Raw genomic sequence first — 70,765 nt, forward strand, 5'->3', positions numbered from 1 at the left:
AACTTAATACTAAACCTGACAAAGATGGTATAGGCAAAGCAAATTTCACACCAAGCTTCTCATGAACCACGCACACACAACACATAAACAGAGCATTGAAAACAACCCAGCCATGCCCATGGTGATTGATTGAGTTCACAGCACCACATCTCTCCTGTGCTCAGTTTTATTCCACCAGGGTGTATTCCGGTCCATTCTGGTTGTGCCTGTCATTTGTATGTGCTAGTTTATCACCACCATTAGCAGCACATCTTGGAATCTTTTTTCTTGGCAGTACTGAGGTTTAAACTTAGGGACTCACGATTGCAAGGCAGGTGCTCTACCACTTGAGCCATGCTCCTAGCCCTTTTTGCTTTGGTTATTTTTGAAATAAGGCCTCTCACTGAGCCCTAAGCTGGCCTGGAGCTCCATCCTCTTGTTTATGCTTTGGACACCTTCTCTTTTTCCTCTGCATCAGATCCAAAGGAGGGGGAGCAGTGGGGTGGCAGCAAGTTCCTATTTGTTCTGTAAAATTTAAAAGCCTGCAGGAAAATGCTGCAAAGAAAGGAGAGAATGTCTGGCTCTCTGGGGACAAGGTATGTAGGCCTTGTTCTCCTTGATAGTAAAGGAGAAATGTCCTCCAGGCAGGGGCAGCCTGGCTGGACTATCTTTATACACCATAGATAAAGCTCAGAGTTAATAAGTGTTTGATATTTTCCCTGTTTTTTGCCCCCTTTGGGAAACCCACACTGCTTGAACTTCAAGTAAAGATACCTTTTCTTAGATTTTGTCCAGCATGGTGGCTCATGCCTGTAATCCTAGCTACTCAGAAGGCAGAGATCAGGAGGATCATGGTACAAAGCCAGTTCAGTACCCCAGTACTGCCTAAAAAAAGAAGTCCACTATGGGTTCAGGTCCTTTGGGGCTAAGTTCCATGTGACAAGTGGCCAGGTTCACACACAGCTGGCAGGGCTTTTAGGGGTAAGGGGTGGGCAGGACTTGGGATGAGTCCTGGCTTGCTTCCCCTCAATGTTTTGGGAGTTGTAAAACAGTCTTTTTTTTTTTTTTCTTTTCTGAGAGACAGTTGAGTGTTAGTTTTGGGTGAAAAGATCTGATTTTGGACTTTCCTATGCAAAGTGCCTGGAACATACTGAATGCTCTAAAAAGAGGAAATTCCTTTTTTTCCTGTTTTTTGGGGGAACTATGGTTTGAACTTAGGGCTTCATGCTTGCTAGGCAGATGCTCTACCACTTGAGCCACTCCCACTAGCCCTATTTTGTATTGGGTTTTTTCAAGATAGGGTCTCTTGAACTATTTTTCCTGGGCTGACTTCGTTCGAACCATGATCCTCCTGATCTCTGCATCCTGGATAGTTAGGATTACAGACGTGAGCTTCTTGCCTGGATTGTTTCCTGGTTTTTTGCTTATTGCACACATTTCATCACAGCAGGAGGAAAAGGGAGACATTTGCAGAGCTCCCTGCCAACCCCACACACGCTGTCCTCCTCATGTTTCCAGAAATCATTTTGCTAAGTGGTAACCACAGTGTTTCCTTATGTTGCCACACAACCTTCCTCACTATTTCGGTGACCATATCATTCTCTGTGCTTCAGCTCGTCAGGAGCAAAGAAGGGCTCTTCAGGAGATGAAGGCATTTATCCTACACCACATACTTCTATTTTCAGGGATTTTCCTGGCATAGCAAAGGTCAGATGGGGATATTCAGAGCTCTGAAGCCAGAGCTGTTTCCAGGAGAAGAGATGAGAAACAAGTACTTTCTAGATGTGGTCTCTCCTCCCTGCCCTGTGTGTAAGTCACTCACCATGTGTGTAGGAGAGATCCTGACAGTAACCTCAGGAGGCTGGTGCTGTGGACTTGGGTGTAGGCCATCTAGCACACTCCCTGTCCTTCTCCAGTAGGACACGCAAGAGCAAGTCAGAAATGTGAACCCACAGGAAGGGTTCCAACTCCACAGGCCTGTAACCTAAAGAACATGGGACCTGGAAGGGAGTATTTCTACATACATACTCCTGGTGGAGCGAGGTATTCCAGGTTTGCAGAAATTTCTCTGTCACGTCTTTAAAATGGCCATGCGAGCATGTAAAAGTGAGTCATTACCCGTAGTCATTGTGCAGTTGGGGCTGGGTGGGTCTGTGGTTCAGTGCTGGAGACGAGGGTGGTACTTAATCACGAGTTTCTGACCATCAGGGGCTGAAGGGGTGGAAGGTAGAGAAGCTCCAGGAAAGAACTGATCAGGAGCCAGGGAGGACTGGGCAGGAAGGAGTCCCTGGTTATAGAAGAATAGTTATTAAAAGGGGAAAATTGGCAGTAAGTTTCAGGGTGAGAAACACATGTCCAAAACAATACCTATGTTAGATTCTGGTTAAAAAAATGAAAAGCAAATGCAAATACTGGCAGTATCGACTGTCATTAACAGGGAAATGACTGTGAGCTGTGTCAGAACCAAGGACATTGATATCCTATGGGTTCTTCCAGTGACGAGAGGAGGGAGGACCCACTCAAAGGTCTCCACATCATCAAGGAGGACCACAACACCCCTCGCTCAAGGTGGGGGCTGAGGCTTGGACTTCCACTCCTGCTGCTCTTAGGGGCATCCTTTCCAACGTTTTCATTGCATTCGTTCTGAATTTCGTCCACAACACATGGGTGCATTCTGTTTGTAAAGTAGTCTCTACGCTTATGCATGTGTACTACAAATGTTCAGTGCAGGAAGTGAAGACTTTCTAGTTCCTGACATCCTCCCGGTCCTGTCAGCTCCTTGTGGAGGGCACCACAGGAAGGTGATGGGATTTGGGACTTTTTCTGATGAAGTCCACGTTTTGTGAGGTGATGGGCGCATAGAAAAACAGACACTACCCATGAAGCTCTGGGTTTGGAGGTGACAGCTGGACAGCATTGGCCACCCAAAGCTTCTACTTCATGACTCCTTCTGGTCAGCTAGTGAGCATTTGGGGCTGAGGAAGCCTGCACGGCTGACTTGCCTTCCCCACCTATAACATGGGCACAAGCTGTCCCGCTTCCACTTCCCCCAACATCACACCCACAACACACATAGGTACACACCACACCTACCCCACATCCCCATACCACACTCCCGTACATAAACGCACACACGCCCACGCGTACGCGCTCAGGCACAGCTTCTCAAGAAAAAGCACATTTCACACTCCAGCCTCCCTATGCATGAATATCCACACACCACAAAAGGGGGGGATCCCCTAAAGTCGAGGTATTTAGAGATCCCTGATACTTCAGGACCCTTTAAACAGTCCGCTAGGAATGGTGGGTAGGCAGTTGTGTCAAGAAAAATAAGTAGATTTCCCTGCTAGGAAAGCTCCCTCCCTCAGCCCAGAGCCCCAGGGACTCCGGCTGCTCCCCCAGACCACCAGCTCCCAGGCTCTCCACCAGCCTAGCGCCTGCCATGTTGCCATGGAGACCAGTCTGCTGCATCCCAGGCTGAGCCCCGCCCCTCCTCGCCCGCTCTCCACGTGCTGCTTTGTCAGGGCTCAGTGTGCGTCTGCAGCTGTGGCCAGCAGAAGACAAGGGGGCTGCTGGGGAAGCAGGACCACCCCGAAGGACCCCAACCAACTTCAGTCCTGGGCTGACTGGTGCTTGGAAGCACAGTTTAGCCCTTGGCATCCCTGAAGAGACCCCAGGCATCCTGTACCCTTGTGCCCCACTGGGGACTCTTCCAGAAGCTGTCCCCAGACTGGAGCTCATGCCAGCCTCCAAGTTTGCCCACTCTGGGCTGAGGGGAGCCATGGGATCTGCTAGTTTGTTTTTAAACTGATTTTCGTCCCCAAGCGTCGCCAGGAAGTCGGTGAGTACGCTGGATTCCCGGGGCTTTGGGATCCTGTGGGAGTCACTCTCCCCACCCTCTGTTGATTGTCCTGGGTGGAGGGCAAGGTAGGGGAGCTGGCAGGACCCTTTCAAAAAGAGGAGGATGGCTGCCCTGTGTGTAATTTGAAGAGAGGTTTTAATCAGCCTACTGCCCCCTCCTAAGCCTGCCCGAGTGAAGCCAGTCTGGTCCGAGACCACTGTGGCTGTCCTTGCTGTGGTCTGGGGTCCTTGGCTTCAGAACAGTATGAATTTATTGAACAATAGGTACTAGGTTAGATGCTGTGGTGAGACCTGATTTCATTCTAGATTTCTCCATTCCCACCTCTCTTCCCATTTTTCTTTAAATGTACAGAAAGGGGAAATAGTGTCTTTAAAAATATATATCAGTGCCTGTGAAGTTCTTATGTCAGTAGAATCCCATGTCAGATGCTGGGATTGTCACTTTTTCTTTAGTGTTAGTGTTGTGCGCAATATCTCTCCTGTGTCACCTCTTGTTTTTTTGTTTTTTTTTTTTTTCACCTCTTGTAAGAGAGAAAATAAACCAGGGTGAAAAGAAGCATTTCAGAAGTATTTTGACGTTGTTGTAGAGGAAGTTTGAGGTTCATTAAAGAAATTGACTCTGGATGAAGGTGGTGGGTGAGAACTTTCTAGAAAGTCTATGAAGTTTTTGGCCCCCTTCGCGGTTTGTGCCTTGGGTTCCTGGGCACTCCAAGTTGTCCCTGGCTCTCTGGAGGTATATTTCTTAATTAGGACACTAGAAGGTTGTCATTTTCCAGAATGTCTGAGAATACAGGCATCGTTGCCTAGAGTCAGTTGGAAGTGAAAAGAATGATGTGTGTGTTTCTCTGTGTACATGTGCACATGTGTGGACAGGACTCGTTTTGTACAGTAAGAGAGCAAACCACAGCCCCAGTGAGATTGTCACAGAAAAGTTAAATGTTTCTCGGCAGCAGTGAACTCTGGCTGCTCTCTGGTCATGGCCGGTGGCTCTTCCTTCCCTGGCCGTGTGCTGGGGCAGGTGGTGGTCCACTGCAGAGCAGCTGGCTTTGGGGCCTGAAGGCCAGGGTCCTTGCCATGGCAGGTGGCTGCCTCCCAGTTTGTCTGCTCCACGGTCAGACTGTGTCTCAAGGGTACTTCCTCATCCTCAGGCTTTGGGACTCAGACACCATAGGGCAGAGCTTGGGCTGTGGTCAGATGCCTCAGTTTCCTTATTTGCAAAATGTAGGCTCATCCCTTGGGACCTTGGTGAGGCTCCTGGATGACTCCAGTCTTCTTCAAGCCCACTGTGGGTCTGGGTCTGTTCTGGGTGTTTTGGAGACTGGGTCACACATGGTCTAGGGACCAGAGTAGAACATGATCAGTATGGGGACTACAAACCAGTGCCTGAGTTTCTCCAACTGTATATGGGGTCAAGTGTCACCACTGGCAGGCAGCTTTCTGTGGGGTGGAGGAGCTAAGGGTGGATTTGTGCCATGTATGACCAGCAGCAGGAATCTCTTGTCCACAGCTATGTCTGATGAGCCCCTCCAGCCCCGGGGGCAGATCAGGCACATCTGTGTCCCCTTCCTAAGCTCAGTGCCATCTCAGTCTTGCAGTTTCAGGTCAGTGCTGGACACTTCCATGTTCTCTGGAGCATCCCAAGGAGGGGGCAGCCTGGGATCTGTGTGAGAATCCTCAGATTGGAATAGGTTTGGGCTGGGGGCTCAGCTCAGCAATCCCACATTTGCCTGGGCCACCATGAGTGCATCTGAGGCCTGGCATGCAACTCTTTGGCCAAAGGTACTACAAGAGGTGCCAGTCTCATGCACAGAGATGTGCCCAGGAAGACAGGAGAGACTGATATGACCCTATCCTTACCAGACCCATCCCTGGGGTGCCTTGTTACTGTCCTACGTGTGCTACTAAAGAGTATGGTCACCTGCCCTACCATAGCCTGCCAAGGACCTTTTACTGCCCCTGCTCCAGAGGAGTCATGTGCCCACCACAGGGGCTCAGCTAACCAACTAGCCAATAACCAACCAGCTAACCAACTAACTAATCAACTTCCTTCTTTCCTCCCTCTCTCTCTCAGGACATGCTGTGGCCATCCTGAGGTGCCCCAGTTCTGTCCTTTCTAGTTATCCTCTCCCCTCAAGTCTCCCAGCTCAGCATTGGGTCCTGTACACGCACACATACTGTTGAATTCTAAGTAATTTTAGGTCTGGCAGTTGTGGCCAGGGACTGAATATCCAAGGGTGGATCCAAGTGATGGCAAAAATACTACCTGGCAGGGTTCGATGTCTCAACTGGTCATCACAAGCATAGACAGGACCAATCCATCTCTCTGGACTTCGGAGTGTTCCTGGCGACGCTGTGCAGCTGCTGGGTAACAATACTGGAATTATCCTCTATTCAGGGCCTGATGGAGGGGGGGGCGTGGCCACCCCTTTAATGCCTTAGTTTTTATGTATCACTCTGCATTTACACATCGATAATTTTTTTCTTACAGCATAAAGAAAAAAAATTAAACAGCACAAGGCACAGCCCTCGCAAAAGGTTAGATACATCAGAGCTTTTTGTTGAAAATAAGAGGAAACAATTACCTCCACTTCTGGCTCAAATGTCATCCTAGCCAACTGGCAGAGCCACCCTGTAATTCCGCCCCCTGTCTGGGAAGCTCTCAAAATGTCATTTCATCTGAATGTTGAAGCTGGGATTGCCTCTCCAAGTTTAGCGCCAAAGGCTCCTTATGTTAAGATGACTAAATCATCAAATATTTTTTAAACAAATTTTTTAATGAAGAAGTAAAACAAGGGATAGTTAACACAAGGGCTGATTAATCAGCTACTCCCTGTTCCCCAAATTTCATAGGCATTTCCCCAGAGAGTCTCCCAATGACCTGATGTCCTGTGTTGGAGTGAAGTGGCTCACCCAAGGTCACTCAGTTTGGCTGAAGTCACACACAAGAAGTCCTCACAGGTTTCAGATCTGGGCTTTTGCACCTTCCAGCTGCCTGACCAGAAGAGAAGGCCAGCAAATGTAAAAGTAGTGTCAAAGTTTAGAAAACACCGACTATCTGAATCAAATGTAATTTCAGGTTAATGCAACCTCAAAAACTTTTCGCAAAAACTGTTTCCAAAAAGCAAAAATGACACTCAGTGTCCCTTCTTTCTTGGTTTCTTGACCACATTTTTCCTTAGAGAGATTTAGGCCAGCTAAGTAGAAATTAAAATTTCCATACGTAAACAGACATGGAGACAGCTGGCTTTCATTGTGCAGGAGCTCGGGATTGAGAATCTTGGATGTGTAATGAGAAGCTTGTATTCTCTTATTTTAAACAGATTGGCATTTCTCCCGATTACGAATACTGTAAGTGCTGTTGGTATAAATTTGTATGTTATTAAGAAACATCGAGAAGAAAATGAAAATTCCAGGAAGTTCACACCACCCAAAGGCAGCCAGTCCATGCAGCCTCTGGGGAGCTGTTGTTTTCCTAGGTCTAGTCTATCATTAGGTGGAATTTCGGTAGGATTTGGCTTGGGGCCTGAAGGATGACAAAGGTGCCCCCTGTCCAAGCCTGTTGGAAATAACTCCTGTGGTCTCCACCCCATGCCTGTCCTGCTGGGCTGATATTTCTCTTGTCTTGACAAAAAGAAGAGACTAACTTGAACATGTGGGCCAGTCTTTGGAATCTGAAGGGTTCCAGGAAGGATGTGGTACCTGTGGCCCTAAGTCCCCCAAAATAGGTGGGAGAATGCAGAAGCAGCTGGACTCTGACCACCATGCCTCTGTGGCTGGAGTGACTAGCTGTGACCCTAACGAAGGCCATCTTGCTCAGGAAGAGTGGCCTTTTTCTATGGGAACTGCCTTCGGAGCCTGCTGTCTGTTCCTCTGTATCTAATAGCTGCTCAGCACAGGGTTGGTGACTGACTAAGGGAAGGGATTTGACTTCCCTTAACCTCAGTTGCAGATTCTTCCCTAGGGAGTGGACTCAGCTCCCAGGGTCTCTCTCATGGAAAGTGGGTAGTTTTCCTTTGTTAATGGGTGTTTTCCCACCTGTTCCCTCCAGCCTGGCCTCTGTGGTTCCACGCAGGTGAAACTGCCTTTATAGCTCCTTGACTGTCCCAGATGAGCCTGGGCTAGGAGCCTGGCAGCTGTCATATCATTGCTGGCTTTCCAGCAATGATGGTGGGGCTGGACAAAGCAGAAGCCTCACTAGAGCTGCCCCATCCTCCCTTCAGTGAGCTACTTGAAGGAGGATGAACACACCCCTGAGGGCCATTCATGGAGTCATGCAGGGTCCCTGAAATTAGACAGCACAGTGGGAGGGGCTACACAAGAGCACAGCTAGCAGGGTATGGCAATCACTGGGCCACCGCTGGGGTCCTTTTTAGATGATGTCACCTTCAGATGGAGGCACTACTTCCTCCCACTCACCCCCATTCAGGGACAAACGGACCCTTGGCATCAATTCTATTTTCAAGCCACACACATTCCTTCCTCTCTCTTTTTGTCCCTCACCTGCTATGAATCCTGGCTTTTTGGATCCTCACACCTGGCCTGCCACTGCATTGTCAGTGCTCATCTTGACTTTCTCAGGCCAGTTCTGGACCCTTTGGCTGCCTGAGCCTGGCACCCAGTCCTGGTGGTATCCACCAGCCTCGGGGCTCAGGGATGTCAGCAGAGGGGACAGCTATAGTGTATAGTGGTGGCAGGTGCTGTCCTTAGCCTGGGTTGGAAACATCTGAATAGTCCAGGGCTGTCTCCTCAGGGGACCTGGCCTCTCAGGGAGCAGAAGCTAAGATGTCAGGGCCGGGCACTTGTAGCACAGTGACGGCAATTCCGACAATGGTTGGGATCCTTTGAGTACCTGTCATAGGCCAGACCCTCATTCCTCACAACCCTGACACATGTGTCCCGTGTTCTCTCCATTTTATGGAGAAAGAATTGAGACTCCGAGATGCTCTGCTATGTACTTGAAGTCACCAACTGTGAGCAGGGTTTGAGCCCTTTGAGATCCTGGCTACCTCATCCCTGACACTGCAAGGTGCAGTAGCTCTGCGTCCTCAGATGGGTGAGGGTGGAACCTGGGAATGAGAGCTTTAGCTTCCTAGAGGGGGACAAACCAGTGTGTCATGAGCTGGATCCCTAAGTGGGCACACAATGGCCCACACTGTATATTTGTCAACACATGCTCCATCATTGTGTCATTCTGCCAGTGTTCCCGGGCTAAAAGGCACAATACCTGGGAGGTGAAAACGGTGTCTTCTTGCAGCCTTGCATCCGCTCACCCCTCCCCACACACAAAAAAACCTGGTAAATCTGGTTGTTGAGTGTGAGAGCAAGGCCCCATTTCCAGCTGGAGTGCAGTCATTTGGGACCACTCAGAGCAATCCTCTGCTTTACATTCCTTCAGGGAAGTCACCAACCATCCCATTAACAGGTCTCTTGGTTGCCTTCTGAGCTGTAGCTTGAGTTTATTTGTCACACACTTCATGACATTTGCCCAGTGCCAGGCCCTGCCACAGGTGCTTCAAGGATGGTTGCTCACCAGACTCCCTTATGCCTCTGCATCTTGCTCCCTTCTGACAACAAGGACACCAAAACCCTGAGTAATTGCTTGAGAATAAGAATTTAGAATGGGTTACGAAGGCATTACCAAAATGGAGTCAGATGTGGCAATCTAAGCTTCTTAGGACCCCTCTAGGTTGGAATTTATTCCCTAAAACTAAGATGTAGCTTTCCCCGTGGATCTGGTTGGGGGAGGGAGGTCCTGCACCCTGATGGAGGACTCCTCATAGGCCAGATCACCTGGGGTCTCTGTTGAGGTCCCCTGGGGACACCTTGAAATAATCCGTTTGTGATGGGTCCTTTATTTTTTTAATCTATCTGTGGCCATTTCACTGTTTCCACCCGTGAAGTTCTGAGGAAGACCGATAGGGCTTCAGGCCTACCGACCCTGCCGACTCCTTCTCCCTGAAGTCCTCTCCTGTCCCAGGTCTATTCAGAGGACGTCATCGAGGCAGAGATGGAATGGTGGTTGTGATAAGTCCTCACCCAGAGTGCTCAGGGGCCTCACCCAGCAGCCTGTTAAGGTTTAACCCAGCCAGGGCTTCTGTGGCTGAGGCTCAGGATTGCATTTTTGAGGTTACCTCCGCCACCCTGCAAAGGAGGCCCCTCAGAAGCAGCAGGCCAAGCTCCTCTCACCCTGTGTAATGATCCGGAAATGCAAATACGCCATGATTATGTGACCCATATTGCGACAATTAGAAGAAGGAAGTTGTTTTGCTGCTGCACGAAGCTCAGCCCAGGAGGAGACACACACTTGCTTGGGGGCAACGGCCGGTGAGTGGGGCCTGGCTCCTGGGAGCCTCACTGAGCTCCAAGATTCTATCTGGTATTGTGAGAGTGACTCTGGGGTGGTGGTGGCACTTGGAACGAAGCAGGAGCCCTTTGAAGGAGACGGGTGTTTTCAAGGCAGGAAATGCTCCGTGAGGTGAGCAGGGTCTTGTTTTGCCCTGTTGTCTTGCTGTGGGGCTCCTCTGGCTTAACTGGTAAAAAGTCAGACATTATGGGCATTGAATAGCAAGTGGGAGGAAACCTTGGTAAACTTCAGAGTGCGGCCAGTGCTTGCTGGGGTGTGTGTGTGTGTAGGGGTGCTGCTCAGACTCACACGATGGATGGATAGGATAGACAGTGGGTGACTCCTGTGACCCCAGGGAAGCCCAGGAGGGGCATGGGTCCAAGGCTGACCCCATGCAGGGGTGACCCCACAAAAGGCACCTCAGGCAATGGGGTACAGCCCAGTGTAGGGCAGGGATGAAGCCACCTTAGAAGGCTGGTAGCCTGAGGGCAGGCAGAGTCACAGCAGCAGTGGTGGTACAACCTGATGTCACTTTAATTGTGTACATTGTGCAAGAGGGATGGCGATGAGGCCTGAGAGGCCAGGCATGCTCCAGGAGTTGGGCTCTGTGACCTGTGTGATTTGTTATGTGGACAACCAGCCCATTTCCATTTGTCCTGGGTTTGATCAGTGCAGTGGGGAATGAGTAGCTATAAGGAGAAAGAAAGGAGGGCCTGGGCTTCCTGAGACCCTGCTGTAGGAAAGAAGCCAGGTGTGGCAGGAGGCAGGGGGAGATGTAGAGCCCAGCGCTGTGACTCTGAGTACCTCCTCAGACTGTCTTCATTTCCCTGTCTACAAAGCGGGATCGGAGTTGTACCAGAGTCACTGAGGTTCAACACCAGCACAGCTCATCAGCTATTCAGATTTGTCCTCCCCAATGCCCAGAATATTCTTTGCCAGCCATTCTTTACAAGAAAGGAAACTGAGGCACAGAGCATTCTGCCAGCTTGCCCTGAGCTTCCCAGCCTGTGAGTCAACTGGCTGGGTCCGCATACAAATTTCTGAGCGGACAACTTGCACAGTGGCTGGGGGTGGGGTGGGGCCAGCTCTGGTGAACAGGGAGGAAGTGGTTTGTCTCAGCTGGGCTTTTGCAGGCGGTTAGAGGCTCGAGTTCCGCTCCTGGGGTGGGAGGCTGACCCCTGGGTACCAGGGACCTGGGAACCACACTGGAGTATGAGCTCTATACACCAAGGCCCCGATTGTGTTCTGTGAGGTTAAAGCTGAGATGACCTTGTCCTGGGAGGTCTCCCTGATGTGCGATGCCTAAGGTTATGCCTGGCTCTGCTGCTCTGGGCTCCTGAGGGTAGCCCATGGGCTACAAGAGTGACTTAGATCTTGGATACATGTGCTGGGAGTTCCCACTGCACCCTCCCTACCTGCCCCAGGTGGGTCCATCGTGATTCCCCATTTACGGATGGGAAAACTGAGGCTCCGTGGTTAAAAGGCATGGGTAAAGGGTCAACTGAAATATTGGATAGATGTAAAACTCAGATGACTGGATTTGTGGAATGTTTCGGAGGTTCAGAGACAAGCGTGTGCTGAAAACAATGAACAAAGGCAGAAGAAAGCACAAACCGGTCACTGCAGATGGCCTGTCCCTGCCTGTCCCTGGACAGGGTGACTGGCAGCAGGCAGGAACCAAGCCAGCCCAGGAAGGAAACAAGAGACGAGGGGGCCTTCATTCACCACCGACATTGAGCGCTAGATCCTCGAGGCTGCAGATATTTATGGGTCCTGGTAGAGGACAAGGGGCCAGTGTCTGGTAGAGGAGACAGGGTCAGTGCCTGCAATGGGGGGAGGGGGGCCTGTGTAAGCAGTGAGGAGTGGGGAGGGGGTAACAACATGATGGTCTAGGGACAAGCTGACTGTCACCTAGGGCATGCTCTGTGCCCATGCCACCTCCAGCCCTGCAGGTGAGGTAGATGCTTGGCCTCTCTGCCTCCTGCTCTTGCCGTTGGTATCCTGACTCAGGTGCTAGGACAGCCTCCTCCATGACCATCAGCAGGTCGCCCATGTGTGGCTTCTGGGTTCCACATATCGGCTTCCTTTCCACAACCCTTGAAACACCTAAACGGGACTCACCTTGCTGGCTGGGCCTCTGACTGCCAGCTGCAATGGGGTCCATCTTGGCCTATCATTCTCGGTCCTCTTTCCCTGACACTCTGTGCTCCCCGCCTGTGCAGCTGCAACCCACATGGCCTAATCTGCTTATTCTCTGTGCCTTCCTGCCCTTCCTGCTGACTTCCATGCTGTTCCCTCTGTCTGAGCTCCACTGGACACACAGGTCCTGTGAGGTGGGTGTCTTGATCACTCAGGTCCTCAGAGGTGGGGTGGCCTGGTCACTAAGGTCCCGTGAAGTGGGGTGGGCTAGTCACTCAGGTCCTGAGAAGCTTAGTGCTTGAGGCTTGGTGAGGTGAACTTGCCATCTGGACCTCCTGTCTGGTCACCATCAGGTTGACGTGATGAAAGACGATGTGATGCGCTCTACCCTGTGAGGACTGCCTTGAGGTGGGATCAACCTTCCATGATCTCAGTTCAGGTTTTATATTTTTAAAGTTTGGACTCAGTCAAAGCACTCTTTTTTTTTTTTTTTTTTCGGTACTGGAGGTTTAAACTCAGGGCCTCATGCTTGCTAGGCAGACTCTATCACTTGAGCTATGCCCCCAGCTCTTTTTTGCTTTAGTTATTATTTAGTTAGTTTTTTGGCAGCACTGGTGTTTGAACTCAGAGCCTTTGACTTGCTAGGCAGGCACTCTTATTGCTTCAGCCATTCCACCAGCCCTTTTTTTTGTGATGGATGTGTTCCTTCCCCCCACCCCAGATAGTGTCTCACAAACTGTTTGCCTGGGGCTGCCTTTGAACTGCAATCCTCCTGATCTCTGCCTCCTGAATAGGTAGGATTACAGGTGTGAGTCACTGGCGCCAGTTTTTCGCTTTAGTTATTTTTTAGGGTCTCTTGTTTTTGCCTGGGGCTGGCCCTGGACCACAGTCCTCTTACCTATGCCTCCCACACAGCTAGGTGACAGACATGCACCACCACACCTGGCTCAAAGCACATTTTTTTAAAAAAATTGTTGTACTGGGGGTACTCTGTGACAATTATGAAAAGTTTTTACAATATATCATAGTTGAATTCACCCCTTCCATCATTCTCCTTTATTCTCCCCCCATTCCTGCAATAGTTTCAGTAGGTCTCATTTTTCCATTTTCATACATGAGTACGTAATATTCCCACTTCATTCACCCTCCTACACCCTTTCCTTATGTCCTCCCCCCTCCCACTGGTACCAACCTCCCAGAAAGGACCTGTTTTGCCTTCCTGGTCTCCATTTTTTAAAAAAGAGATTTTTTTGCTTGTTTAAAATAGCTGTACAGGGAGTTTCCTTGTGACATTTCCATGTATATATGCATTATAACCTGAATTGGTTCTTCCTCTCTATTTTTCTCCTTTCTATCTTAGTCCCCTTCTTATGATGATTTCAACAGGTTTAAAAATTCTGTATTCATTCTTGTATAGAAAGTGCACCAAACATGTTCACCTTCTAACTTCCTTCTTTTATCCTTCCTCTCCTGTTAGTGACCTCCCCTTAGTGTGGCCTGTTCTTAATATTTCTTTTGTTCATTGGCCTATAGTCCACATATGAGAGAGGACATGTGGCCTTTGAGCTGTTGATGATGCTCTCTAGTTCTCCAGTGCCATCCATCTGCCTGTGAATGACAGAATTTCATTCTTCTTTGTGGCTGAATAAAATTCTGTTGTCTATAAATACCATATTTTCTTAATCCATTTGTCAGCAGTGGGGCATCTTGACTGTTTTCGTAGCTAAAGCACATTTTTGCTTGTTTATGTGAAAGTACACGTTAGAAGTGATATAGAAATTTCTTGAAATACTGACTCAAACTTGTTCATCTATTTATTCACCCAAAACACCTACTGAGTCCTGTGTGTCTGGCTAAGGGTCACGTGAAGAAGATGAGTTTCCTCTTGTGTAAAGTACATCTTAATGGGGAGAGGATGGAAAGGGCAGAGCAGTGGGGAAGGAGAAGCTCCTCCATCCTCATCCCCCAGGTGAGAAGAGGATGGAGGGATAGAGGAAATAGGAGGGCAGGAAGGAGGGACATGTAGGGTGGGTGGGGTGTCTTCTCTAGGGAAGGCCTGTCTGGGAGCAGAGAGCTAGATGAGGCAGGGAGTGAGCAGTGCAGCTCTCTGAAGAGGGAAAGGGCTTGCAAAGGCCTGGAGGTGGCTCCTAGAAGGAAGTCAAGCAGAGGGAGAGGTCAGAGTGGACAGTGATGTGGAGAATCTCAGTCAGATCGGAGGCTCTCAGGAGGTTCTCACTTATTTGTCTTGTTTGGTTACTTTTTTTTTTTTCATTTTACAAAGGAAACTGTCAAGCATAACCAAAAGTAGAGAGAATTCTGTAATGAACATAGGGTGCTCATGGGGAAGGCAGCCTGAAATCCGAAAAGAATGGAATTCAGGATCCCTCGTACCCTAGGAAGGGGCGGGAAGATCTTAGGTGCTGGGTATAAAATTGTTTTCTCCCAATACTTCATTATGACTTTCAAGTGCCCAGCCATGTTCAAATAATTTTGTAATGAGCACTTGTGTACCCACTTCTGAAACTGTACCTGTTGTCACATGTCTATGCAGGGAGGAAGTCTTATTTATTTGTGTATTTATTCATTCATTCATTCATTTTTTACTTATTTATTGGCAGAACTGGGAGTGGATACCTTGAGTCACTCCACCAGCCTTTTTTTGTGATGGGTTTTTTTTCAAGATAGGGTCTCATGACCTATTTGCTTGGGCTGGCTTTGGCAGTACTGGGGTTTGAACTCAGGGCCTCATGCTTGCTAGGCAGGTGCTCTACCACTTGAGCCATGCTGCCAGGGCTTTTTTGCTTTGGTTATTTTTGATATGATAGGGTCTTGCTTTATATTCCAGGCTAGCCTGAACTGCCACCCTGCTATTTATGCTTCCGAGTATAGCTAGGATAACAAACACACACCACCACACCCATTCGTTGGGTGAGATGAATTTTTTTGCCCTGGCTAGCCTGGAACCATGATCCTCCCAATCCCTGTCTCCCTAGTAGCTAGGATTGCAGGCTTGAGCACCATGCCCAGTGAGTCTATTTTATTTTAAAGGTTGAATTTTATTTTTTCCCCGTGGATTTTGTGAATGACAACGAATAGTGATGTTTCATTCGTGGCTGGAACGTTTGTGTTTTTGTGGCTTCTGGATGAAATACATGAATACAGAAAAGAAGTATAAAATGTAAATAATCTAGAAAAATTGAAGACTGAAAATAAAAGCTAGGAAGTAAAGAAAATATGCAGTAAACGTGTAAGTAAACCCTTTAAAATGGTCCCAGTGTTTGGTTCCAGACAGGGCAATCCTGTGTGAGAGATGACTCTGTCCATGACCTCTGACCCTCATGCATTCCTAGGCTTGCTACCTGTGAGTTTCTGCCAATCCAACGTGGGCAAAAATCATTATTACTCTGCTTATCACTTAATTTTATTTGTCATGTCATAGCTGAGTCTCTGCTTGTGACTGTGGCCTGAAGGAGCTTTGTGTAGCAGTAACCTGTAATGAATGTGGTATCCTCCTGTGTTGTCTACTTTTTGTTGTTGTTGTTGTTGTTGTTGTTGTTGTTGTTTGGTGGGACTGGGGTTTGAACTCAGAGCTTCAAGATTGCAAAATAGGCACCCTACTGCTTGAACCACACCTCCAGCCCCATTTTGCTCTGGTTCTTTTGGAGATGGAGTCTTATGAACTACTTGCCTGGTCTGGCCTCAAACCATGATCCTCCTGATCTCAGCCTCCCAAGTAGCCAGGATTACAGGTGTGAGCCATTGGTGCCCCACACTGTGTCTGCCTGTATGGTCTCTGAAAATGTATGAAGTGGCCATTCTGGGAGTGTAATTGTTGTGTGTTGCTTTTGACTTGGGAATCTTTACAGGCCTATCTTTATGTCTCTTTTATGGACAAGGAGACAGAGGCTGGGGGAAGCTGAGTTTGTCCCTGGTTATCCAGCCAGTAAGGGGCCAACAATTGCTATATTGCCTTCAAGATGGACACACAGAGGTCTACCGCGCCATGTTCAGTCTGTGGAGGGATGGGCTGTTAGGTCCCAGAGATCCCAGGGGATGGCCCTGGGGTCAGAGCAGGGGACAGGCGCAGGCAGGCCCTCCTGTGAAGCTGAGTTTGCCTGGAGCCTCTGTTTATCTTGACTGACCAACCTGGGCAGTCAGAGGCTCTATTCCTCCTCCTTTCCTTCCTCCAGGTTTGTGGTCTGGTGGTGTCAGGAATGAAAAATTGTTCCTACAGTTTCCCATAATCATTTACTGAGCTGCTAATAATACCAGGGCTGACAGGATAGTGCTCTGTACTTTGCCATCTGCACACTATCCCCAGGCTCCTCCCCAGGTGACAGGCCTGGAGGCTGCACAGCTGGGCCTTGACCTTGTAGGAGGGACCTGGGGAAGGAAGGCAGTGGCACAGGGATCGGGGCTGTATGCAGAGACCTCAGGAAAGGGCTGGTGGACACCCCCAACATGGCATTGTCCTCTAAGCCATGTGCCTCCAGATGGGTGTGTGTGGAGAAAAAGCCTTTCCCTGGGGCTGGACACAGTGGTGAGTAAGTTGAGGGCTTTGATTTGCTGCTATCGCAGTGTAAATTCATAGAGATTTTTTTCATTTCCTCAATAGAAACTCTGAACCCACTGGGTGTGGTGGTGCATGCCAATAATCCCAGCACTCAGGAGGTGAAGGCAGGAGGATCATGAGTTTGAGACCAGCCTGAGCTACACAAAGAGACCCTGTCTCAAAAAAAAAGTTTAAACAAAGAAAGACTCTGTCCCTATTAAACACTAACGTCCCACTCCCAGTTCCTCCAGGCCCAGGCAGCCACCCTTCTATTTTCTGTCTCTATGAATTTGACTACTTTGGAGAGTTCAATAAGTGAAATAATACAGTTTTCCCTTTTGTGCCTGGCTTATTTCACTCAGCCTAATGTCCTCAAGGGTCACCCATGTCAGTGTGTGTCAGAATTGCCTTCCTTTTTAAGGCTGAATAGTATTCTATTGTATGGATAGACCGTATTTCACTTATCCATTTGTCTTAGTTTCCTGATGCTATAATACATGAGATAAATTAACTTATAAGGAAGAAAGGCTTATTTTGTCTCATGACTTCAGAGGTCTCAGTCCATGGTCACTTAGCCCTGTTGCTTTGGGACTGGTGACACAGTACATCAGGGCAAAAACATATGGCAAAAGAAGCCTGCTCTTGGTGACCAGGGAGCAAAGAGAAGCAGGAAGGGGCCAGGGTGTCACTATTCCTTTCAAGGCCATGCCCCCAGTGACCCAAAAGCCTCCCTCCTAAAGGTTCCACCTCTTCCCAGTAGTACCACCTTGAGGATGAAACCTTTAACACTTGGGCCTTCAGGGGCCCAGCCTCCCCAGAGGCCCATTTTATATCCACCCTGCCGTAGACTCACTGTTTTAAACAGTTCAAATAAATTTTGAAGGTGATAGTGTGAGCTGGATTTGCAAGGTGACCACACAGAGAGACACAGTGGTAATTATTTCCTTTCCTCCCCACTCAGCTTTCCCTGTTCTGCTCTGAGATCTCACTGAACCAATCCCAAGGTATGAGGCACCCTACCGTGTGCACCATCACCACCACTCAAACAGCTGACAGAGCATTTCCCAGGCTGAGGCTCCCAGGTGAGCGCTCAGTGCTTCTGGGAGCCTCTGGGTCAAGAAGTGACATCAATTTGACCGACTGTTGGTCATCCCAACTGGGCATGACCAGGGCATCCTGGGTCATGCTCACTGCAGATATGGCCTTGGTAGGTTTTGTATACAAAGCCATGAAGGTAAACAAAGGAGAAGCCAAGCAGAGACCAGTAGCAGCTATGGCCTACAGACACTCTGTCGTTATCATTCAAATATAGAAGTAATACCTGTTTTAATGTTCCTGTCTTCTTTTTCCAGCATCACTGTCAGTTATGGTCAGTTCTTGCTTCTTGCCCTGGCTGGCCTGGAACCTCGACCCTCCTACCTGTGCCTCTATGTAAGTGAGGTTACGGATGTGCCTGCCCAGGCCCAGCTTTTTGTTGAGATGGGGTCTTGCTAACTTTTTGCCCAGGCTGGCCTTGAATCTCAATTCTCCTGATTTCTTCCTCCTGAGTAGCTGGGATTACAGGCGTGAGTCACCTTGTCTAGCCTGGCCAGTGCTGGATTTTTCTGTATCTTTAAGTACTTTTGTGTTTTCTTCAGGAATGTAGTTAAGTTGTGGTCAGTTTGGCCTTCCTGTTAAGATTTGTTAGGTGGAATGATGGATCCAATGTCCCTGGAACCTGGGTTTCTCAGCTTGCATGGTGGGAACAGACACAACCTTGTCCTATGTGAGCATCGAGGATGCTCGCTTTGGTCCTCTCAAGTGGTCCTTTCTCCAGCCTCATTTTCTTTTCTCACATCAGTGAGCTCTCTGGACTCTTTCTCTGTGCAGCTCTCTCCTCTCCAGGGCTCTGTCCTTGGTCTCCCAGACGTCTAGCTCTGTCTTTTCAAATTGGTGATCCCCAGATCTTGCCTTTCCTGATTCTTGGTCCAGGAACGGTGTCTCTACAGTAAACTGGGCAGACAGGAAGGCTCACCCCATTGTTCCCATTCCTCAAGCATCATGAGGCTTTGCTGTCTAGCACACAGTGTCTTGCAAACTGTTGTTTACTGGTGTACAGTGTCTTCAGGTAAGAATAAATCTGGTCTCTGTCCCTCCATCCTGACCCAAAGTATAATTTCTGCAAGGAGGGTGCCAGATGGCTGTCTCCTGAACAACCATGGCTGAGAGCAGCTCAAATTCCCCCATGTGTCTTCACTGTGTGTCGTGTCTGACTTCTGGAAACTTGAGTTTATCTCTCAAACTATGAGAAGAATGCAGCAAAACATGTATTTTCTGTTTAGAAATCTTAATATTTCTGCCATTAAGCTTGTTAAGAATGTGGCAATAGCCAATGATTAATGTCTATCTGAAGTGACTTTTGGAGTCACTTAAAGACAGGTCCATTTAAAGGTAGTTCTGCCTCAGGAAGGTAAGTGCTCAGGAGCCTGTGTGGGTCAGAGGATCTCTGCCCAGGGGACACCACTGGACTGACCCTGCACCAGGTCTATGCTGTGCTCTGCTGAGAGGTGGGGCAGCTGGGTGCACCTGGGGGACAGACAGCTCTGGGGGGGGGCGAGGGGGGTTGTGTATGTGTGTGTGTGTATGTGTGAGAGAGAGAGAGAGAGAGAGAAAGAGAGAGAGAAGGGAGTCTACCGTGTGTGTGTGTGTGTGTGTGTGTGTGTGTGTGTGAAAGAGAGGGAAGGAGGGAGAGAGAGAGAAAGGGAGTCTACTGTGTGTGTTTGTGTGTGTGAGTGAGAGAGAAAGAAAGAGAGAGAAGGGAGTACTTGTGTGTGTGTGTGTGTGTGTGTATGATTCAGGTGATGATGTCCACGGTGTCCTGGGTGCTGCCTGGACATTGGAGATGACCCTTTCTTCATGGCTGTGGGGGCTATCTGCTGGTGCTACCTAGCCTTTTTGGGCCAGGTGTGCCACCCTGGAAGTTGAGGATAGGCTGTGTTGTGTCCTGCATGTGCCCTATAGGGGCCTGTGCCCTGGCTGGGGTTTGCTACCCTGAGTGGAGGCCTGAGCTACCCTCCTCTAACCCCTTCCATTAGAACCAGGGCCTTGGTTGAGGGTGGGGGAGAGGGAGGGGGAGGAGTGGGTGGTAAGGGAGGGGGTGGGGGCAGGGGGGAGAAATGAACCAAGCCTTGTATGCACATATAAATAATAAAAGAAAAATGAAAAAAAAAAAAAAAAGAACCAGGGCCTTGGGCTGCTCCAAACACCATTCTCCTCTACTTTTTTTTTTTCTGTCTCAGTGTCTTCCTAAATGGCACCACTATAAATTAGCCAGACAAGAGATTGCCAAGGAATCCCTTTAATCTTTGCCGATAATCCCAGAGCCCAGCAGGAAGTGACTGTCTACTGTTAGCACCCTTGCAGGAGAGAGTGACGACATCAGGTAAGTCACTGACACCTGTATCTTCCACTATATTTTGGGGTCAAAAAGATGATTTCGAGGTGGGGAGGGCAGCAGGAGGAGAGAAGTGGCCCAAACAATGTATACACATGTAAGTAAATGTAAAAATGATAAAATAAGAAGATAAAAGATGATTTCAGGAACTGTCAATCTCCCTCTGGTTGGGAGAGTTGCTGGTGAATCCCTTGTGCCCTAAGTGGCAGAGAGAGGCTGGCATGCAAGTGTGCGGTGGCTCCAGTGCGGGGACACTGGCCTTACTTTCTGGGAGTATCACAGGTGCAAGAAGCACCACAGATCCAAAAGTGTGTTATAAATGGAAGCCAGCTCTTGCTGGCTATTGCCATCATTTTGTGCATATATTTTGAATTTATTGAGCAGAAAATATCCTCACAGTAGGAACTTCATACCATTACCATGGAATTACTTTCTATATAGAAAAAAACTTACTTTTAAATTAAAACCTTCTCCATTTGCCATTCTCTCAAGCCTGTCTGGACAGGCCCCAGCCGAAGCCCATCAGGGTGTTGATATTTTGAAGCTGGCCCCAGCCAACCTCTGAGAGGCCAACTTTCTCTGGGGGCCATATTGAACTGGGTCCATTCCCCCCTCTCTCCGCCCACAGGAAGTCTCTGACCAGCCTCCCACAGAGCCCAGTGAGTTCAACTTTGAGGATGGAATTGGGTGAGGGGTCCTCTGTCCCCACAGAAGCCATCACCCCTGTAGGGGTGCCCAGTGCTGGGCCTGGCAGCTCCTCCATGGGGAAACTTCGAGCACTCCCCATCGGGCCTGATGTCCACCGAGGGGGTCCTAGTATCTGCGCTGCAGCAGGCGACAGCCCTCTGGGGGAGCCCAGCAGTGGCATGAAGCTCCCCAACAGAGACAGCGGGATTGACAGCCCATCCTCCAGTGTGGCCGGTGAGAACTTCCCCTGTGAGGAAGGCAGTGGGGTCTCCCCAGGCCCTGCCATGCTGGGACCACACCCCAAAACAGCAGTAGACAGCCAGGCCTCACAGGACACTCCCCAGGAGGAGGCCGACAGTGACATGGGTGAGGAGACCGTTCCTGAGAATACCTCCTCAAGGACTGACGAGGACATCAGCCCAACCCAGGTAGGCCTCTCCTTCCACCATTCCACCCTCGGCAGCCACAGCTCTCCTGGGAGGGGTTTGTGGTGGGTGACACAGGAATGGAGCACTTGCTCCACACAAGGGGAGACTCCTGGGATAGGGTCCACTGAACAGTGACTTTAATCCTGACTCTCAGTTTCCCTGTGTGAATAACGGGCACATCCCCCATCCCAGGAAGGGATGATGGTCACTCAGTCTTATTGGTAGTGTTGACTACAGCTACCCTTCTTGGAGTGCTTGCTGTGAGCCTTGTAGAACCCCTGTGATGAAAGCAGCATGAGTGTCACCCATTTTCTAAATGGGTGACACTGAGGCCTAGAGAGCATGGTGTATCCCCAGGATCATCCATAGGGCAGGGCCCAGGTCAGGTGCTCTGTGCTCCTAAAGACATGGGCAAGCTGCCAGGTGACCAGGTCTCAGAGGTAGTTTCCTGGGTAGGGTCTGTGGTAATCTCAGGGGATAGCCAGTGGCTGGATTGCTGTAAGTCAGCTTTGCAGAGGGAAGGTTAGGCTCTGCTTTAATATAAATGCTATTATTCAGGCCTAGCCAGTTAACAGATTAGGATATGACTGCTATTGAAAGCATAGTTTGATGCTCACAGTTCCCAACAGGAAGCACCAGGGCCAGTCAGAAGGCAAGAGGAAGGAGAGGGAGCTGTAGGTGGGAGCCTTGTTGTGAACCTTGCTGTGGTTTGCCCAGGGAAGAACAGGTGAGGCAGGGCAAGCAGGCTCAGGATTGCTAGGTTGAGTAATTTCCACAGGTTCTGGGATAGAGGGCATTTCCTGGCCCTGGGGTGATGAAGACAGGTGGATGGTGGCTGAGAGTGTAAGAACCTCAAAGAGGAGATAGAGGTGTGTGTAAGGTTGGGGTTGGTTGCTTTGCATTTGAAAGGTGTGGTCAAGGCACATCCTTTATTACTTCTAGGAATTGGCCAAATTAGACTTAAACATTTAATATCTTGAGTGTCTGTGGTAGGTCTATATGGGGCGAAGCATTGAAGGTATTAGGGACACCGCTAGTTCCTGTATCCATTCAAGGTTATGCATGGGGGAGCCTGGGAGCAAGATCTCTTTTACAAATAGAGAAATCAAGGCACAGAGCAGCTGAATTATGTGGCTGGTGTTAAGACATCCCATGCCTAACCCTTTCCTTTCTCCCCGGTCCTTTGTGGAGGTCTGTAGGACTTGGTAGGAACACTGCTGGTTTGGAGCGCCTGGAGAGGGATGTTGCTCCATCTGGTGACAAGCAACCATTTTCATGACAGGGCCTTCTTGCACCTTCTCTGCAGACAGTGTTATACCCCATGTGCAACAGTAGGACCTATAGGAACAGCAAGAATGACAAGGCAGCTCAGGAGTCACATGCGGCCAAATCAGAAAGAAACTGCACTCCAGGAGTCAGTGAGGCTTTGCTGATTTGGTTCATTGCTCCTGACAATATTTTTGTTTTTTGGGTTTTTTTGGTTTTTGGGGGGGGGCTCTTGTGGGTTTTCTATATTTATGAGATCATGTCTTCTGTGTATTGAGTTAATTTTACTTCTTCCTTTCCAATTTGGATGCTTTGTTTTTTCTTTTTCTTATCTAATTGCTCTGTCTAGAACTTCCAGTACTACATGGATTACAGTTGGCAAAAGTAGGCATCTTTGTCTTACTCCTGATCTTGGAGGAAAAGCTTTTAGTCTTCTATCATTGAATTTGCTGTGGGATTTCCATATATGGCCTTTATTATGTTAAGGTTTTTCCCTTCTATTCCCAGTTTGTTGAGTGTTTTTTATTTTATCTTATTTTATGTTTTTAAATCTCAAAATGGTGTTCAGTCTTGTTAAATGCTTCTTCTGCATCCATTGAGATGATTCTCACGGCCAGTGAGCAGGTCTCTTGACCTGACTGAGAGCGACTGGGGATTGAGAAAAAAGACATAAAGACAGACATAGAGAAAAGCTTGGGACCGGGTGGGTCCAGCACTCCTGATGAGAGATGCCGGCGACCCCCTCTGCATACAAATGCATTTATTTATACAGCAAGTGTGGGAAAGCGGGGTGAAGGGCAGGTCGACTTCTTATGGGTCCAGTCGTGCAGACGGCAGGAACAGAGCAGCTGTGGTGTGTTGTTATTTAGTACAGACTATCCTGACTTTGTCAACATGCCATTTTCCCTGACAGGCAGCCTTGCTGAACCTTGCCTCCCCTGGCTGGGTCCCTGCCTACCAGCCAAGAGGCCCTTGACAGAGCTGCGCTCATGCCAAGTTCTACTTCCACTGCCTCAGTCTCCCTATTTGCAAGGCAGCCTTGCTGAACCTTGCTCACCTCCTTTGGCTGGGGCCTTGCCTTCTCAGCACAAAGGACCTTGACATGGCCTCACTCATGTCAAAGTTTCTTCTCAGTCTATTTAGTTACTGGTCTCCCACAGATGGTCATAGAGTGTTCTTTCTGTAATGTGGTGTATTACATCAATTGATTTTCTGTATGTTAAGCCTTAATTATATTCCAGGAATACATTAAACTTGGTCATGGTATATTTCCTTTTCATTTGCTGTTAATTTGGTTTCTTAGCATTTTGTTGAGAAATTGGGCATCAATATTCATCTAGGATATTGGCATATGGTTTTCTTTTTCTTGTAGTGTCTTTGTATGGTGTTGGCATCAGAAAGAGCTTGAAAGTCTTCCCCTTCTCTTCAATTTGGAAGTCTTCCCCTTCTCTTCAATTTTTTGGGAAGAGTTTCAGGAAGATTGTCGTAACTTCTTTTTTAAGTGTTTGGTAGAATTTACCAGTGAAGCCATTTGACTCTGGACTTGACTTTATTGGGAAGTTTTTTATTACTAATCCAGTGTCCTTACTCATTATTGATCTTCTTAGAGTTTCTGTTTCTTCATGATTTTGTCTTTATAGGCTGCATGTTTTTAAGCATTTTTTTTCTGGGTTATACAATTTTTTGGCATGTAATTGTTTATAGTATGCTCTTACAACCTTCTTATTTCTGTGGCATGAATTGTAATGTCCCCACTTTCATTTCTGATTTCAGTTATTTGAGTCTCCTTTCTTTTCTCCAAGTTAATATAGCTAAAATTTGTCAATTTTTTAATCTTTTTTTTTTTTTGGAAAAAAACAACAACTCTGAGTTTGGTTAGTTTTTTTTCTTTTGTTTTTCCATTCTGTATTTCATTTATCTCTGTTCTGATCTTTCTACTTCCTTCCTTCTTCTAGCCTGGGCTTAGCTTACTCTTCTATTTCTAGCTTCCCGGTGTGTAAAGTGAGGTGGGTTGATTCAAGATATTTTCTTTTTTTCTGAAACCAGAGCCTTGTGCATGCTAGGCAAGCGCTCTACCACTGAGCTATGCTCCGAGACCTTTTTTTTTTTTCATTTTTCTTTTATCATTCATATGTGCATACAAGACTTCGTTCATTTCTCCCCCCTGTCCCCACCCCTCCCTTACCACCCACTCCACCCCCTCCCTCTCCCCACCCCCCCAATACCCAGCAGAAACTATTTTGCCCTTATCTCTAATTTTGTTGTAGAGAGAGTATCAGCAATAATAGGAAGGGACAAGGGTTTTTGCTGGTTGAGATAAGGATAGCTATACAGGGCTTTGACTCACATTGATTTCCTGTGCGTGGGTGTTACCTTCTAGGTTAATTCTTTTTGATCTAACCTTTTCTCGAGTACCTGTTCCCCTTTTCCTATTGGCCTCAGTTGCTTTAAGGTATCTGCTTTAGTTTCTCTGCGTTAAGGGCAACAAATGCTAGCTAGTTTTTTAGGTGTCTTACCTATCCTCACCCCTCCCTTGTGTGCTCTCGCTTTTATCATGTGCTCAAAGTCCAATCCCCTTGTTGTGTTTGCCCTTGATCTAATGTCCACATATGAGGGAGAACATACGATTTTTGGTCTTTTGGGCCAGGCTAACCTCACTCAGAATGATGTTCTCCAATTCCATCCATTTACCAGCGAATGATAACATTTCGTTCTTCTTCATGGCTGCATAAAATTCCATTGTGTATAGACACCACATTTTCTTAATCCATTCGTCAGTGCTGGGGCATCTTGGCTGTTTCCATAACTTGGCTATTGTGAATAGTGCCTCAATAAACATGGATGTGCAGGTGCCTCTGGAGTAACAGTCTTGTGGGTATATCCCCAAGAGTGGTATTGCTGGATCAAATGGTAGATCGATGTCTAGCTTTTTAAGCAGCCTCCAAATTTTTTTCCAGAGTGGTTGTACTAGTCTACATTCCCACCAACAGTGTAAGAGGGTTCCTTTTTCCCCGCATCCTCGCCAACACCTGTTGGTGGTGGTGTTGCTGATGATGGCTATTCTAACAGGGGTGAGGTGGAATCTTAGCGTGGTTTTAATTTGCATTTCCTTTATTGCTAGAGATGGTGAGCATTTTTTCATGTGTTTTCTGGCCATTTGAATTTCTTCTTTTGAGAAAGTTCTGTTTAGTTCACGTGCCCATTTCTTTATTGGTTCATTAGTTTTGGGAGAATTTAGTTTTTTAAGTTCCCTGTATATTCTGGTTATCAGTCCTTTGTCTGATGTATAGTTGGCAAATATTTTCTCCCACTCTGTGGGTGTTCTCTTCAGTTTAGAGACCATTTCTTTTGATGACCAGAAGCTTTTTAGTTTTATGAGGTCCCATTTATCTATGCTATCTCTTAGTTGCTGTGCTGCTGGGGTTTCATTGAGAAAGTTCTTACCTATACCTACCAACTCCAGAGTATTTCCTACTCTTTCTTGTATCAACTTAAGAGTTTGGGGTCTGATATTAAGATCCTTGATCCATTTTGAGTTAATCTTGGTATAGGGTGATATACATGGATCTAGTTTCAGTTTTTTGCAGACTGCTAACCAGTTTTCCCAGCAGTTTTTGTTGAAGAGGCTGCTATTTCTCCATCGTATATTTTTAGCTCCTTTGTCAAAGATAAGTTGCTTATAGTTGTGTGGCTTCATATCTGAGTCCTCTATTCTGTTCCACTGGTCTTCATGTCTGTTTTTGTGCCAGTACCATGCTGTTTTTATTGTTATTGCTTTGTAATATAGTTTGAAGTCAGGTATTGTGATACCTCCTGCATTGTTCTTTTGACTGAGTATTGCCTTGGCTCTTCGTGGCCTCTTGTGTTTCCATATAAATTTAACGGTAGATTTTTCAATCTCCTTAATGAATGTCATTGGAATTTTGATGGGCATTGCATTAAACATGTAGATTACTTTTGGGAGTATCGACATTTTTACTATGTTGATTCTACCAATCCATGAGCATGGGAGATCTCTCCACTTTCTAGAGTCTTCCTCAATCTCTTTCTTCAGAAGTGTATAGTTTTCCTTGTAGAGGTCTTTCACATCTTTTGTTAGGTTTACACCTAGGTATTTGATTTTTTTTGAGGCTATTGTAAATGGAATTGTTTTCATACATTCTTTTTCCGTTTGCTCATTGTTAGTGTATAGAAATGCTAATGATTTTTCTATGTTGATTTTATATCCTGCTACCTTGCTATAGCTATTGATGATGTCTAGAAGCTTCTGAGTAGAGTTTTTTGGGTCTTTAAGGTATAGGATCATGTTGTCTGCAAATAGGGATATTTTGACAGTTACTTTACCTATTTGTATTCCTTTTATTCCTTCTTCTTGCCTAATTGCTCTGGCTAGGAATTGCAGTACTGTGTTGAATAGGAGTGGAGATAGTGGGCATCCTTGTCTGGTTCCTGATTTTAAAGGGAATGGTTTCAGTTTTTCTCCGTTAAGTATAATGCTGGCTGTAGGTTTGTCATATATAGCTTTTATAATGTTGAGGAACTTTCCTTGTATTCCTAGTTTTCTTAGAGCTTTTATCATGAAATGGTGTTGGAACTTATCAAAGGCTTTTTCTGCATCTATTGAGATGATCAAGTGGTTTTTGTCTTTGCTTCTGTTAATGTGGTTTATTACGTTTATTGATTTTCATATGTTGAACCACCCCTGCATCCCTGGGATGAAGCCTACTTGGTCGTGGTGAATAATCTTTTTGATGTGTTGCTGAATTCGATTTGCCATTATTTTGTTGAGGATTTTTGCATCAATGTTCATTAAGGAGATTGTCCTATAGTTCTCCTTTTTGGAGGTGTCTTTGCCTGGTTTTGGGATAAGTGTAATACTGGCTTCATAAAATGTGTTTGGCAGTTTTCCTTCCATTTCTATTTCATGGAACAGTTTAAGAAGGGTTGGTATCAGTTCTTCTTTAAAGGCCGAGACCTTCTTTTTGAATGTGCTACCTATACCTATACCTATTTATACCTATACATCTCCTTCATAGCATGGCTTTTGCTGCTAACTATGTCATGGTTCCATTTAGTGTTTAACCTATTTCTAATTTTCCTTCCTTGTGATTTCTTCTTTTACCCGTTAGTTATTTAAAACCATATGAGTTAATTTGCACATATCTGTGGCTTTTCATTGTGTTAATGTTCTCTAGTTTTATTTTGTTATGACTGGAAAAGATATTTCGTAGCATGTCAGTCTTCTTGAATTTGTTACGACTTGTTTTATGCCCAGATGTCTCTGTCCTGAAGAATGTTCCATGTGCACCTGAGAAGAATGTATGTTGTGTTGTTATTGGGTGGAGTAGCTTGCATTGTTTGTTAGGCACCATTGTATATAGTGGCGATCAAGGCTTCTGTTTTCTTATTGATCTCCTATCTGGTTGTTTTATTCATTATTGAAAGCAGAGTATTGAAGTTTCCAACTATTAATTTATTGCTATCTATTTCCCTCTTCAATTCTGCCAAAGTTTGCTTCATGTATTTAGGAGCTTGGAGGTTTGGTACATAAGTACTTATAATTGTTATATCTTCTTGGTGACCTTTACACTTGTCATCATGTAGTGTCCTTATTGCTTCTTGTAACAGTTTTGATTTAAAGCTTATTTCGTGGCCACTACTGCCTTTTGGTTATCATTGCATGGATTGTCTCCCATCCTTTTAACTTTTAGCCTCTGTGTGTCCTTATATGTGAAGTGAGTCTCTTGTGAATTACATATTTGGATGTTGGTTTTGGTTTGTTTTTGTTTTTGAACCCAAGGCTCATGCATTCTAGGCAAGCACTCTGAGATACACCACCCAGCTCTGAATAATGTTGTTTATAATTCATTCAGTCAACCTGTATCTTTCTTTTTCTGGGGAAGTTTAATATATTTACATTTAAAGTAATTAGTGATGGGGAAGGACATATGATTTCCCTTTAAAAAATTGCCTTCTATTTGTCTTATAGCTTTTTGCTCTCTTACTGCCTTTTTTTGTAGTGATATGTTTTGATTCCCTTCTCATTTCCTTTTATATATATATATATATAATGGATGCTTTATTTGTAGTTAACTAGTACATAAACATCTTAAAATTATAACATTTGCTTTTAAGCTGAAAACCATTTCAATCATACTATTCCTTTATATGTTTACCTCCCCCTCCCTGCTCTGTTATTGATAGTGTGAATTCATCTTTGTTTATTATATATGATCACATTTAAAGTTTCTTTTATGGCTTTGTAATTTAAATTCTATGCATCAGAATTGCAAGACTATAGATTTATATTTGTCTATGTATTTACCTTTACTAGAAAATCTTCTATTGTCATGCACTTCTGTATATGTCATCTTTTCATTTCCACTCCCTGCATCATTTTTCGTAGAGTGGGTCTCATGGTAATGAGCTACCTCAGCTTTTGTTTATCTAGTAAAGACTTACTTTCTTCTCCACCTTTTAAGGATAGTGTAGCCTGATACTGTATTCTTGGTTTTCTTGGTTTACAGTGTTTTTTTGTTTTTTTTTTTTTTTACCACTTTGAATATATGATCCCATTCCACCTGGCCTGCAAAGTTTTCCCTGAGATTTCTTCTGGCAATCTTATTGAAGGCCCCTGGTATAAGACAAATTGCTTTTGTCTTGTTGCTTTCAAGATTGTCTTTGTCTTAGACAAGATGTCTAAACATTTTGATTATAATGTTCCTGGTGTAGTTCTCCCTTGACTTATTCCAGTTGGAGTTCTTTGAGCCTCTTACATTTGCATGTCCTCAGATTTGGAAAGTTTTCAGCCATGTTTCTTCAAATAAATTCACTGCCCCCTTTTCTCTTTTATTCTTTGTGTCTCACATGCAAATAATGAGACCAAACAATGAGGATATCTGAGGGTATCCTGTAAGTCCCTCAGGGTCTCTTTGCTTTCCTTCATTCTTTTTTATTTTTGTTCTTCTGACTCCATGATCTTAAGTGACCTCTCTTCAAGTTTGCTATTTCTTTCTTCTTCCTGATCAAGTCTGCTGAATTTCTCAGGTGTTGTATTTTTTTTCAGCCCGCAAGATGTCTACTTCAATTTTTCATAGTTTTTTTTTTTAATCTATTTGTCAATAGTGTCATATTGTTCGTGCATCATTTCCTGGTTTGGTGTAGTTTTCTATCTGTGCTTATTTTTAGCTCTTTGAGCATCTTTATTACAAACATGTAGATTTTTATTTTACAGTACAAGAGTTTGAACTCGGGGCCTACACCTTGAGCCACTCCACCATCCCTTTTTTTTCCAAGATAAGGTCTGGCAAACTATTTGCCCAGGCTGGCTTCAAACCATGACTCTCCTGATCTCTGCCTTCTGAGTAGCTGGAATTACAGCCATGAGCTGGTGCCTGGCTACAAATATCTAGATTTTTTTCTTTCTTTTTCTTTGGTGGTACTAGGGTTTGAACTCAGGGCCTTGTAACTTTCTCTTACCCTTAGCCCCTTTGGCATCTGCTGGCAGAACTGAAGCACTAATGTGTTGCTAGCCTTTGTTTTCAGTGGCTTTCAAACTCTGATACTGGTCTTCTCACTACTCTGCTCCTGTAAGACCCCAGCCCCTTGGGTATTCCTGAGACATGCCAGAACTATGGATGTGTGGGTTCACTCTTGTTTCTGCCCTGAGGGAGGAGCCCTGGTATGGGGAGTTACCTTCTAGTTATGCCACGCTATGCTGCATAGGGAGAGAAGTACTAAAAGTTGCTGCTTGGGGGCTGATTGTGCACTGAATTCATATGTTGAAACAATCACCAAGGTGATAGGCCTAAGAGGTGAGGCCTTTAGGAGGTGATGAAGTCATGAAGACAGAACCCTCATGGATGGAATTAGGCCCTTATAAAAGTGAGGAAGGAGGGGTTGTAGATTTAGCTCAGTGGCAGAATGCTTGCTTAGGATGCATTAGTCCTTGGGTTCAACACTCAGAAGTACTAAATAAATAAATAAATAAATGGAGAAAGAGAGTTTGTGGCTTCATTCCCTGCTGCTCTTCTGTTACTTGAGGACATAAGCTTTTGTATCCCTTTACCCTTCTATCCCTTCCATCTCGTGAAGGCAAGCATTCAAGGACACAGAATAAGACTTCAGCAGACACCAAACCCACTGGTGCCTTGATCTTCTTGGACTCCCAGCGTCCATGACTGTGAGAAATAAATTTTGGTTGTTTATAAACTACCCATTCTCAGGTATTTTTGTCATTTGCAGCACTAATGAACCAAAGCAGATGTGCCAAATGCCAGTCAATTTCCCTACATTGTTCCCTGGAGTCCCTTTTCAGTTTTACAGTCATAGGTGCTATAGTTTCTCAACTGGTCTATAGAACTCTCATAGAGGTTTTTTGGTCAGCATTGTTGTTACTATGTCCATGTTTCTGTGAAAGAAGGACTTGCAGCTTTCTAGCCCACCATCTTGCTGTAATAGATGTGTGTGTGTGTGTGTGTGTGTGTGTGTGTGTGTGTGTGGTGCTGGGGATGGAACCCAGGGCCTTGTGCATGCTAGGCAAGTGCTCTGCCACTGAGCGACATCCCAACCCTGCAATAGATTCTGGTATGGTCACTGTATCTGCTCCAAGAAGGTCATCATCTCTGGGCTGCAATTGTTTCTTATTTTGAGATTGGCAAAAATTGTTATACTTTTTCCAGAACCTTCCACAGAAATAGTATCTATGAGAACTGAGCACCACATCCCAGCTTCAGTGGCCTCCTTCGACCCTCCAAGGTCCCAGGCCAGCCTGGCACACTGGTTAGCCCTGGTTAGGTGCTTGTCTTCTAGGATGAGCTATTTCCTTTCTCTCTGCAGTGCTCACACCCCCAGAAGCTGCTCCAGATTGCCCAGGAACTTCTGCACACCGAGGAGACCTATGTGCAGCGGCTGCACCTGCTGGACCAGGTAGCCCACACAGCTGGGCCGGTGCGGGGGGGCACACTGTCCATGGTGGACAGTTATGCTCAGTGGCTGTTGTGTGCCTTTCTATGCTCAGGTTTTCTGCACCAGGCTGATGGAAGCAGGGATACCTCTGGAAGTCACCACTGGCATCTTCTCTAACATCTCTTCCATCTACCGCTTCCATGGACAGTTCCTGCTGCCTGAACTACAGATGCGCATCACAGAAGAGTGGTGAGTACCGTCTATGGCCACTTGGGGAGCCCCTAAACTTGGAGCTCATATGCCTGCAAGCCAGGCAGGAGCCTGGGGGGACTGTCTCATGGTGGTTGGAGAGCATCCCTTCTCTTCATGGTATTGGGTCCCATGGCAGTCCCACCTCTTCCTGGTTGCTGACTTTGACTGGTCACTTCCTGATTCTGAGAAAGTTGATGCTACAAGAATGAGAGGATTTTAACACCCACCCGGGGTCCATGGGGTTTAAATAAGTTTTGGCATCTGAAGCATAAACCGAGAAACAAATAGTGATGCTACTTTTATTGTCTCTCCCAGTATATATACTCTGCCTTTGTTTTAAACAAGAATGGCATTTTCTCCCCAACAGTGGACCCCAGATCCTCCTCCTTCTCCCACCTCATGCTTCTGCCCATTCATAGCACAAGGACAGCTTGGCTGTAAGACATGATTAGTGAAATGACACAGTAAGGGCCCCAATTTGCCAGTTCTCATTATGTGGGGTTTCTTTTTCACCTATGTCTCAGAATGGGGCTGGAACAGTGTGAATCTTCAGAAAGACAAGGTCTGGCTGCAGAGCAGGTTACACTGTGTCCCCAAGGCAGGCAGGGCTGGGTGTGGCTTTCTGGATGACAAAATCCATGCCTGATAGACTCAACCCTAGATGTCCATGTAGCCTCCTTGGCCCCTCTATGACAAGGGCACAGGGGTCCAGCTTCTGTCCCACTGTCCCACTACTACATCTACTAATCAAACCCACGAGTGCACTTTCCCAGGAGCAATGGCTTTGTGCCTGTGTCTTTTTTTTCTTTGATTTTGGTTATTTGGTTAGAGTAAAACTCCAACAGAGAGGTCAAAGATCAAAGATTATTAATATAGTGTTTGCCTCTTGGAACTTATTTGCACAGCCTTGTCCAGAGCAGTAGTAAGTTTTCACTATCAGTTCTGCTAAGTACTACTCTCCTGGTGACTTTGGCAACATTGGATAGAGCCAATGGCGAGTCATTGACTCCAGTAACTGTGGCCCATCACTCTAGGAGTTTCACTGCTACTAACATGTTTGGCCAGTGGTGCTCAACCCACACTATTGAGGTGTTTTATAGACATCCTCTCTTTTTCAGTCTCCAGTAACACACTATTTTCTACCCCACAAGACACAAGGGAGGTAAAACGTTCAGAGGGGGTGACCAGTGTACCAAGCAGTACACAGAAGTAGGAGGCAGGCTGTTGCCCTTGACAACACCTAGACCCCTGGTGAAGTTCATGCCCATCTCCCTGGGGAACCCCATTTTTTATCAAGGCTGTTTTTCTGATGACCTTACGCCTCCACAAAGGGACACAAACCCCCGGCTTGGGGACATCCTGCAGAAGCTGGCCCCTTTCCTGAAGATGTATGGCGAGTATGTCAAGAACTTTGACCGGGCAGTGGGACTGGTGAGCACGTGGACCCAACGCTCACTGCCATTCAAGGATGTTATTCACAGTATCCAGGTAAGTGGCTACATGGTATGGCCACAGACATCCTCAAGTCTTATGGAGCTGGGTATGCTTTTTTTAAATGTGTATATTTTGCCCCCAAAAGTAATAGATGACAGTAAAATTATGAGATGCATTTTAATGTTCACTCAATGCTTTGATCTTTACAATAACCCTAATCTCAACATTCCACTGAACAGATGGGAAGACTGTGGCCCAACAGCACAAATTATTATTTGATAGAACCAGGATTCAGTAGCCAGTCTCTGACTTCGCAGCATCCCTCAGTGCATAGGGATGCTCTTACAAGGTGTCTTGCTGGTCTTTTCTTTTTCTTTGTCTGCAGTGGGCCTGTTCACAGCCCTTTGCTGCCCTTGTGTTCTGGGTGTTGGTCTTTTTTTTTTTCTTTTTTATTGATTCACAAGCTTTTGATATATAAAGAACACCAACCATTGTCTGTCATTCCTTTTTTGTGTTCTGGGTGTTGATCTTTATTTTTTTATTGATTCACAAGGTTTTGATATGTAAAGAACACCAACCATTGTCTGTCATTCTTATTGCAGGTACTTTTCCTCACTGATCTTTTTTTTTTTTTTTAATTTTTCGGTTATGATGGCCATATAGAATTTTTGGGTTTTGAGTACTTGCATGTACCAGTTTTTTAAAAAGGTACTTCTTTTTTAAAGTCTTCAAAGAATTGCTTATAAGTGCATTTCCCACTAGCCAAGATTATGTAAGCTATATTCCTCCTCTAACTTTGTGGCTTCATTTCAAAACTTGAAAAAGCTATGCCAATGTAGTTTCCAGATGGATTGTGGTGTGTGGAAATAACCCAGGTCCATAGTCAGCTGCTTGCCCCAGCTCCTCTAGTGACCCTGAGTGGTGTGTTCACGTGTACACACATATGCATACACATTTGTACATAGATACATGCATGTGCACACATACACACATACACTGCTCCCTATTCTCTGTAGTTTGGAGGGCTCCTGGGTTCTGAGTTCTCTATGCTGAGGGTGTGGAGGTACAGCCTGCAGTTGTGGTGGTCCCTCATACCTTCCTTCATTTTCTCCAGTCCTTGTTGTCACCAAGTCACTCACAGCTCCCAGGCACTCAGTAGCAGTGCAAGGTCACAGACAGATGTCCTCACATTGAGCTCTTCTTTCTCCTCCTTTGTCCTTCACCCTGTCCATCCCGAACTCTCCCTGCTGGTTCTTACTCTAGCTGTCTCCAACCTCAGCAAGCTCCACCTTTCCTGACACAGCAGCCCCCATGGGATACTTGTCACTCACCCCAAAGCTTGGCTGCCTGAATCTGTGAGGCTAACTCTGATCATTCACAGCTGCAGTGATAGCTAGGCCTGTAGGGCAGACAGTGACCAGCCAAATGGGATCTGTCAGAGGACGGAGCATTTAGGCTAGTACAGATGCAGTGTTCTGTAGTCCTGCAGGGGAGGACGAGGGCAAATCCCCACTTTCCATGACACAAGTTTCAATATGGTTTCTTTCCCCTTACAGTCTTATCAGCAATCAATGCACCATAAATTATCAAGAAGGACCATGGCTGGGGTTTCCTAGCTCCTCCCTGACCCGTGTTCCATCTGGCTGGGTGTCCTTCTTAGTCTGAATGCTGAAGTTTGCTATTTTTTTTTGTCTCTTTCTCCATTCTCCTCCTCTTATTCCTTCACCATCATCATTATCATTGCCATCATAATGCTATAATTGAGGATGTTGAACTCCGTCTAGATTTGCAATGGCCAATTGATATCTATTTGGTTATTTTGAGAAAGAAAAGAAGACAAAGATAAAATCAGGATTCCTCTGGCTTTTTTCCCAAGTTGCTTGTCAAGCTGGTGTCTCCCATCTAGGCCTGGGGATGAAGGAGAGGGAAGGGAATTTGGGAATTTGCCTCCCTCCCAGGAGATGCTGTGACATTAAACAACCACACAGCTGTGCAGTATAATGGTACCTGTGTGCCATGGAACCCAATGAGCAGCTCTCTTCTGAGGGTGAGACAGGTGGTTGGCCTGGCACAGGCAGCTGACCGTGACCGCAGGGGCTAGATCAGGATCTTGGGTCCAACAGACCCTTAGGTGACAAAACACTTTCAGAGTTGGGATGAGACACAATGGTCTGGAGCTGTTGGCGGTGCCTGGTCACAGGCCAGCTGCTGACCAGCATGTGCCCACCCTTGGGTTGACTTCAAGCACTGGCCAGCAGGCTATGGGATGGTTCAGCACCTTGAACTAAGCACAGTCCAGCCATTTTGTGTGAGGCAACATTGACCCCAAGGTCCTGGGCCATGTCGTAGGCATTGAGGCTGCTCCTGGCATCTGGGGGGTGAAGTCTGGGGATTCCCTGCCATGCACAGGATGGTGCACAACACAGAATTCTCCCATCCAAATGACCATACGTTTATACTGAGAAGCCTTGGCACAGACAAAATGGGGTTAATTGACAGTTAAGTTTCCCATGGCCTTTGAAGATTTCCTTTGTTCAATCCAAAGCCCATTTTAAATTCCTTAAGCTTGAAAAAATAATTCCAAACATTTATAGAATAATTGAAAAAATGGCAAATTGTTATAAACAGATAACATTTTGTCCTGTTTCTCTTTAAAACATAAGTAACATTATTATTTCCTGAGTTTTTTTGAAACCAAGTTGCAGACACTGTAGCCCTTTCTGGATAAATCTGAGGAATAGTCTCCCAAATGAGTGACCAAAATGAGGACTTTTGCATTGATGTCATAGTACTGTCTGTTCCTTAGCCCACACTCAGTTGTCACCAGTTGTCCCAACAGTGCTCTTTTTTCTTTTCTTTCTGGTCCATAGCCCACCTCAGGACGCACACTGCCTTCGTCGTCAAGTTCACCCCCTCCCGTCTAGCTCAGGCCTTCTGTCCCTCACTTCCCAGGGAGCCAGGCCAGTTACTCAGCAGCTTTCCCCGAGTTTAGGTTTGTCTGTTGTTTGTCCACAATGTGAGTTACACTGTGTCTTTGTGAGTGTCACAGAGTGAGACTGTGCCTTTTCCCCATCATACGTTTCTTGTAGGGAGATGCTTTGAGGTCATGTAAATATCCTGGTCCTCCCTTGATGATTTTCCCACAAAATAATTGTTTTTCTGAAAGCTGCAAACTAGGGCGTTTCTAGCCCTGCTGTAGTCAAAGCATTTTTGAACTTCTCTGACTGGAAGTTGTTCTTTCTGGGCCCCCAGTTGGATGTGGGTGGACTGAGGTCCTGGGGCTGCTGGCAGGAGCTGGGAATGTAAGCAGGCAGTGTGTCAGAAGAGACAAGCTCTGTCAGCTAAGATGCACTGCCATTGAGCATTATGGGGGAGAAGGAAATGAGGCGGAATGGACTGGAGAAGCCGAGGAAGACAGAGGTGATGGAGTGGCGGCATCAACACAGGTGTCCCTGCGGCTCGAGGGTTAGGGCTTAGCAAGCAGCAGCAAGATGTTCTGAAGTGTTAGAACAGCGCTGCTGTGATCCAGAGAGAGGATGGGAGGTACGGGGAGCCATGAGAAGTGCTGGGCAGGGGCTGGACCACAAGGGTCTCGGCATCCCACTTCCCTCTGGAGAGACAATTCAGTTTTTTTGTGGTGGTGGGACTGGGGTTTAAACTCGGGGCTTCATGCTCGCAAAGCAAGAGTTCTACCACTTGAGCCACACCTCCAGTCCATTATTTTTGGAGATAGGGATCTCGTGAACTATTTGCCAGGGCTGGCCTCGAACCTTAATCCTCCTGATCTCAGCCTCCCAAGTAGCTAGGACTACAGACGTGACCAGTGGCGCCCAGCTCACTCTTGTTTTTATAATGAGGGGAATCTACAGAAGGACTATCAGGGCAGCTTCTAGGCATGAGGAGAGACGCTGGCCTGATTCCATATAAGGAAAGCTGGACAAAGCTTGGGTCCATTTCTGACAGAGGGGAAGAGGAACTGAGCTCAGGTTCAGGGTGGGTGGGATGGGGAGCAAATGCTCTTGAGGAAGAAAAGCATTGTCCTGGCATTTGTGTTCTCCAATGAGGATGTGTGCAAAGAATAAGTTCTGGGTGCAGAGCCAGCCTTCCTGAATCATTGCTTCATCCTTCAGCCTCTCTGGGCCTCAGTTTCCCCAGCTCTAGAGTCTGTGTGTCAAAGAGCAGGCAGCTCCGGCAGCTCCTGGGCTGGACAGAAGCAGGGAGGGTCTGGGCCAATATCCTCGGGGTGCTTACAAGGCCCTCTGTCCCCCCCAGAAGGAGGCAGTTTGTGGGAACCTGACCCTGCAGCACCACATGCTGGAGCCTGTGCAGAGGGTCCCCCGCTACGAGCTGCTGCTCAAGGACTATCTGAAGAGGCTCCCCAGGGATGCTCCAGACCGCAAGGACGCAGAGAGTAAGTGGAGGTGGCCCAGGCTGAGGGGTTACCCCAGGGTGGAGGGATAGGAACCTTACGGTAAGGGGGGAGAGAGAGAGAGAGAGAGGGAGAGGAGAGAGAGAGAGAGAGAGAGAGGAGAGATTTGTTTAGGAATTGTTTAGGAAGTGACTTGGTGTCTTTGAGGGCAGAGAAAAATGTCCCCTGTGAAAAGGACGCTGGTTCTGGGGAAGATGCTGCTGGATGCTGGTCCCATCCAGAGTTTAGGCCCTGTGGGGTCAGCAGGGGCCACTCCTAGCCCAAGGATGATGACTGGTGTAGCTGGTGGGCCGCACGGGGCAGGGGTTCGTGCAGGAAAGTGTGGCGGGTCACACTTGGTGTTGACCCTGGAAGCCTAGGGAAGAGCAGTATCCACAGGACCTTGCACCCTACCCCTTCTCTGGGCCAGTCTGATGGGGTAGTCTAGGGCACCCAGAGAAAGACTGGGTGCAGGGACCTGTCCCATTGGTGGCAGCCACCTGCAGCTCCAGTCTCTCAGGTGAGAGGGTACAGAGCCTCTGTGTGCTCCGGCTGACCTGGGCTCCCCTTCTGCAGGGTCCCTGGAGCTCATCTCCACAGCCGCCAACCACTCCAATGCAGCCATTCGGAAAATGGTGAGTGTGGGTAGCTGTGGGCGGTAGAAAAGTACAGGATAAGCCAGGGTGGGCGGGCTGCATGAGCAGACACCTCACCCCTGTCCCAGTGAGCCCTGTCAATGTGCACCATCGCCGCTGTCCCCAGGTGGACTCCATTAGTGAGCATTTTCCCCTCTGCCTCCCAGCTGGGCGCATCAGCGAGCGCTCTCACTAAGGGGGCTGCTTCAGGGTGGTCAGCGATTCCATCTGAAACTGGCCCTTACTAGATCTGCGATTTTGGTCGGTTATTTAAGCACTCTGTGCCTCAGTTTCCCCACCTTTGAAATGAGGACATTGAAGGAGCTGTATCATTAGGTGTCATGGGGATTAAAAGACTCACTGAACATAGTGTCCTTGGTGACATAATAAGTGTCAACTCTCATTGTTAGAGTCATTCATTCATTCATTATTCACTGAAGTGCATTAGTCCCTTTCATGGGCTGGCTCTGTGCATGCCCAGCCCCCCAATACATGCCAGGTACACACCCAGCCCCCCAAGTATGTGCCAGGACATGCAGGTGCACACTCAGCTCCCCTACTACATACCAGATACATACAAGTACACATCCAGTCTCCCCGCCACACACCCAGCCCCTCAGTACATACAGCTGCACACCAGTGCCCCTAACACATACCAGGTGTGTTCCTAGTCCCCCAGTACACACCAGTTGCACGCTCAGTACCTCCCAGTACACATCTGGTAGGTAAATGCACAGCCCCCCAAAACACACCAGGGGCATGCCCAACTCCTAGTACATGCCATGTTAACCCTGTACACACCCAGGTACACACCAAGGCTAAGCCCTGTTCCACTCATAGAGGACAGGAGCACACCCAGTTTCCCTGTATGTACTCACACCAGAACCTGCTCATTCTCCCTTGTTCCTGTAAGGTCCTCAGCCCTGCCTTGTCTGTCCCTTTAGTGTTCCTTACATCCTATGCTGTGCTGTTTAGTCCACTTGCATCCTTCTGCATCCACACCAGAGGCAGAAGGGCCAGCCTAACTTGCCTGCTTCCAGGTGTACAGGCTGAAATCATTCAAGTCCGAGGATAGGAGCTGCCAAGGCTTGGTGGGTCTAAATCCAGACCATGTTGCTGCTGTAGAAGACCCTACAGGCTCAATTCTACCTTCTGCAGTGTTGGCTTCCAACTCAGAGCTGGGGCTATGAACTGCTACTCCCACCCTATCACGCCTTAAGGTGCTGTTGGCCATGTGACCACTCAACCAGTCACCGTGGCCTGGGAGAGGTGATGTGTAGCTTGACCTAGTCTGAGTTGTGGCCACTCAACTGCCCTCTTTATGCCTCAGTTTGCTTGTCTATAAATTAGGATAATAATGGCACCCCCCATATATATAGTTGGTTTTAGAATTAAATGAGTTAAATACATAGCATGTGTAGAACAGATATAGCAATGGAGGCAGCTGTAATCTATTATTATTGTTAGTATTATTTATTCTCTTCATGGTGAAGTTCTAATCATCTTTTAATACTTAAATGTCACCCCGGTTTCCTTCCCATTTCATTGTCAGCAGATTCGTTATCCTGTTGAGGTTCTGGATTGTAGTTGCAAGGCAAGGCTCCACTCGCCTTTGGGTCCCCAGCAGCCGCTTCTGGCCTTTGGTCCCTACTGAGCCCTCTGTCTCTTGTAGGAGAAGATGCACAAGCTCCTGGAGGTCTATGAGCAACTGGGTGGGGAAGAGGAGATCGTCAACCCAGCCAATGAACTGATCAAGGAGGGTCACATCCAGAAACTGTCGGCCAAGAACGGCACAGCCCAGGACCGCCACCTCTTCTTGGTGAGCCAGCTGCCAGTCCAGCCACAGAGCTCTCTTTCCTGCTTCCTCGGGCTCTGGGCATCCTGGGAGATTCAAGGACTCTAGGCACCATCTTTTGCCAATGGCTCTGTCCCATTTACTGCAAATACTGCATATTTTTAACGCTCACATCCATCGTCCCTTTTTTCCTTAATCTGCCTCTTCTGGAATTGAGCAGTCACCAGTGACCAGGAGAATACAATGAACTGTAGCCAAACACAGGAATTTCAACTGTCCCAGAACCAAATCCTGGCTCAGAGGGAGGGGAAGTATCTGATGTATTAGGAAGACACATATTTCTTCTCTTTTCCATTTTCCTCCTCCTCCTTTTGGTGGGACTGGAGTCTGAGCTCAGGGATTTACACTTGCAAAACAGGCACTCTACTGCTTGAGCCACACCTCAGTCCACTTTTCTCTGGTAATTTTGGAGATGGAGTCTTGCACACTGTTTGCCAATGCTGGCCTTGATCCTTGATCCTCCCAATCTCAACCTCCCACATAGCTAGGATTACAGGTATGAGCCACCAGCACCCAGAGTTGTCTTCCTCCTCCTCCTCCTCCTCTTCCTCCTCCTCCTCCTCCTCCTTCTCCTTCTCCTTCTCTTCCTCCTCCTCTTTCTACACATCCTCCTCCTCCTTCTTTGTGGTGCTGGGGATCCAATCTGGGGCTTCCTGCTTACTATGCAAGTGCCCTACCACTGAACTGTACCCATAGTCCAGCTTCTATTCTTCTCAAAAAACCAGTTACATCTTTGAAAATTTCTTTTTTAAAGTTAAAAAGATTTACATTCACCAAAATCGCTTTAGCTTTATAGTTCTGACTTTTGACAAATGCGATAATTGTAACCACAATCAAGTTATAGAAGAATTCGATCACTGCCTACTCAAATTTCTTTGTCCTGACCTTGTGTGGTTAAGCATTTCCCCAGCCCTGGTCACTACTGATTTTTTTTTCTCTGTTTATATAGTCCCGTTTTCCCAGAATGCAACATAAATGCCAGCAGACAGGTCTGACTTCATTCACTTGGCATGTGAATTTGGGAGAGTCATCCATGTTTGCACATGTGGCAGTAGCTCATTCAAAATATTTGCTTGCTTATCACACAATTCACCCATGGGCATGGTGGACAAACTGAAAACTAGGAATTGGGTCACCTCGTTCAGAGATGTAAGCATAGTTAGAACAACTGTGTACATCTTTTTGAAAATATGTGTTACTTTGTGACCTTAAAGGAAAGCTTAGTTTATAAGGGCCCCCCCTCACCATGATGTTCTTCTTACAGTTCAACAGCATGGTCCTCTACTGTGTGCCCAAACTGAGGCTCATGGGCCAGAAGTTCAGCGTCCGGGAGAAAATGGACATCTCTGATCTTCAGGTGGGTGAGCCCCTCTCTCCCAAGTCTGCCCTGAGGGGCAGGGCTGGGGACAGCAGTTTCCAGTCACCAGCTTACTGACCGAGGGCTTGTGGGAACATCATCTCGGCCCTGGCCTGGATAAACAGGAATTCCCCCTCTCTTGCTTGGCCTACCTGCCATGTCCCCGCCGGTCTCATGCTGAAAGATGGTCCGAGTCAGAAAACTAAAGTGAGCAATTCTTGGGGTCCCAGGGAATGGTGGGGGTAGGGGACTGCCCCCAGTGAGGCCAGGACTCAGGGCCTAATTTACAGACCCCAGAGTGATGCTTGAGTCACAGGGACAAATTCAGGATGGAATGTGGACCTGCTTGCCCTGACTGGTCTAAAGAATGGTTTGCAGGTGCCTGTGTGTCTTTGCTGCCTCCTGGTCTGTGAGCCTATTCTGTGTCTCATGGTAGTGGGAACTGGAATGGATTCTGTTCACTGTGGGAGGGCTTTGAAAACAAAAAAACAGGCTATATCCAAGTATTTAATGATTTTAAAAAGTACAGATTTGCTTAAATGACACACACACAAAAAAATCCTTCCTTTGAAATTCTCCTGCTCCAGGTTAAGAAAGATAATGATAAACAATGACTAACTACATAAAAAAATCCCTTTTTCCACAGTTAGAAGACACCATTTTTCCAGTGTTTCTCTATAAGAAATCAGTCCTGTTTTGAAAGATTTGATGTGTTACTACAGTTCTCAACCCGTGGTTAGGAAAGTGTAGATATTCTGGGCTGGTCCAGAATATGCATTTCCATAAAGCCACAAGCTGGCTGGTTAGGGGTGGGGGACACCCTGAGGACTGCAGGGGGCCCCAGTTCTGCTACTGTTCTCTGTTGTTTTGTGCTAATGGGAGAGGAAGCGATCTGAGAACCTAGGAGAAATGGCCCTATTTCACCAGCCCTGTTCTGGTGCACATTTTCCTGTATATTTCTTTAAATTCAGGATGCACCTGCTCACATGGACTCAAATGTCTGCAGGGTGGCAAAAGCCCTCCTGGCTCTTCTCATAAGGTCCTCATCTCTCCTAAATGGGTGCAGCTGCTGTGGGTGGTGGTGCCAATGGGGAAAGGCTGGGCGTGGGCTGGCTGAAGGCAACTTTTAGTGGAGGCCCGAGGGGAGAGTGAGTTTGCTCAGCACGTTCCACATACAAAGGATGACAGGTTCCTGTGCTGGGTGGGTAGGATCAGTGGCCCACCCTCCCCCTAGGACTGGCTCAGGCAGCTGCCACCATCAGCCACTGTGACCCTGAGTTTCAGTGTCTTCTCCCTGCACACCTCTGATACCTCCTCTAGGAAAAACCTCCAAGTCCAAGAACACAGTGCTGACATTGCGGAACAGCTAAAATAACTGGCTTGTCTTTGTTTATGTTTTGTTGTGTGTTCTCCTTCCTGCAGGTGCAGGACATTGTAAAGCCAAACGCAGCACCTACATTCATCATAACGGGAAGAAAACGGTCCCTGGAGCTCCAGACTCGGTATGGCACAGGCCATCACTGGACTTCTGCTTGTGAATGTCTTTGACCTGCCTGAGATCGTAGCAGACATTTTCTTTTCCTAAGCAGGCTAAATTTAAAACAAAAATGTTTTTGTTTTGTTTTCTGTTTATGTGGTACTGGGGGTTGAACTCAGGGCCTTGAGCTTGCTGGGCAGGTGCTCTACCATTTTTGATGTGTTTTTATTTATTCATTTATTCATAGTTCAGTATTTCACTGTACCAAGGGGAGGTCAATGAAATTAAGCCTTTGCCTACCTTCTGTTCCTCAGGCCTGGTAGATATTTTTAGCCATCACTTAGATAGCCTTCCAGAAAGTTCTGTTATATATATATATATATAACATATATATATAACATATATATATATATAACATATATATATAACATATATATATATATGCACACACAATATAAACCATATATATAAAATATACTACATGTACTATATATGCTATTACAGTCTATACAGTACATATTGCTATTATATACTGTATCTAATACTCCTATGAACATATATATAGTAGAACGTCATTCTACATTTCAGCAGTTGTTGTCACATTACCCTCTAAGGCCAGGCTTGTGCTTTCACTGATGTGTAGATCCGGCATCCCACATCCCACCAATGGCTTTGTAAAAGCTTTGTAGTTGCCTGCTTGAGTTCAGAGAGACATTGGTCTATACCCACTGCAGCCGGTTTACACAGCAAGCCTGACCCCACCTGGCCATGAGTGTTTTGAGCCCTTGGAGCCAACTTTCCAGCCTCCACCTGAGACAGTGAATGGCTCAGTGTGTGCTGCAGGGCTGAGAGGTTTATAGTCGGAATCCAAGACTGGATTGATAAAATAGTTTCTGTTTTTACAGGACAGAAGAAGAGAAGAAAGCATGGATTCAGGTGAAGCTGCTAAAATTTTGGAGTTAGCAATCCCCAGTTACTGAGCAGTATGGCCATCTCGTGTTGAAGCATGGGATGGGAGTGGCCCCAGGACCTCCTCCCCGACACCTGGCACTGCCTGTCCCTATGTCCTACCTGGAAGGAAGCAGTGGTTGTTGTGTGCCTTCATTCGCACCTTCAGCTGCTACAAGTCTTTCAGTCCATTGCCTTTTTAAACTCCTCCCCATAAATGAGTGGATGTAAATGCACTGAGAGGGGCAGGGAACCAGTGTTCTCCCTGGAGCAGGTCTTCTCAACCTGGATGGCTCCAAGGGAGAGTTGTGTCATTGGTTAGGGGGAAAGGAAGATGATTAGAGGTCCTTCCTTGAAGGCCAGGACCCCATCCTCGGGTCAGAGACTGGGATGTCCCCCCCAGCATTGGCATCCTCCCCTAGCTCTCTGACAACCCATGGCTTCGCTGTGTATCCAGGTCATTCAGGCCACCATAGAGAAGCACAAGCAGAACAGCGAGACCTTCAGGGCCTTCAGCAGCACCTGCAGCCAGGACGAGGAGCCTGGCTTGTCTCCAGACTCGCCTGTGAGTCAGCAGCCTGGGCCAGGGTGGGATGGGATCGCGGTGCAGGTGGCTACTCACTGGGAGCCTCCATGGCAGCCTGCTGGGAGACAGTGCTTCTTGTGTGCTGTTTTGTGGTGTCGCACCTTCTGCATGGCAGCCCTGTGCACTGAGGGATTTTATTTATTTTCTCCGAGGAACCTGAATCTCACAAAACTCAGTGATATGTACAGTCCACCATGATACCTTCTTGCATGTTATTCTGACCAGCCCAGGATATTCAATAATTTTGGACATCTTTTTTTTTTTTGGTGGTACCGGGGCTTGAACTCAGGCCCTACACCTTGAGCCACTCCACCAGCCTTTTTTTTTTTTGTACTGGATTTTTTTGACATAGGGTCTTGCAAACTATTTGCCTGGGCTGGCTTCGAACCTCCATCCTCCTGATCTCCACCACCTCAGTAGCTATGATGACAAGTGTGAGCCATCGGCACCTGGCTTGGACATCTTTTTGCAGTTGTATTTTCTCCCCAAATGCCTTCATACTCTGGAAGAGGTTGACTCAGAATCCTCTGAGCAGAGCAACAGGGGCAGCTCATTCTCCCTCCTTGTGAAGCTACCCTGTGGCTGCAGGGGACAGACTCCATGCAGAGACTTGGGTCATGCAGGAGGCGGGTTGCAGAGTCACTATGAAGTAGCCAGATGAGGAAGATGGCTGAAGCCTTGGCTGAGCCTGGCAATCCCTCTTATCTTCCATGCAGTCAGGGAGGGCTGGATGTGGAGGCTGATCTCTGCCTGATTTTTGGAAGGCTTTATACTGTGGTGTGCATGGGACTGGGGTCACTGCAAGGACAACTTGCCAGGGCCCATGCTGCCTTCATTCAGCCTTCAGTGGTGGTCCCCCACTGTCTCCAGGTTCATCTGGAGGAACTGCCTTTCCAGGCTGGCCCTGCCTTCCCTGGCCTCACAACATCGGCCCTTTGCCCAATAGTTGCATCCTATCTATCTACTTATTTTTTTCTGCTTCCTGGATATATTTTGGAGGAAAACTTAGCATCATTCCTAGGAAGGAAGGTTCCTGTGAGCTTCCTGAGTGGAGATGGCCTAGGGACAGAGGTTGCTGAGCCTAGCTGTCAGGTTGCAGGCATTAGGGTCTGCAAAGTCACCAAAAGGATCCCAGAAGGATAAGGAGAGAATCCATAGTGTGACAGGGTGTGATTTAGAGCCTTCTGATCAGGGCCACCAGGACTCATCTGCCAGCGCCCACCCCACTGGGGATCCCCAGATACCTTGGGATCGGGGACCAGGCCCATGGAGGTAGTGGCTCCCCAGAGCCCCCGTGCTCACTGAACAGTGCTGATTCTCTAGTACCTGTCCTCCAATGCAAGAGGGCAGGGATGCCAGCATGAGGAAATGCCCCTGCTGCATGCGACACGCCACGTGGCAGTGGAAGCCCTCATATTCAACCTCTGTGTTCCTTTCCAGGTGGTGAGCACAAGCTCTGTGGAGCCTGCAGTGGTGCCTGATAGCAGTGGGAGTGCCACAGGGGTGAGCGACCCCCACCCAGTGTTCAACAAAGAATCAGACCAGGGTGACCTGGAGGGTGGAAGCCAACGGGTCAGCCTGCCCCCTGCTGTTTACTCAGGATCTGAATATGCAAATGTGAGACTGTGTCTGAGGCCAGGCGCTGGTGACTTGGCTGTGCAGGTGATCCCAACTAGAGGCTCTTGGTGTAGACCCCATGGAAGCCTGTTGGTGGTCATCATGTAACCGTGTGCATCTTTAGGGATTCTCTGAGCTCTACGTGAACATTGTGCTCTTGCTGTGTGTAAATTATGTCTTGGTAAAGCTTATAGTAAAAAGGTGTCCAGCGGTGCAAAAACACAGGTTCATCCTCACCCAAGAGACCTAGTCGTCATGGAGCCCTGGCCTCCTCAACTCTCTGTGTGTTCTCATCTGCCTTAAGAAAGATGAACCCTCCCCGCCCTCTAAAAATCGTGGCTTGGGGTAGGTGGCTGTGCCCCTGAATCCATCTGTCAGGGACTGAATGTGGGACCTTAGAGGAGGCCCTTCTCCCTTCATTTAATTTACGGAGTTTAGTAGACTGAGGCACTGATGTGCAAGCTGCACAGTGAGCATCAGTACCTGAGCCAGCTGAGGGGCCCCACAGCTCCCTGCACTGATGGTGACACCATGGGGCCACACTAGGCCCACAGGCTGGACAGCACTGTGCTGGGTCCTGCCGTTCTCCTGGCTTAAAAGAATGACAGGACACCTGCGTGGGTTGTCCTCCCTTGCCCCTCCCAGACATGGGCTCTTCCTCTCCCTGGGGGGTCTCCAGACACCATCTCAGGGCACAGTCCCACATTCTTCCCCCACACTTGCCTCCCTTTCCTCATACTTGCTCTCTTTCTCTCTCTTTTCCTTTCTCTCTATCTCTGATTCGGTCTCTATGTCACTCTGTCTCACTTTCACTGTCTGTCTGTCTCTCTGCTTCTCTGTCGCTGTCTGTCTCTATCTCTCTCTTCTTTGCCACTGTCTCTGTCTCTCATGTTTTATCTCTGTCTGTCTCTGTCCCTGTCTCTTTGCTCTTTGTCTGTCTGTCTCTGTTTCTCATGTCCTGTTCTGGGGCAGGTGTGGGCCACCTGGATGAGCCCTAGAACAGCCAATGACTCAATCTCATCATAAACTCCAGCCCTGGGGCTCTCTGTGAATGCGACCCTGTTAGGTTATTGCTGCTCCCCTTGGGTTCTGTCATGTAACCCCACTTGAGGAGGAAGCAAGCTCAGGGTGGTCAGGTGAGCTGGCCTGCATGTGGGGGAAAAGGACCCTCCTTGGGGTAGAACAGCCTGGGGTGAAAGGCAGGGGAGTGCTTCTGGGTCAGCATTCATTCCTGTCATGACCTAGATTGTCAGCAGATGACATCATACCCCACTGATGGGACAGTGTGGAGCCACGGCTGGGCAGGCCTATCCTGGGGAGCATGGGTGGTCCTGCCCCTCCTCCACATGATCTGAGCTTTCCCAAGTCCCATGGAGCTCAACCTTGAAGAAACTCATGAGGCTTTGGCATGGGCGGGGGTGGGAGTGGAAATGGAAGCATTTTAGGGGCAGGAGGAGAAAATGGGGCAGGGGAGGCCCCAAGATAAATATGAAATGCCGTTGCCTGACCTCTGCAGAGCAGACAGGCAACCTGAGGGTAAATTTTGTTTAAACTGAAAGTCAGTTTAAACTGAAAGACAGGCAACCTGAGGGTAAATTTCGTTTAAACTGAAAGTCAGTTTAAACTGAAAGACAGGCAACCTGAGGGTAAATTTCGTTTAAACTGAAAGTCAGGAAGTCTGACTACTGGCCCAGGCAGCCAGTAGAGAAACAAACATCTACACTCCCCCTGTGGTTTCCTGCTGTCATCTGGCCATACCTCCTTTCTGTTCCCCTCACCACAATGTCCTGGCCTCACTTGTTCTGCCAGGCCCACAGGGCCTTTGCACCTGCTGTCTGCTCGGCCCACATCCATGAAGCCCCAACCAGGAAGTTTTGCAAGGAGCCTTGCAGAATTTAAAGTCTTCCTCATTCTGCAAAATCCAGTTTCTCTTAACAGTGGCCTATTCCAGGGGTCCCTGAAAACTACTTCTTCCTATCACGAATCAGCCCCTCATCCTGCACCAAACTGGGGCTGGCACCTTCTCCAACAAATAGCCCAACAACCACAGGCCTGAAGCTTGAGCTGAGGCCTCTCTATCCCCCAGTGGATATGGTTGTGTGTTTCCCATTGGTGCCTCCCCTGAGCAGAACTGAGCTGAGCTGAGACTTTGGTGGGGCCCAGGATGGCTCAGGTCACATCTGTTGACCTGCACTAAATGAGCAAGGCAGGGAATATATGTGCTCAGGAACAGCCACAAGATGCTCAAAAGCAAGTTTTAATTGTGCTGCCAAAGAGCAATCGTTGCTATAGGAATCCAAACTTAAGCTTTTCCTTAGCATATTTGGACAGGAAAATGAATCCACTCATGGTACAATGGTTTCATTTTCTGAGCCAAAATGTCTTCAGATTACAGTCCCTGAAAGCCACTCTTTCCTAACACAAGCTAAACCGCAACCAGGAAATTTTGCAAGGAGCCTTGCAGAATTCAAAGCCTTCGTCATTCTGCAAAAGTCCAGTTTCTCCTAACAGAGGCACAAAAGTCAGAGTGTGAAAGCTCCCCTCCTGCAAGTCTCCAGACCCAACTGTGGGTGACAAACAGACCCACAGACCAACAAGGAACCAATCCTGTTGAACCTTGTGTCAGGATTTCCCCACAATGCTGCAACTGCCCTTCCTAGACAAGACCCCCCACCCTGTGCCCACCCTTGGGCTCCAAAGCAGAATGACCCAGGAGGAAAAGAGGGACAAGGCTTGGCCTCTGTGGGCCACCTACTGTTGGAACAGCCTCAGGTCATGCCTGAAGCCCTTGGAGTGTGTTCATAGAGATCCACTGCTGGTTCATTTTGTCATCTGTTGTTTCATCATGGCCACTGACTGGAGTCCAAGTCTGTCTTACTGAGCTGTCCCTCCAGTTCCCTGCCAAGGAGGAAATATTGTATAAAGTAGCATTGGCCCTCAGTGGAGACCACATTCTGGGTTGATGTTGATGTTGATGTTGCTTGACTAGTTACTATGGAAGTCAGTCTCCAACTTCCTGGAGAGACTTGGGCCCCACACAGAAAATATGAGCCCCCTTCCTTTGGTCAGCTCTGCCTGATTACCTCATTCAAGAAGGGAGAGTGGTTGACTGGGAAACCTGTTCCTAGCCACATAGATGGGCTCCTCTTCCCTTGGCCACCTGGGTACCTGCCATCTACAAATCCAGCCAGACTTGTGTTGGTGAACTGATGTGGTTAGGGGCAGAGCCACATCAGGGTGAACATTGTCTGAGCACCTGGCTTGGCTCTGCTTCCAGACTTGTGGGTGAAGGAAGTTTTAGGAGCCCATGGCACTGGCCCCATCCCTGAGGCCCCCTCCCTGCCTCAGGAACTTCCCCTGCAACTTTGGCTGGGACTAGGTCCCCACTAGTTGCAGGGGCTGAGTCCTTGGTCATATGCCCAGCCCATCAGTATTTCCTGCATCCCACAGTCTCCTGCATTCTCAGCCACCATGCAGTACTGCCCATTGGGTACCATGGTCCCACCCAAAGTCCCTAAGAGAGCTGTAGGTCAGGTCCAGCTGGTCACCAACCACTCCCACCATCTTGACCCTCAGATTCCTCACTTGAAAACTAGAGGTCTAGACACCCTGAAGGAGGTTACAGGATCACAGTAGGCCCTGAAGATGGCCCCTTTCTCCTCTCTTGCCCTTTTCCCTGCCTCAGGCCCCTTTCTCCTCCCTGCACACCCCTCCCCCCAGCAGTCCTGCGAGGTGATCATGAGGGAGCGGCCTTGTGTGGGGTGAAGAGCTCCTGGGGCTAGATGAGAGTAGTACTCAGAGAAGACTTGGCTCCAGGGGGATAAGGACAGCAGTTGTATTGGATAAGTGTCCATTCATATGACGTCATTTAATCTTATTCAACTTTTTAAATGCTTTGCCTCCAAATACATTCTGAGGAACTGGGAATTAGGGTTTCAACACATGAATTTGGGGTGTGGGGGAGACACAATTCAGCCCATAACAACCTCAAGAAACCCTCCTACCTCAAGAAACTCCACTCAGGGTGGCTCCTGATTCCTTTCTTCTCCCTCCCCCTTACACAAACTCTTTTCTTTTTTTTTTTTTTGCTGTTTTTCATTAAAACAAATCCCAGACCTTGTTTCACATTGCTCAGAAATACTAGTGATAAGCATATTTTAGTTGTTTTTCTTTTCAACAGAAAAAAATCAATGTCTCTGGGCCTCAGTTTCCCTGTTTGTGCCCAGACAGGCTGAAATAAATATGTCCAGGGGCTGTTCTAGTTCTGACATGGTGGGGAATTTGAGAAGCAGCTTTAGCATTTTCTACACTCTTCTTAATGATGTTGTTTTCAGGGTCAGCAGTAAGGAGCCTTGAGGGACACCTGTCCTCTTCCCTGGAGAGGAAGTGCTGGGTCTGGGAGAGGGGGTTTCAAAAGCACAGGAAACTATTTCATTGCACAATGAGCCTTTCTGGGGCTACAGGCCAGTGTAACATGAAGGGGTAAATTAGGAACTTTCCACCACCAGTCAGTACTTCGTGTACTGGAATGAGGCTTAGGGCCCAGTGGGCAGTTGCTTACTCCACTTTACAGACAAGGAAACTGAGGCTCAGCAAGGAACAGTGACTCATCCAGGGGCTCCTGGCTGATGAAGGGCAGAGCAGGAGCCTGAGGTCTGTCTCTGGACTTGCCCTGCTCATAGACAGGGAAACCAAGCCCCAGCCGGGTGGCCCTGGTAAGCCCTCCACACCACTGTCATGCGTTCAGGCACTGTTGCAGGAGACAGAGCAGGGATTCAACATACTTGGTTCCCTCACACGCCATCCCAGATACTGCCTCATGGTAGGAACATGCAAATATGTGGGTATACATGTGTGTTTATGCATGTGGCATGCCTGGCACAGTATGGAAATCCCCAAGTGCCCAACATAGAACAGATGTGTGGCTGAATGAAGGACGGTGCTCAAGATCTCAGAGCCCTCATGGTCTTGGGGCCTCAGGTGGGATACCCAGTCCCTGGCACCATGCACTATCTATACAGACTCCGGCTTATCCCAGTATACATTGTGTTCCTCGGCCAGACAAAGTCATGGCCAAGAGGTTCCAAATATAAAGTACTTGATCCACACGGAATCTTACTCCATGTGATGTCATACACTATGCGTCATAGTGATGCCCTTGGGAGCAGGGTGGGAAGTGGGACGTGTATGTCTTGACTGTTACCTCAGTCCCCTCTGCATCCCGTCATCCATTTTTGCCCTGAGTGTGCATCAGTTCCCAAATCATGAGCTGCCTCTCCACACCCTAGTGGAATAGGGACACACACACTCTATAGCTGACCGTAACTATTTGCCTCCTTGTAGTTCGAGACCAGGAAACTATCCAAGACCAGACGTGACAAGGAGAAGCAGAGCTGTAAGAGCTGCGGTGAGACCTTCAACTCCATCACCAAGAGGAGACATCACTGCAAGCTGTGTGGGGCGGTGAGTGGTGGCAAGAGGGAAGGAACAGCTCAGACAAGGGGCAGACAGTCACCTGCTGGGTCCTCACAATTCCTTATGGGTGGGCAGCAGCCAGTGGGCGGCAGGCCTTGCTGAAGGCTGTCCATGAACTGCACAGAGATGCCTACAGATGCTGTCTCTTGGACACAGATGCCCTTGGGCGTGAAACTGGTCCTTTGACGTGGGAGTTAGTTACATTTCTCTGGTCAGCTCTGGTCAGCTTTTTCCTTGCAGTTGAAAAAGTGTTGGGTTTGGAACCACAGAGGCCTGAGCCAGGTATCCTCAAGAACAAAGGAATAATAGTGTTCCTTGTGTAAGGCATGAAAGAAGCAGAGGAAGAGGAAGGGTGTGACCCGGTGGGAGCGCTGTCCTGCTGGCTTTTGCCCCAGCACTCCAGGGGTGATGAAATTCTGGGAGGCCCACGTGATGAGGCTCCCCTTGTGACTGGTACCCCAACCTCGTGCCATCTCCATTCCTTCTTGCTCAGTCCTGAAGCCCTCGCTCCTGAGACTGGGCTGCTGAGTCATTGCTTAATAGTGAACATAGAAGTATTCAAGTGGTTTTGGGTTTAGATATTAAAACTGAGAGAGAGAGATCATCACAGAACTGCCTTGTAGCTCTTTTCCAACTGCCGGTGCCTGGTGTTCCTTGTTGTGAGGCTGGCAGGGAGAAATAAATGGATGAGTCCTTGGTTAGATGGATGGATGGATGCATGGATGGATGCATGAATGGATGACGGATGGGTGGTTGGATGCATGGATGGATGCATGAATGGATGACGGATGGATGGATGGATGCATGCATGGATGGTGGGTAGATGAGTGGTGGATGGGTGGTTGGATGAATAGGTGATGAGTGGATCAATGAGAGACTGGATGAATGAATAGGTGGATGGTAGATGGATGGACGGATGGGTGGGTGGTTGGATGGATTGATGAGTGGATGGCTGGGTAGATGGAAGAGGGGCGGGGAACACAGAATGGCCTATAGGTTGTGGCCCAGGCTCAAGATGTGCGTGGGCTCAGGGAAGCCAGCAAGTCCAGATGGAAGATGGCACTTCTGGAAGATTTGCACAGTGGGTTCCAGTGATTGCATCTGGGTTGGATGGGGTGGAGACAGTTAGAGGTTGACATCTCTAATAAGGAAGGAATAGAAGAGGATTAAGAAGTGTGAAGGCTGCAGTGGAAGTAGGGAAGGAACCCAGGTAGCCGATCACTGTGGAGAGGGAGTGGGCCAGCATGTGCCAGAGCACTATCCAGGGTGGGAGGGCTCAGTTGGCCATGCGTGGGAATGGTGACATTGGGGCACCATGGTAATCTCTGGAATACTAGTATAGAGAGGGTCGTGAGACAGTCCAGAGAGAGGTGACCATCTCAAGAGAGGAGGTTCATGTTGCAAGGACTTGCAGGTGCTAAAACCAAAGTCATCCCTGAATTAGACCATAAGGTGGCTAAGATTGGTATAACCCAGGCAGTGTCAGCCAAGGGTGTGCAAAAGCCCAGGACAGAGAAAAGAAGAGGATATGGATGGTGCTGGGACCAGAGGAGAGACTTGTGTGCTAGGAGAAGGATCCAGCAGAGGAAGAAAGACTGAAGCACAAGAGTCAGATAGCCAAGGATGAGGCCTGAGGAAGAGGGTGCTGCCAGTGGGTGGGTTGAGGTCCAGTGCAGTGAGAGCTCTAGAATAGTCACCAAGGGGCATCCTTTGGCTTAATTCCCACGTACCACCACCTGTGCAAGTAATATTGCACCATATAGATAGACCATGTTTTCCTTATTCCTGTATCAATGGGTGTGTGGGTTGCCACCACCTCTTGGCTACTGTGAATAGTGCTACATTGGACATGGCTGTACAGATGTTTCTTCAAGGTCCTGCTTTAGGTTCTTTTCAGTAAATGCCCAGAAGTGGCATTGCTGGACCATGTGATAATTCTGTGTTTAACTGTTTGAGAAACCGCCATACTGTCTCCCACGGCAGCTGCATCAACCCACCTACAGCACAACAGTTGTTATTTTCTGTTTGGGGATAATAGCCATCCTGAGGGGTGTGAAGTGGCTTCTCCTTATGGTTTTGATTTGCATGTGCCTGATGGCCAGTGATGTGGGGTTTATCCAGGTAAGTGGTGGCTCTGCCCACTCTTACTTTACTTGCACTCAGGTCCTTGGACTCTGAGTCATCTAAATAAGGAAGGCAGGTCCTGGCTGCCCAATGGGACCAGTCTGGCCACCTGCCCCACCCCAGGACAAGACTTTGCCCTTCCCCACAATGTTAAGTGTCTCCTCTTCCTCTGCCTGGGATGTGGGCTCACAGATCTCCTTTGTCTTGCAGGTCATCTGTGGGAAATGCTCCGAGTTCAAGGCCGAGAACAGCAGGCAGAGCCGTGTCTGCAGAGGGTGTTTCCTGACAGAACCTGTCAGCCCCAGCTCTGATGGTCCCACTGAGCCCAAGCAGAGCACAGAGGTGGGTGGCCCTGGTTCCTGGGACCAGGACAAATGGATCCACACACCCTGGAACCATGGAGAGTCACTCAGAGCAATCAGCAATCAAATGCACATCGGTTTTCTCAGGACTGGTCAGGGCCAGCTATGGGAACAAGTGTCAGCTCCACTCCTCACCACCCTGATTTGAGGGCATGGCATGGAACTGCCCCCAAATCCAGGCACTGAGGTTCACCTAGTGGCCTGACTCACCTCTACCCCTCAGGGCAGGGCAGGGCCGGGCCCTAGAGTGGGGGCAGTTCCCCTCCCCATTTCTCCATAAGGGTGGCCCTGCCTTTCCAGCCCTCCTTCCTAAAGGACATGGTCTCTATTTTATGGCATCACAGGAGATCTGGAAAAAGGAAAACATGTTTTATCAGAAAACCACATTTTCCTCTGTCTCCCTTCAACATATCACAAGGTTCTCATGCCAGTTACAAGTTGGGGTCTCCTGGGAACTTTTCATAATTGTCAGCTTCCCTCCCAAGGGTCCAGTGGGGTGGTCCAGGTGGACTGGGGTCAGTGTGTTCTCAAACCTCCTGACATCCTAGATGGCAACTGTCGGAGAACCCGGACATCAATCTGTCTAGGAAGTCAAGGATGTAAGGTATTAGGACCAGGTGCCCTTGAGGGTGAAGTCCCTGGCCCTGCCCACTTGGCTTCCTCCATTTTCAATACCAATGTGTGTACCAGGCCTGAAGGCTCCAGTGGCACCTGCCCTGAGGGCGGGGTGGGTGGGCTTGGGTCTTCAAGGGGCACTAGATCTTAGCAGGGACAGCTCCAGCAAATGGTGTCAGAACCATGTCCAGATGGCTCAGGGAACTTGCTTCCATAATGGCTGTAAAACACATCAAAAGAGAAGCAGGGTCTGTGTGTGCTGTGTGAGGTTTGTGTGGTGTAGTGTGGGAAGTGTGTGTACTCATGTGTATGTTTGTATGTGGTATATGTGATAGGGAACACACGTGAGTGTGGATTGTGGGGTGTATTTAGTCCTTTGGCCCTGTCACCTACACTCAGACACTTGCTGATGCATTTTCCTCTGGTATTTTGATGGCTCATGGTCTCACTCCCTGAGAGGGCCCAGTCTGCAAATTCTGCCTAACCACATGGTTCTTACGCCCCTCATACTGGCCTCAAGTGACCCCTAGTGCCAGGTGAGGCTGGGCTCAGCCTACGTCCAGGCCTCAACTGTGTCTCTGTGGTCCTTCCCCAGCCTCCTCAGGAGGCTTAGTGACCACTGCAGGTGAGGCCACCCTACCCTGTGTCTCTGTGTTCTCAGAAGCCACCCACTGCGGATTCCCGGCCTAGCCTGCTCTGTGGCCCCCTGCGGCTGTCAAACAATGGTACAGCCTGGAATGAGGTGTGGGCTGCCATCCCTGAATCAGACCCCCAGGTGCTGGACCTTCAGGGAAGCAACCAGGTACGTGTCACCATCCCCATGCTGTGTGATGGCAGTGCCTTCTACTACAACAGCCTAGAGTCTCAGGCCTTCAGCATCCACAGGAGGTCTAGGTCACCCTCCTGGTGCCTACCTACTCCAGCAGTGTGACCCAGCCCTCAGTTTCCCCAGCTGTTCCAAATAACCCTCTGTCCCCCACCCCACTGACAGAAGATGGGCCCCCATTATGCTAGGACCCCAGAGCTAGACAGGGTAGGGGGTACAGAGGCTGGCCCCTCCTTCGCACACATGTTCATCCATTCACCCCTTTGTTCTCTCACAAACCCTAAGTGGATGCAGTTGGGAGCCATAGTACCTGATTGGTGGGCTTGGGAACACTTGCCCCGCCACTCTCAGCCCTGGTTTCTGCCCTCAGTGTCACAGCGACTGTCCTGCCTCACCTCCCCTGGGACTGGGTAGTCCAAGGGAAGGCGTAGGGTCTGGGGGTTCAGTGAGGTGGGAAAAACCCCCTCAACGAGAGCTATGGGTCACCTGTCCTTCTGTTGACAGAGGGCGTGCAGGCATGTCCCCCAGGCCTATCTGGGTTAGCATCTGCCTTACACTGTGTGGGATTGGGCATGGCTTTCGGGGGTTGCTCGCTCTACGGACCCTCTCTCCTTACTGCAGGCTGGTCAGCTGCCCTGCACCATCCCTCTCCCTGGCTGCACGGTAAGCATGCTAGACCCGGAGGAGAAGCTAGAGGCAGAGCATGTGTGGAAGCTTCGGCGGGGCCAGCAGACCTGGTACCTGAGTGCCCCCTCCACGGAGCTATGGCAGCGTTGGCTGGAGGCTCTGAGTACTGCCACCCACGGGGACACGGCCCAGGACGGCCCAGGAACCCTGCAGCCCCAGGCCCCAGCAGATACCACCACTCCCTGAGCAGAACTCCCATGGCGCTTTGCACCGCCATGTCAGACCTGTACTCAGGGAGGTGACATGGGAGGCCATGTGAAGGAATGAAGGATTCCTGCGACTGCTGAATATAGGCAGAGTTTGGGGGGCATTTGGCCCTGGAGGGTCCCTCTGCTTTGGAGAGGAGGAAACTGAGGCCTGGAGAGGAGCAGTCACTCAGCAAGTCTTGGGCAAGAGTTCGGCCTCTGTCTTCAGCCCCGGCAGTGTGGCCACAGAAGTGAGCATCGGCTGCTGCCAAAATAAATGTCATCTGAGCAGGCTGTGTGACGGCACGGGCTCTAAAAGACAGACGCTGGGTGGGTGTTTCAGGGACAGCCACAACTGCCTGGTCGGTAGTCACCCCCTGGGTAGCTGACCCTGGCCTCTGCCCATGCTGTGTACCTGTGTGAGCTGGACTGTGACTTGTATTCTGAGCTCCACCTCCCTTCTGTCCTTTCCTGAGGGTCTGCCTCGCAGCCCTGCTGAGTTCCTGTGGAAGGGTCAGTGGGAAGCCTGCCCCATCCAACCTGGACAGGTGGTTCCTGAACAGCCACACTCAGAAACTCTGCAGGAAGCCTGGACCTTGGCCCTGTGTGGCAGTCATGTGAGATTTGCACCCCTTTGCAAGCATGTGCAGTGCTTGTCTGTGTAAATAAAGCCCTACTGTCAGCAAGTGGGCTCAGCCTTAGCACCGTCTACCCCACCCTTTGGCAGGTCCTTCACAGGCGTGTGGAAGGTGGGAGCAAGAGTGACAGAGTTGCACAGGCCACACACCTGGCCTGGTGAGCAGTTCTGCATCCTGGATCCTCTAGGGGGTGGGCAGGCAGCTGGCCACCCGACAGGGCAACGGTGCCAACACCTGAGGTGCTGGAACATCATGAATGTCATAGGATGGGGGTACTGTTTGCACCAGATCTCTAAGGGCCTCTAGGAGAGGTGGGGGTTTTAGGGACTGATGATGGGGGTTCGGCCCATCCTCTAATATCCACATAGCACTCTACGAAACACCTGAGTGGACAAGTAGGGCACCTACTCAGTGGACTGAGTCAGAATCAGAAATGGTTGATTGTCACAGGTGAGGTTGGGGGAGGACAGATGAGGTGAGAGGGTAAAGGTGAGGTGGGGACACAGGTGAGGTGTCAGAACACAGGTTCTGATAAGTGCCAGCTGGGCTGTTCATGGGATGCACCAAAACCACTGCACATGGAGCCCCGCACACACGTGGGCCTCTGCCCTGTGCTGGACCTGCTTCATACTAAGGAAACTGTGGCTCAGGAAAGCAAAGCAGCTGGAGAACTTCACACAGGATGGTGGCCATCTGAGAGGGACGGGCCAGGTCCTTCTGGCTGCTACTTGAACACAGCAAAGCCCTGCAACTTGCTCAGGCTGGAACAGCGGCAGTGATAGAGGCAGCACAGGTGTCACAATGACCTCAGAGAGTTCCTTTCTTGGCTCAGTGCACTGCACGAGGGACTGTGAGCTGAGGAGGACAGGTCTTCACCAGTGACGCAAGTTGCAATGGTCCAGTGGGGCATAGGGAAAGAAAGAAGAAAGGTTTTGTGACCCCCACAGTGGGGGCAGGTGAGCAAAAGCTAGCACTGTGACAATGTGAGGGGTCTCTCAACCCCTCACAGGCCCCCCAGGTGTGGGCCTAAGTACACAGAGCTTCCAGTCTTCATGAGAGATAACAACAAAAAAAAAAACCCATGTTCTTGTGAAATATTTATTAAATGTTAGCAGCTGCTGTGGTGTGACATCATGGTGGTCCCAGCCAACTAGGGTCAGGAGGGGGTAAAGAACAGCAGAGGCCCCAGAGGAGACTCTGCTGAGGACAAAGACAAGGTACCAAGAGTGCTTAACTCTGTGTTGCTTCAGGCCTGATCAGGCATGCCCCAGACTCTGATGCACACTATGGGGACCTGCCAGATGCCAGTTGGCCCAGCTCTGAGTTCATGTGGCTTTCACACTGGTCCACAGGCTGCTCTTCCCATTTTTCCCAGAATAGGAAGCTGAGGCTCTGACAGGGGGCAGTAAGGGACCTCTGCCTGCAAACCCATGAGCTACTTCCCTACGGAGTCTGTCCCCAGATGTCCTTTGTTGGACACCCCAGCAAAAGGGCTGCTGAGGAGCCTCCACACCTGTGCATCTGGGCTGCCTGGGCCCCTACCACATAATCTCTTCCTGCCCCACCCTCCCTCTGCCCTCACTACCCAGGCCAGCCATGGTCTACTGCTCATGTGTGGAGCAGTGACACCCCACTGCACACAGGACAGACATTGGCTCTTGGCCTCTTGCCAATTCTTTCCCCCCCTCCTCCTCCCCAAGGCCAGCCCCATCCTTTACAGGCACAGGAGGCCCCCTGGGCAGGGAAGAAGTGACCCCCAGGAAGGGCTGTGAAAGGCTTCTGGATCTCTGCAGCAACACAGGATCCTAGATGCCCATTGGCTGCAGGAATCAAGGCCTGGGTGGGGCTTTTCTGCATGCTGCACTCCCAGGCTGCTGCCTGCTCAGCCTGTAGTTAGTGGCTCCTGATGTCTGTGGGGCAGAGCTGGAGGACAGCACCATCTGAGCAGAAAAGCTTCACAGGTGTGAGCATGGAGGAGAAAGAAAAGAGACACAGGGAAAGGATTCATTGCAGAGAGATGTGTGTTGTAGATACTGGGCTGCTGACCCCTCTCCTGGCACGCCACCGCCACTAAGCCAGAGTGGAGTACTGGCTGTGTTCCCACAGCCCTGGGGAAGAGGAACCAGCCTCCAAGAGGGCCTGCTGCAGGCTAGGAGCCTCCCAACCACCTGAGAAGAGAGAGGATCATGATTCAGAAGGCATTTTATTGGTAGTTAAAGTGAGGCCCAGAGAGGGAGTACACTTGCTGTAATCACCCAGCGAGTTAGGGGCCAGCCAGGATTCACTTACTCACTGTTCATCCAGTTTGTTCATGAACCAGGGGGAGCAAGTACACTGAATGCTACTTGGGTTCTTGGTATGAGAGGAATTGGATTCCACCTACAGCACATGGTCCTGCCACACTTCCAACCTTATATGCTTGTGCTGCGCAGTTCACTGCTGTCATGCTGCACAGCCCTGAGCACTTTGAGTCCTAATTGTACACATGGAGAAGTGGAGACTGTCTGTGGTCAGGAGGCCCACCTGCCTCACCCGTAGGCCCCAACCCAAGGATACCAAAGACAGCTCGTCTTCAGATGTCTGGTTCCATCCTAGAGACAGGAACACTGAGACCCCGTCAGGCCATTACACTACTAGTACAAAGCACAGGGAAATTTGGAGCTGAGTGGCTCAGACTCCAGCTGTCCTCACCTCCCATATAGGGGCAACAAACCAACACAAAGCCCCAGGCCCCAAAGTCTGGGCCATCAGGCAGCCCTGGCCTCACCCTCTCTGCTACCTGTGCCATCCTCTGAGCTTTGACCTAAAGCATCCACTGCCCCAGGGGCCTCTCTGGACACCCCAGAACCCAATCACCTACTAGCAGCCAGTCCTGGTACTGGGAGTCCAGAGAGAAGGGTTTTCATGCACCGCATGCGCTCGTCCTAGAAATCTAACTAGGGGTGATGGGAGATGCTAGAAAAAACAACAGACAGAAGACAAATCACGCGTAAAGCTGGGGCCAGGTAGGCTGGGTGTCAGATGGAGCCAAACCAGCAACCTCTGTCTCCAGTGAGTTTATTATATACAGTAGCAACATGAGGTGGAGAGGTGATTCTCAGGGGAGGGGGCGTGACATTGTAATCCTCAGGAACAGGAGAAACCTGTGATGGCTTCTCTCTGAATGTAAACATCTTAGGAAAAACAGCTGTACTTCTTCTTGCCCACTTCTGCAGCCGAGGCTGTGCCAATCCAAGCGTGCAATTTATTGGGCATAACTATGCTTGTTCCCTTCTGTGGTTTGGGGCTGTGCCAAACTCAAACACGCAGCTTATTCGATACACCTGTCGGCTCCCAACAAAGGGTGGGCTCACCTCTGTCTCTACAGATGAGCCCCCTGTGGACGTCCTTCAGGGACTGGATCCAGAGAGCCCTGGATCCAGCTGGCAGTCACAGTGGCTGCATGGTGATCCCATGGCTTGATCCTTTCAGGTACAGCCCTGAGACACCATCCATGCAGGGTTTCCAGTTGGCAGGACTAGCTGTCTGCATAGTCTGCACCTGGCACTGGATGGGTTGAGTCCAGGCCCATTCACCCTTCTCCTCAGCAACTCCTTCTCTCACTGGGACAAGGCAGCGAGGTAGACCCTGTAGCAGGTGGCTGCTGCCTGTACAATACGTCTCACATGGTTAGCCATGTATCCATGTATCATAAGTGTGGAAGTCTCCAAGCCCATTTAGGGGGAATACTGAGAGGAAAAGGGACACACTGGAGGCTGTAGACTCCTCTTCCAACACCAGGGATCCTCCCATGACTGCAAGGATGTCAGATGAAGCTGAGACTAAAGGTCTGGGTGGCCCAAAGAGGGAGGCAGTGGGGTCAGGGCAGATCTTGGAGAAACACCCAACCCACCTTACATTCTGCACATTCCTGCCTGGCCCTGGGACTCTTCAACCCCATCCACTAACCTCATGGTTTCCTGGGTTTAGTTCCTGCTGCCATGTAGGAGTCCTGACAGTAGAGCCTGCAATCCTCAGTTTTCTTTTTTTTTTTTTTTTTTGGTGGTACTGGGGATTGAACTCAAGACCTTGTGCTTGCTAGGCAGGTGCTCTACCACATGAACCACGTCCCCCAGCCCTTCTGCAATCCTCAGGAAGGCTGCATCTTAGACACAATGGTGACAGTGTGTGGCTAATGGCAGCCGTGGGTCACTTCCCAGCCTATCAGGTTTCCCTTGAACCCTGAGGGCTCTCATCCTCCTTACTGCTGGGCCACAGTAAATTCTACACTCTGATGTTGCCCTAGGCATGGGCATTCCTGGGGAGTCTAAAGGATAACACTCACCCTCTATGCCTTATCCTCCCCCTTGCCAATGGATGTCCGTGGACAGCAGAATAGGAGAAACCTATGAGAACTTGACATAAGCACAGCTATGTCAAATAATCTGTAGGCTGAGTGGGCACAGCTCCAGCTGCAGAAGGGAGCAAGCACAGCTATGCCCAATAATCTGCAGGTTGAGACAGCACAACCTCAGCCACAGAAGGGGGCGAGGGCAAATGCAGCACAGCTGATTTTCCTAAGATATTTATGTTCAGAGAATAGTGATCGCAGGTTCCTCCTGTTTCCCAACCCCCCCCCACCAGAACTTTTGCTCCACCTCCTTGTTTGCCACTGTACATAATAAACTCTCTGGAGGTGGACAAGGCTGTTGTGTGTCTACATCCGAACACCCGGCCCACCTGACCCCAGCATTCTGCATATTTGTCTTCTGTCTTTTGTCCTTTCTTAATCTCCTGTTGCTCCCAGTAAGGTTTCTAGGACAAGGTCATGAGCAGTCACAAGAGGTGGCACCCAAACAAGGACCTAACTGCAGGGGAACTCAAAGGCTGAGAAGAGGAGACACTCTCCGAGAAGCACGCGTGTAATAGAAAAATGAGTCAGCACACTAATGTATGTGACGTTCAACTCAGAGGCAGGATCGTCAGTGGAATGACTACAAGATGACAATTACCTGGTCACACTGAACAGTCTGTTACCTCTCTGATGCCGTCAGTCAGCAGCCTTGATAAGCAGAGATTTATTAGGCAGACAGTCAAGAATACAGCCCTGCCCCTTTTTAAGAGAGACATGAGGAAGTGGAACATTAAAGTGTATAAAAAGTAAAAAAAAAAAAAAGAAAGAAAGAAAAATGAGTAAGGAAGAGAAAAATAAATAAGGTGATGAGGAGAGTGAATTGAATACAGTCAGGTGTAAAAACATGGGACAGTACGGGTCAAAGGACACAGAACTCTATATATAGGCTTTAAAAAAGCTATGCTACAGAAAACATGGGACAGTGCAAGTCTAAGGACCGAGACTTTAAGAAGTTATGCTAATGCAGTTTTTAGATTTTTTTTTTAGGTGCATGGTAAACTGTCAAGCTTAATTTTACTGAAAGCACATGATAAAGGGATCTATGGGTATGACACTTAAACAGAAATTTCTAAAATAAGATACTAAGTTTTCACTCATTTTAAACTCAAATCCTTTGTGGATTTCCTTCATGTGATTTTTGATAACATAATATTCCTGAGGAAATCTGAAACCAGTTTTTAGATTTTGCACAGGAATTCAAAGCCTGAGATGAGGAGACAATCTCCAAGAAGTGCACATGTAAATAAAAAAAAGAAGTAAGGTAATAGAGAAAAGAAGTACGATAATAGAGAAGAAGGAAGGTAATAGAAGTAGAAGTAAGGTAATAGATCTATGTTACTTTTGAGTTGTGGTCTATGATTAGAGATTGTTGGGAGCCTACTCACTCACATAAACAAAGATTTTCTTCCTTGGTAGCTGAGCTAGGATGTGTGATTCACCCCTTACAACCAGTCATACAGGATTGTGAGAGGCAGTAACAAGATGCTGTGGACAGTGGAGCTGCTGAGCCCTCAGCTCCACCTTATGAGGATAAGTTTTCACATAAGATTAAAATTCAACTCCTAGACACCATAAACAGCTATAACAAGGTGGCAGGATACAAAAATCAACTTACAAAAATCATTAGCTTTTCTATACACCAACAACAAACAAACTGAGAAAGAATATATGGAAACAATTCCATTTACAATAGCCTCAAAAAAAATCAAATACCTAGGAGTAAACATAACAAAGGATGTGAACTACCTCTACAAGGAGAACTACAAACCCCTGAAGAAAGAGATTGAGGAAGACTACAGAAGATGGAAAGATCTCCTATGTTCATGTATTGGTAAAATCAACATAGTAAAAATGGCTATACTACCAAAGGTAATCTACATGTTTAATGAAATTCCCATCAAAATCCCAGTGATACTCATCACAGAGATTGAAAAATCTACACTAAAGTTCATTTGGAAACACAAGAGACCGCAAATAGCCAAGGCAATGCTCAGCAAAAAGAGCAATGCTGGAGGTATCACAATATCTGACTTCAAACTATATTACAAAGCAATAGCAATAAAAACAGCATGGTACTGGCACAAAAACAGACATGGAGACCAGTGGAACAGAATAGAAGAGAGTATGAATCCACACAACTATACCAACCTCATTTTTGACAAAGGTGCCAAAAAATATACAATGGAGAAAAGACAGCCTCTTCAACAAATGTTGCTGGGAAAAGTGGTTATCTATCCGCAAGAAACTGAAACCAGATCCATGTTTATCACCCTGTACTAGTATCAACTCAAAATGGACCAAAGACCTTAATATCAGACCTGAAATTCTGAAGTAAGTACAGGAAGGAGCAGGAAACACTCTGGAATTAATAGGTATAGGCAAGGACTTCCACAATAGAACCCCAGCAGCCCAGCAACTAAGAGAAAGGATGGACAAATGGTACTTCATAAAATTAAAAAGCTTCTGAACAACAAAAGAAATTGTCTCTAAACTGAAGAGACCACCCACAGAGTGGGAGAAAATATTCACCAGCTACACATCAGACAAAGGACTGATAACCAGAATATACAGGGAACTTAAGAAACTAAACTCTCCCAAAATCAATGAACCAATAAAGAAATTGGCAACTGAACTAAACAGAACTTTCTCAAAAGAAGAAATTCAAATGGCCAAAAAACACATGAAAAAATGCTCACCATCTCTAGCTATAAAGGAAATGCAAATCAAAACAACACTAAGATTCCACCTCACCCCTGTTAGAATGGCCATCATCAAAAACACCACCAACAACAGGTGTTGGTGAGGATGTGGACACAAAGGAACCCTCATACACTGCAGGTGGGAATGCAAGCTAGCACAACCACTCTGGAAAAAAACTTGGAGGCTTCTTAAAAATCTAAACATAGACCTGCCATATGGTCCAGCAATCCCACTCCTGGGGATATACCCAAAGGAATGCAGCACAGTTTACTCCAAAGGCACCTGCACATCCCTGTTTATTGCAGCACTATTCACAATAGCCAAGTTATGGAAACAACGAAGATGCCTCACTACTGACGAATGGATCAAGAAAATGTGGTATTTATACACAATGAAATTTTACTCAGCCATGAAGAAAAATGAAATCTTATAATTTGCAAGTAAATGGATGGAACTGGAGAACATCATTCTGAGCGAGGTTAGCCAGGCTCAGAAGACCAAAAATCATATGTTCTCCCGTACTTTAGATCTAGGGCAAATACAGCAGTATTGTTGGACTTGGGTCACATGACAAAGGGAGAGCACATACGGGAGGTATGGGGATAGGTAGTAAACCCAAAACATGAAAGCATTTGATGTCCCCACTGCAGAGGAACTAATACAGAAACCTTAAAGTGACAGAGACCAACACAAGAAGGGGATCAGGAACCAGTGTAAAGATCTGGTAGAGATGAATCAACTTGAATTGTAACACACTTGTACATGGAAGCAATGGTAAGAGTCTATCTGTACAGCTGTCCTTAACTCAACTAGCAAAAACGCTTTGTCTTCCTTGTTATGCTTATATTTTCTCTTCAACAAAATTAGAGACAAGGGCAGCACAGGTTCTGCCTGAAAGTGAGGAGTGTAGGGGGGGAGAGAGTGGGGGCAGTGGGCAGGGGAGAGAAATGACCCAAACAATGTATGCACAATGAATAAAAAAATTAAAATTCAGCCCAAAGATGCTCCTGACTCTGATTCAGTGTCAGATGAGGAGGGTCAGGAGGACACTCTGGTCCACGAAGTACTGAGAGCCATGCATGTGGGGTTACCTCATGGGCCAAGAGACTTCCTGCTCTTGCTAAGAGTCCCCTACGGGCTGCCTTGCAGGCAGTTCGTAGTCGAGAAGGTTTTACCCTGTGTTTGAGAGACTGCACCCTGACCACCCTGGCTTGCAACAGAGGTTTCATGAGAATGCAAACTGCTGTGCAAATAATATTTCTCCAGCTAACACTGCAAAACTATCTGGAGTGAATTCAAGGGTTTCAATCTGTTTAACGTGCTCCAGTACTCCTCCTGGTATTTGGCAGGATTGGTCACCTGTTTTCTTGTTCTTTCAGTTGGATGCCGCACAGTGCAAAGACAACTCCTTGGGTTGGGGGACAGGCATCATCAGGAGCATTTAAGAAATAAAAAAGGGGGAGATGTGGAGAGCAGAGTCTGAGAAGCCTATGAGAACTTGACATAGCACAGCTATGCCCAATAATCTGCAGGTTGAGTTGGCACAACCCCAGCCACAGAAGGAGGCAAGGGCAAAATGCAGCACAGCTGATTTTCCTAAGATATTTATGTTCAGAGAATAGTGATCGCAGGTTCCTCCTGTTTCCCGACCCCCCCCCACCAGAACTTTTGCTCCACCTCCTTGTTTGCCACTGTACATAATAAACTCTCTGGAGGTGGACAAGGCTGTTGTGTGTCTCCATCCAAGTGCCCGGCCCACCTGACCCCAGCTTTCTGCATGTTTGTCTTCTGTCTTTTGTCCTTTCTTAATCTCCTGTTGCTCCCTGTTAGGTTTCTAGGACGAGGTTGCAAGAGATCACAAGAGATGTCCTGTCCAGCAGTCAAGAGCCAGGACTCAGCCTAGGACTCAGGCAGGACTCAGCCCTCTCTGACTAGCCAGGGCAGGACATGAGACCATGTTCATTGAGCTCCAGAACAGCAGTGGGAATCACCTCTCATGAGAAGAGCTGGAGACTCATCAGGATTGGCTCAGGATGGCCATGTGACCAGAGATGGAATGGCATGTGACCATGGAAAGAACAAGCTACTCCTGAGTTCAGCCATCTTGGAACCAGAAGGAAGAGACTCCCAGTGAAACCTCAACAAAGGCTGGGGAACACCTGATCTCTGATTTCTTCTAAAGCAGTTATGTGAGCAGATAACTTCCTGTAACGTCAGATCTGCTAACTGTTTCCTTACCCCACCCAGCAGTCATTTTGCAGAGACCAGCTTATCCCCTCCAGAATCTCCTGCCTTGGCCATGTTCCCCCCTCCCCCAGAATCTATCACTAAGAAGGAGAAAACCTTTCCTCTTTTGCCAGGGCTAGGCCTGCCCTCAGGAAGCTCAGTCTTCAGGGTCCCTCTTCAAGAACTTCCACCCCAGAAAGGGAGTGTGGCTTTCCCTTTATCAAAATTCAAAGAAGTAAATTATCGTCCCAGATCCCAAATCCAATTCCTATCCCTAAAGGACATTGGAAAACAGTTGACACTCCAACAGCCCACCGTTTCTAAGGAAGACAATTCCTTATTGCAAAGCACCTCACTTTTCAGAGTTAGGGACTGAGGGTGTTGGGTGAGGCCCTAAGCCCAGAGCCCTGCAGGATTCTGTCCTCTGCCCTTGCAAAATCTCACAGGAAAGGGCTCCGGTCCTCACCCCACTTACAAAGGAGGACCCACCTGCTCAGCACAGAAAGGCTGTGTATTAGGCAGGTCCTCCCAGTGGCTAGACTCTGCTATGAGGATTTGGAGGCCAGGAATGAATTTGGCAAGCAAGTGAGGAAATAGAACAGGAGTAAGGAGTGAGGCAGAGAAAGGATGAAGGCTAGTACAGGGTGGAATGTGTTAGCGCCCCTTTCAGTTCATGTCTTCCTGGATCCTCAGAACATAACTTTACTTGAACTAGGTCTTCAGCTATAACCAATTAAATCAAGATGAGGTCATGGTTATGATTTGTAAAGTGAGAAATTTATGTTAGGTTCAGTGTAATCAAGTGTGGCACAGTCAGGGACATTCATACTAGAATGGCTGAAAGGCAAAAAATATTACTCACAGAACCTAGAGAGCAGGGCACAGCACACCTCACAAGACCAAGAGAAGAAGGGGGCACTCAACCAGCAGGCAAGGAATAAGAGAGAAACCTGTGAACCCAAATCTTTACGGGGGTCCAGGGAGTTACAAAGGTGGGTTTCTACCTGCATTGTTTAATTTGAAAGGTGCAAAAGACTAAGCACAAGAATTCAGTTACATTGTCACGTTCCTCAGAGTTAAGTAAATATGGTCAAGTAGTTCAGAGTATGGGTTCTTACCTATCTAAAAGAGAAACTGGGTAAAGACTACCTCCAAAGATGTAGGTCATGTGTGATGAGCCCAAGACAGCACGAAATGATGAATGCCAAGGCAGCATTAATATGAGTGAGAAGTAAAGCAGCCATATTAGATGAGGAAGGGCCCTGAGTCCAGTGGTTAGTGTCCTTACAAGAAGAGGAGAGGACACACAGAGATGTATACAGGGGTGAAGGCCATGGGATGACAGAAGCCAAGAGTAGAGGGATGTGACTACAAGCCAAGGAATATCAGGACTTTCTTGGAGTCACCAAGAAGATACTAGGAAGACAGGAATGGTGCTCTGCTGTCAGAGGGAGGGTAGTCCTGCAGACACCTTGATTCCAGACTTCTGGTCTCCCAGTGAAAGAATAAATTTCTGTTGTCTTAAGCCATCCAATTAGTGAGGATTTACACAGCACCCCTCGCAAAGTAATAATATTTTGTACCCGACAGTGGGCGGTGTTATGACAATTGCTTAACTATGTGGAAGTGGCTTTGGAGTTAGGTAAGCATTAGAGACTGGGAGGGTTTTGAGGGCCATATGGTTTGGATGGTGTTTATGTCTTCATATATTGAAGACTTGGTCCTCACTGTGGCAGTGGGAGGTGAGACCCTTAAGAGATGATTAGGTCAGGAGGACTCTGACCTCACACATGGATTAATGCTGTTATGGAATTGGTTCTTTATAAAAGGATGAGTTGGCCAGGTGCCAGTGGCTGTAACGCCTGTAATCCTAGTTACTTGGGAGGCTGAGATCAGGAGGATTGTGGTTTGAGGCCAGTGAGGGCAAATAGTTCACGAGACCCCCATTTCCAAAATAACCAAAGTAAAAATGGACTGAAGATGTGGCTCAAGTGGTAGAGCATCTACTTTGTGAGCATGAGGACCTGAGTTCAAACCCCAGTTTCACCAGAATAAATAAATACATAAGTAAATGATGAGTAAAGCCTCTCTCTGTCTCTCTCTTTCTTTCCCCTTCTGCCATGTGATACCTTTCACCATATTGCACTCCTGAAAGAAGGTCCTTATCAGATGCTAGCATCCTTGTATTGAACTTTCTAGCTTCTAGAGCCATGAGAAATTTTTTATTATTTATAAATTACCCAGTCTGTGGTATTATGTTACAGCAACACAAAATGGATTAACACTCTTAGATCGCCCTTGAGTGATTGTTGGTAGAAACATGGCCGTTTAGGGAAGGCTCTTAGCATCTTAGAGATTCCATCTGTCATCACGAACAGAAGGTTAGCAGAAGCAGGAACATAAGGTACTTCTGCTAAGGTCTTAGAAGGAACATATTAGTGGATGCTGGAAGAAATTGAACTTTGTCAGTGTGATGGATATCTTGGCTGAATTGCCTCTTGGTGTTGAGTGAAAAGCAGAACTCCTAAGCAGTGAACCTGGAGACCTAACCAAGGAGGTTTCTGAGCAAAACATGGAAGACATGGCTTTGTTTTTCCTTGCTGCTTGTAGGAAGAACTGAGAGGCGAGAGACAACTTGAGGAAGGATATGTAAAGCAAAAACGAAGTGCTCCTCCTTTGTCCAGATTGCTAAAGTTAGGAAATTCACTGTTGACAAAGTATGGTCTGAAGACAACACTGAAAGTGTTGCTGGATGTTTTTGTTGTAGAGATTATGTTTTTTTCTTTTCTTTTTTCTTTTTTTGTGGAGGGGGGGGCAGTCCTGGGGTTTGAACTCAGGGCCTCATGCTTGCTAGGCAAGAGCTTTACCACTTTAGCCACTCCACCAGCCCTGTTGTAGAGATTAGGGATGGGCATCATGGAGCCCAGGGGGAGAGAGGGCTTGACCAGGAAGATCTGATGGCAGGACCCCTGCGAACTACACAGCATGCTACTGGGCTGGACTGCAAGGCATGGAGACGGGGCAGAATAGCTTGGAGGGCAGAGCCTTGGGTGCAAGGCAGGCCAGAGAGTTGCTGCGGAGCCCCCAGGGTACAGGGCTGCCACTTTAAAGTCCAGACAACAGAGCATTAAGCCGTAGAGAACCATTTTTTAGGCCACAAAACCTGATGAAACTTGCCTATTGGATTTCAGATTTGCTTTGGACCAAGTGACTCTGTGTTTGTCAGCTTTTCAAATTAATGAATTAATGAGATAATTTTTTTTATATTTAGAGATCTTTTTTGTCTTATTTTTTTGGTGGCAGTGGGGTTTGAACTCAGGGCCTCACGCTTGCTAGGAAGGCACTCTACCACTTGAGCCATGCTGCCAGCCTAATAAGATAATTAACTTATAGAGCGAAAAGGGCTATATCGGTTTGCAGTTTTAGCGGTTCCAGTCCAGATAGAGCAGCTTTAGGTCTCTAGAGTGTGCCAGACAACGATGGTAGTGATCATGTGGTAGAATAAACTGTTCACCTCATGGCCAGGAAGCAAAAGAGAGAGAAAGAGACTGGGGTCCCACAATCCACTTTGGCGGCCCAGCCCTAATAACCTAAGGACCTCCCTCTAGACCCCAGCTCCTAACCACCTAAAGATTCCACCACCTCTCCCTAGTGCCACCTTGGGGGCCAAGCCTTGGGCACATAGGCCTTTGAAGGACATGTATTCAAACCACACCAGAACCCCCTTGATTCTTTCCATTTTCTCCTTTTTAGGGTGAGTTAAGACTTTGGGAGATAATGGATTGGTGCATGTGTTTCGAACATGGGACCAAAGTGACTGTTTTTGTGGTCAGAGAGTAATGAATTGAATACAAATACATATTTGTATTCAAATACAAATCTAGCCAGAATGTCAGAAGGTGGCCTTATTTGTGAATAAAGACTTTGCAGATATAATTAGTTAGGAAGAGGTCATACTGAATTAGGATGGGCCCTAAATCCAGTAACTGATGTCCTGATGAGAACTACACAGAGGTGTGACATGGATGGAGGCAGAGACTGGAGTGACTCAGCTACAAACTGAAGAGCATCAAGGATTCTTGGTGCTATTAGGAGGTGGTGGAACCTTTAGGAGGTGGGGCTTTCCTAGAAGAAATGAGGTCCCAAAGGTAACAAAGTCAAAGTAACCATGTATAGAAACCTCTGAAACCATGAGCCAGAATAAACCTTTCCTCCTTATAAGTTGATGCCTTGGGTGTTTTGTCACAGCAATGAAAAGCTGACAAACAAAGACAAGAACACACAGGTTTTATAATCAAGTAGCTCAGCCCTGGAGGCAACTGGGACTTAGTCTGCAGAGGGACTCTGGTCTATAGCTGCTGTTCTATACC

General features: G+C 47.9%; 1 protein-coding gene and 1 non-coding gene across 6 annotated transcripts; one reads left to right on the top strand and one right to left on the bottom strand.

Annotated features, from left to right (window-relative positions):
- Positions 1-3,515: 3,515 nt before the first annotated feature.
- Positions 3,516-57,128, top strand: Fgd3 (FYVE, RhoGEF and PH domain containing 3). 5 transcript variants are annotated; one of them, XM_074052506.1, is made up of 18 exons: positions 3,516-3,820; positions 20,153-20,295; positions 20,936-21,422; positions 31,527-31,616; positions 31,708-31,844; positions 33,179-33,335; positions 37,554-37,692; positions 38,266-38,324; positions 39,997-40,143; positions 41,444-41,536; positions 42,959-43,038; positions 43,919-43,949; positions 44,419-44,526; positions 45,988-46,050; positions 51,508-51,627; positions 53,974-54,105; positions 55,402-55,542; positions 56,188-57,128. In XM_074052506.1, the coding sequence occupies exons 3-18, from the start codon at positions 20,985-20,987 to the stop codon at positions 56,437-56,439; spliced, it is 2,187 nt and encodes a 728-aa protein (XP_073908607.1). In that variant the 5' UTR covers positions 3,516-3,820; positions 20,153-20,295; positions 20,936-20,984; the 3' UTR covers positions 56,440-57,128. The 5 variants fall into 5 exon arrangements, with proteins under 5 accessions (XP_073908607.1, XP_073908605.1, XP_073908606.1 ...); XM_074052504.1 differs by lacking the exon at positions 3,516-3,820 and adding an exon at positions 9,950-10,164; XM_074052505.1 differs by lacking the exon at positions 3,516-3,820 and adding an exon at positions 10,175-10,315.
- Positions 15,039-15,111, bottom strand: Trnaa-agc (transfer RNA alanine (anticodon AGC)). The gene has a single exon. It is a non-coding gene; the product is annotated as a tRNA-Ala (tRNA).
- Positions 57,129-70,765: the final 13,637 nt, after the last annotated feature.

This window comes from Castor canadensis, chromosome 13, assembly GCF_047511655.1.
Source record: "Castor canadensis chromosome 13, mCasCan1.hap1v2, whole genome shotgun sequence".
Lineage (NCBI taxonomy): Eukaryota > Metazoa > Chordata > Mammalia > Rodentia > Castoridae > Castor > Castor canadensis.

Bases quoted from the DNA above. Each gene is read 5' to 3' on its own strand.
- Fgd3 (XM_074052506.1), top strand. From the start codon at position 20,985: ATGGAATTGGGTGAGGGGTCCTCTGTCCCCACAGAAGCCATCACCCCT. The intron at 51,628-53,973 runs GTGAGTGGTGGC...TTTGTCTTGCAG, and splicing joins ACTGCAAGCTGTGTGGGGCG to GTCATCTGTGGGAAATGCTC. The intron at 54,106-55,401 runs GTGGGTGGCCCT...CTGTGTTCTCAG, and splicing joins AGCCCAAGCAGAGCACAGAG to AAGCCACCCACTGCGGATTC.